The sequence below is a fragment of the Scylla paramamosain genome, chromosome 4, assembly GCF_035594125.1.
Source record: "Scylla paramamosain isolate STU-SP2022 chromosome 4, ASM3559412v1, whole genome shotgun sequence".
In the NCBI taxonomy this organism is placed as follows: domain Eukaryota; kingdom Metazoa; phylum Arthropoda; class Malacostraca; order Decapoda; family Portunidae; genus Scylla; species Scylla paramamosain.
In genome coordinates, this window is record NC_087154.1 from 17,125,604 (window position 1) to 17,197,692 (window position 72,089).

Consider the following 72,089-nt stretch of genomic DNA (forward strand, 5'->3'; position numbering starts at 1 on the left):
AGAGAAACATTACCAAAAACTGGTGTTTTGAGTGTTTTTGAGATTGGTAGGTAATAAAACGCAAATATGCATGCAAATTATCGAATATGGGAAACGAAACGTTTAGGTATGATGTATACAGCACAGATATATTTTATTTGAGAGTGACTGTAGTCGTAGCCAGATGATGGAAAACAAGGAAGATTCAAGAGCGTGAGCACGAGAGCAGTCGTTGCGCACATAGACACAACATCCAGCTTTGGATTAAAAAATGAGGATAGGGAAAGTAGGAGGAAACAGAAGAGGGCATACTGTCAGCTGCTTCAGACACCTGTGTTTCAGTGAGGAAAAGAATATGAGGTTTAGTAAAAAAAAGTGGTATTCTACAGATTTAAAATTAGATCCAAGACCGCGAATGTTATAAAAGTTAATGAAGAAAAGTTAGGGGGCGGGATGTCAAGACACTTAGAGTCGATAGCAGAAGAGCACATTTGTGCTCCTTAAGATATTTGTGATCCCTTTTTCAGATGGGGATTCCGAGGCTGGTGTAGGAGTAGCCATGATAATTTTGAATTTTGAGTGGAGGGTGTGTGAGTAATTAGGTGCTTGTAGTTTTGTGTGAAGGAAGAGAGTTGTCTTTAAAGTGCAGGCTGTGAATGCCCCCTTGTATTGTGAGACACAAAGAGAAACGTTCAGTAAGGTCACAATTCGATTTAATGATAAGTTCACAGTACCCCTGATCAAGTGTTTTAGACCATACTGGGAGTAACTATCGTTTCGGCAGGTTCTTACTGCCTCCCTCCATTTTGGTAATGTTTTCTTTTCCTAAGTAAGGTGCCTTTCATTTATTTTATCGTTTTGGTGCCTTACATAAAAAAAAAAAACACGCTCAATACACGCGATTTTGATAGTATTGTTCTATTTCTCCATATATATATATATATATATATATATATATATATATATATATATATATATATATATATATATATATATATATATATATATATATATATATATGGAGGAGGAGGCAGTAGACACCTACCGAAACGATAATTACTCCCAGTGAGGTCTAAAGCACTGTTCAGGGGGTGCTGTGAACTTATCATTAAACCCAGCTGTGACCTCACTGAACGTTTCCCTTTGTGTCTCACAACACAAGGGGGCAGTCACAGCCTGCCCTCTATAGATAACTCTCTTCCTCCACACAAAATACAAGCACCTAATAACACACACACCCTTCACTCAAAAATTTTAAAATCATCATGGCGACTCCTACACCAGCCTCGGAGTCCCCATCTGGGGAGGGGACCATAAATGTCCCCAGGTCGGACTGCCTTTCTGTCGACGACCCTAAGTGTCTTGACACCCCCCTCAATTTTTTCTTCATTAACTTCTGCAACATTCGCGGTCTAAGATCTAATTTTCAATCTGTAGAACAACACCTCTCCTCTTCTAAACCTCATCTTCTTTTCCTCACTGAAACTCAGGTGTCTGAGGCAACTGACAGTAGCCCCTTTTCTGTTCCCTCCTACTTTCTCTATCCTCATTTTCGATCCAAAGCTGGATGCTGCGTTTATGTGCGCAATGACTTAACCTGCTCTCGTGCCCACGCTCTTGAATCTTCCGAGTTTTCCACCATCTGGCTACGACTACAGAGTCACTCTCATACTAAATTTATCTGTGCTGTATACATCTCACCTAACTCCTCTGACTATAAGAAATTCTTTGACTACTTAACTTCCAAAGTGGAGCACATTCTGACCCTCTTCCCTTTTGCAGAGATCTCCATTCTTGGAGACTTCAATGTTCACCACCAGCTTTGGCTTTCCTCTCCCTTCACTGACCATCCTGGTGAACTAGCCTACAACTTTGCTATCCTCCATGACCTAGAGCAATTGGTGCAACACCCTACTTGTATTCCTGACCGTCTTGGAGATACGCCCAACATTCTTGACCTTTTCCTGACCTCTAATCCTTCTGCTTATGCTGTCACCCTTTCTTTTCCGTTGGGCTCCTCCGATCACAATCTCATATCTTTATCATGTCCTATCACTCCAATCCCTCCTCAGGATCCCTCTAAGCGAAGGTGCCTCTGGTGTTTTGCCTCTGCTAGTTGGGGGGACCTGAGGAGGTATTTTTCTGATTTTCCTTGGAATGACTACTGTTTCCGTGTCAGACACCCATCTTTGTGTGCTGAGCGCATAACAGAGGTGATAGTGTCTGGCATGGAGGCATACATTCCTCACTCTTTTTCTCGTCCTAAACCTTCTAAACCTTGGTTTAACACAGCTTGTTCTCGTGCTATACATGATAGAGAGGTGGCCCACAAAAGGTACTTAAGCCTTCCGTCACCAGAATCTCATGCACTTTATATTTCTGACCGGAACCATGCCAAGTCTGTTCTCCAACTAGCCAAAAACTCCTTCATTAACAGAAAATGTCAAAACCTTTCAAGATCTAACTTCCCTCGTGATTTCTGGCATCTAGCCAAAAATATCTCCAATAACTTTGCTTCTTCTTCTTTCCCTCCTCTACTTCAACCAGATGGCACCACTGCTATCACATCTATTTCTAAAGCTGAACTCTTTGCTCAAACCTTTGCTAAAAACTCTACCTTGGACGATTGTGGACTTGTTCCTCCCTCTCCTCCACCCTCTGACTACTTCATGCCACCTATTAAAATTCTTCGCAATGATGTTTTCCATGCCCTCGCTGGCCTAAACCCTCGGAAGGCTTATGGACCTGATGGGGTCCCTCCTATTGTTCTCCGAAACTGTGCCTCCGTGCACAGTTTCGGAGAACTAGTCAAACTCTTTCAGCTCTATCTGTCAACATCTACCTTTCCTTCTTGCTGGAAGTTTGCCTACATTCAACCTGTTCCTAAAAAGGGTGACCGTTCTAATCCCTCAAACTACCGTCCTATTGCTTTAATTTCCTGCCTATCTAAAGTTTTTGAATCTATCCTCAATAGGAAGATTCTTAAACATCTATCACTTCACAACCTTCTATCTGATCGCCAGTATGGGTTCCGTCAAGGCCGCTCTACTGGTGATCTTCTGGCTTTCCTTACTGATCTCTTTTAGAGATTTTGGTGAAACTTTTTGCTGTTGCCTTGGACATATCAAAAGCTTTTGATAGAGTCTGGCACAAAGCTTTGATTTCCAAACTACCCTCCTACGGTTTCTATCCTTCTCTCTGTAACTTCATCTCAAGTTTCCTTTCTGACCGTTCTATTGCTGCTGTGGTAGATGGTCACTGTTCTTCTCCTAAATCTATTAACAGTGGTGTTCCTCAGGTTTCTGTCCTGTCACCCACTCTCTTTTTATTATTTATTAATGATCTTCTAAACCAAACTTCTTGTCCTATCCACTCCTACGCTGATGATACCACCCTGCACTTTTCCACGTCTTTTCATAGACGTCCAACCCTTCAGGAGGTAAACATATCACGCAGGGAAGCCACAGAACGCCTGACTTCTGATCTTTCTAAAATTTCTGATTGGGGCAGAGCAAACTTGGTATTGTTCAATGCCTCAAAAACTCAATTCCTCCATATATCAACTCGACACAACCTTCCAGACAACTATCCCCTCTTCTTCAATGACACTCAACTGTCCCCCTCTTCTACACTGAACATCCTCGGTCTGTCCTTTATTTATAATCTGAACTGGGAACTTCACATCTCATCTCTAGCTAAAACAGCTTCTATGAAGTTAGGTGTTCTGAGACGTCTCCGCCAGTTATTCTCACTCCCCCCCCAGCTGCTAACACTGTACAAGGGCCTTATCCGTCCATGTATGGAGTATGCTTCACATGTCTGGGGGGTTCCACTCATACTGCTCTTCTAGACAGGGTGGAATCAAAAGCTTTTCGTCTCATCAACTCCTCGTCCCATAACTCCCATAACGTTTTTTTTTTTTTTTTTTTACCTAAAAAGCTGAAAACACTATAATACACTTTTCTGTTAATATCGTTTCGTTCCATATCGGGTGGTTTGCATGCATTTTTGGGTTTTGGTTCTTAAAAAGCTGGAGAACATTAAAATCAAACGCTTTTTTTTTGTAATCTTGTTCTCTTTCTCTGTAAAAGTTGTTTTCCCTGACTTTTAGTGTTTTGGTACGTAAGAAGAGTGTCATTTAGGTGTGGTTGAGCGTAATAGGTAGACACCAAACCATAAAAAGTATGGAAAACACCTTCTATTGGAAAACGTAACAACATTATCGAAAACGTGTCTTTTAAGTGTTTTTTGATCTTACGCTAAAACGAGTGCTATACACCCCGTTATGGAAAAGGAAAATAACATTAAGAAAAACTTAGTCGTTTTGTTAAACAAAATTAGGTGCTTTGTCTGCATTTTGGCGTTTTGGTATCTGGCAAGCTCAAAAACACTGCAATACACGTCTTTTTTTTTTTTTTTCTCTTGTAATATTGTTCTCTTTTTCCGTAAAGGGTGTTTTGCATGCGTTTTGGCGTTTGGATAAGTAAGAAGCTAAAAAAAAAAAACACTAAAAAGACACGTTTTTTGGTAATGTTGTTTGGTTTTCCCATGTCGAGTGCTTTGCCTGAATGAACTTTAGAGTTTTGGTACATAACAAGCTCAAGAAGACTCATAATACACGTTTTTTTTTTTTTTTTTATAATAATCTTATATAATAATAATAATAAATAAGAATTATTTTATAAATTTTTGAGCGGTTTTTTTTTTTTTTTACCTAACGTGGAGAAAAGCACACATAATACACTTTTTGGTAACGTTGTTGTGCTTCTCCAGATAGAGTATTTTCACATGTTTTAAGTTTTGATATATAATAAGCTAGAAAAAGAAACACTTATAATTTTTTTTTTCTTTTTTTTTTTTTTTCTTTTTGTTACTGTCGGTTCGTCTCCCAATATCAGGTCATGGTATAGGTTATGGTACCTAACAAGCTCAAATACACTCAAAACATAGTTTTTCTTGAATATTTTATGTGTCTCCATAAACGGTGTTTTGCACTCGTTTTAACGCTTTTGTATGTAAGTCAAGAACATTTAAAAAACACGATTTTAATTTTTTTTCCCCCAAATAGGGTACTCTTGTTGCACTTTGGCGATTTGGGAACTAAGAAGCTCAAAACAAAAAAAAAAAAAAAAAAAAAACACGTTTTTTGGTAATGTTTTGTTTTTCCATATAAGGTACCTTATATACACTTTGTTGGTTTTTCTCATTTAGGGTACTTTGCATGCACTTTAGCGTTTTGGTAAGTAACAAGCTCAAAAACACTCATTTTACAGGTTTTTATTAATGTTGTTGTGTTTCTTTGTATAAAGTGTTTTGCATGCAGTTTTGCCGTTTTGGAACCTAACATGGGGAAAGACACTCATAATACACGTTTTTTTTTTTTTTTATAATGTTGTTCTGATTCTCCATTATAGAGTGCTATTAACGTGTTTACGGTTTTGATTCATAAGAAGTAGAAAAACATTTGTAATACACGTTTCTGTTATTATTGCTTCGTTTTTTTTTTTTTTTTTTTGTACTGGGTGATTTGCATGCATTTTGGTGTTTTGATACATATCAACGTCAAATCACTCAAAACATTTGTTTTTGTTTTTTTGTAATTTTGTTTTCTTTCCTCATAAAGTGTGTTTTGGACGTGTTTTAGCATTTTGGTACGTAAGAAGCTCAAAAAAAAAAACAGTTAAAAAAAAACTTTATTTATTTCATTTTATTTATTTATTTATTCATTTTAGCGTATATAGTTTATAAAGTGCTCAAAACACCAAATGACACGTTTCTGGTAATGTCGTTTCGTTACTCGAAATCGAGTGCTTTACTTGCATTTTGTCGTTTTGGTTCCTAAGAAGCTGGAGAACTCTCAAAGCACAAGTTTTTTGGTAATGTTATGTTTCTACATAAATGGTGTTTTGTCTGCGGTTTAGCGTTTTGGTACGTAAGAAGCTAAACACACACACACACACACACACACACACACACACACACACACACACACACACACACACATAAAATACACATAAAATACACGTTTTTGGTAGTGTATATATTTTTTTCCATAATGTGTTTTGTATGCACTTTGATGTTTTCTTATCTTACAACTCAAAAACATTCATAATTCACGTTTTAGGTAATGTTCTATTTCTTCGTAATGGGTCCTTTGTATGCATTTTGCCGTTTTGCTGCGTAAAATCGGAGAAGACACTTATAATTCCCGTTTTTTTTTTTTTTTTATAAGGATATTCTTTTTCTCCATATAGATTGGTATTCATGTATTTTAGCGTTTTGATACATAAAAAAAAAAAAAAAAACACTCATAATACTTAATATCATTTCGCTTCTCCATATTGGGTCCTTTGTATGCAATTTTTTTTTTTTCGTTTTGGTGCCTAACAAGCTGAAAACTCTCAAAACACACGTTTCTGGTAATGTTGCTCTGTTTCTCCATAAATGGTGTTTTGCACGCATTTTAGCGCTCTGGTACGTATGAAGCTCGTAAACACTCAAAAGACACGTTTATGACAATATTGTTAGTTATTTTTTTCCACGATTTTTAACGTTTTGTTGCCTAAATACACTTAAAAACACCAAAATGACATGTTTCTGGTAATGTTGTTCCGTTACCACATAGAAGCTGCTTTACATGCATTTTGGCGGTTTGGTTCCTAACGAGCTCAAAACACACAAAATACACTTTATTAGCATTGTTGTTCTATCACTTCATCAAGGGTGCTTCCAATGTATTTCAGCGTTTTCATACATAAGAAGCTGAAAAACAGTCAAAGGACGTTTTTTGGTAATGGTGATTGTTTTACCTATATAGGATATTTTGCATGGATTTTAGCGTTTTGATGCCTAATAAGCTCAGCACACTCATAATACACGTTTTTGGTAATGGTTTTTTTTTCTGATTTTAATTAAATGGTCCTATGTATACATTTGGCGTTTTGGTACCTAACTTGGAAAAAAAAAAAGACATTTCTAATATACGTCTTTTTTACTGTTATGTTTCTCCATATAGAGCGCTATTCACGAGTTTTAGATTTTGTTTATAAGAACCTAAATGACCCTCATAATACACTTTTCTGTTAAAACTGTTTCGTTTCCCAACATCGGGTATTTGCATGCATTTTGGCTTTTTGGTATCTAACAAGCTCAAAAAAACTCAAAACACCCGTTTTTTTTTGGGGGTAATGTTGTTCTCTTTTCTCATGAAGGGTTTTTGGTAGTGTCGCTCTTTTTCTGCATATAGAGTGCTATTCACTTGTTTTACCTTTATGGTATTAACGCAGTTTAAAAAAAAGACTCATAATACACTTTTTTGTTAATATCGTTTCGATTCTCAATATCGCGTAATTTGCATGCATTTTTTTTTTTTTTTGCGTTTTCTTGCTCAACAAGCTGAGAAACACAATCACAACACACGTTTTTGTTTATGTTGCTCTGTTTCTCTATAAAGGGAGTTTTGGACGTGTTACCGTCTTAGTAGCTAAGGAGCTCAATAATACTCAAAAGACACGTTTTTGATAATGTTTTTGTTTTCCCATACAAGGTGCCTATCATACACTTTGGCGTTTTGGTACCTAACACGTTAAAAACAACCAATATACACGTTTTTGATAGTGCTGTTCAGTTTCTCCATATAGAGTGCTATTCACGTATTTCATAGTCTTCTTACCTAAGAAGCTGAAAAATACTCGTAATGCAAGTTTCTCTTAATACCGTTTCATTTCCCAATATCAGGTCCTTTGCATGTATTTTAGCGTTATGCTATTTAGCAGACTAGAAAACGCTCAAATCACACGTTTTTTGGTAATATTGTTCTGTTTCTCCTTAAAGGCTGTTTTCCTCGCGTATTAGCGTTTTGGCAGGTAAGAAGCTCAAAAACATTCACATGTTTTTTATAATGTTTTCTTTTCCTAGAGTTTTTTCTATTTTTTTTTTTTTTTATTGTTTTGGTGTCTAATATACTAAAAAACATCCAAATAACACGTCTTTATTAATGTCGTTTCGTTACCCCAAAATAGTTTGCTTTGAATGTGTTTTTGCGTTTATGAACCTAACAAACTGGAAATACCCAAAATACACGTTTTTGGCAACGTTGGTCTTTTCTCCATATAGAGAGTATATTATTCACGTGTTTTAGCGTTTTGGAATATAGGAAGTTGCAACCACTCATAATAAACGGTTCTGTTAATATCGTTTAGTTTCCTTATATCGGGTCTTTTCCATGTATTCTGACGTTTTAAGAACATAAAAACATAAGAAATAAGCGAAGCTGCAAGAAGCGACCAGGCTTACTCGTGGCAGTCACTGTATGAATAATACCTACCTATTTCCACCTATCATCCCCATCCAATAACATTAACAAAAAACGTGCATTTTGAGTGTTTTTCACTTTGTTAGCTACCAGACTGCAAAATGCATGCAAAGCCCTAAATATCGGGAAACGAAACGGCATTACCAAATAAAAAAATAAATAAATAATGTCTCGAGTGTTTTTAACGTGTTAGGCACCAAAATGCAAAAAAAAAGAAAAAACATGGAAAGCATCCTATATGGGAATACAAAACATCACGAAGAAAGTATCTTTTGAGTTTTTTCAGCTTCTTACATGCCAAAACGCCGAAACGCATGCAAAATACCCTTCATGGATGAATCAGAATAACATTACCTAAAATCTTGTATTTTGAGTGTATTTGAGCTCGTTACGTACAAAAACGCCTAAATGCATGTAAAATACTCTATATGGGGAAACGAAATGACATTACGAGAAACGTGTATTTTGACTGTTTTGAGCTTTTTAGGTACCAAAACGCTAAAACGCATGAATAGCACTCTGTATGGAGAAACAGCAACATCACCAAAAACGTGTATTTTGACTATTTTTCACGTTCTTAGCTACCAAAACGCCAAAATGTATGCAAAGGCTCCTATATGGGGAAAGGAATCGATATTTTCAGAAACGTGTCTTTGATGTGTTTATGAGTGTGTTAGGCACCAGAATGCTAAAAAGCGTGAGGGAGAACTTTAATAAAAAAAAAAAAACATTACGAAAACCCTGTCTTTTTACTGTACGTACCAAAATGATAAAACACATGCAAAAAAACACATGAGAAAAAGAATAACATTACCAAAAATGTGTATTTTGAGTGTTTTGAGCTTCTTTCGTGAAAAATGCCAAAATGCATCCAAAGCATCCTATATAGGGAAAAGAAAGGACATTAGAAGAAACACGTTTTATTAGTGTTTTTGAGCTTCTTAGTTATAAGAAATATGAAACAGCACCCTCCATGGAGAACCAAAAGAGCTTTACAAAAAATATTGAATTTTTAGTGATTTTCTCATTGCTAGGTATCAAAGCGCCAAAATGCTTCAAAGCCCCCTGTACTGGGAAACGAAACAATATTACAAGAAACGTTTCCTATGAGTGTTTTTGAGCGTCATAGGTACCAAAATGATACAATAAAAATCATGCAAAACACCCAAAGTTGAAATACAAAACATTACCGAAAATTTTGTGTTTCTAGCGTTTTTTAGCTTTTTACGTACCAAAACGCTAAAACCCATGTAAAACACCCTCTATGAAAGTCAAAAATATCATTACTGAAAGCGTGTATTTTGAGTGATTTTTATATTTTTACGCACCAAAACGCCAAAATGTATGCAAATTACCCCATATGCGGAACCGAAAGAACATTACGAAAAATCCCTATGAGTGTTCTTGAGCTTCTTAAATAGTAAAACGTGAAAATGCTTTAATACCAATCTATATGGAGAAAAGGAACAACATTACCAAAAAAAGGTATATTTTGAGTGGTTTTGGGCTTATTAGGTACCAAATCGCTAAAACGTATTTTGAGCTTATTACGTACAAAAACGCGAAAATGAATGCAAAGCACCCTCTATTGTAAAATGTAAGGACATTATGATAAACGTGTATTATGAGTGTTTTATTGAGATTCTTAGTTACCAAAACGCTAAAACGCATGAATGCCAGTCTATATGGAGAAACAGGATAACATTAGAAAAAAAAAAAAAAGTTATTTTAAGTGTTTTCAAATTGTTAGGAACATATAATTGTGGTCGTAACACACTCTACATGGAGAAGCAGAATAACATTATTAAAAACATGTTTTTTGAGTGTTTTTTTTTTTTTACATTTTTAGTTACCAAAACGCCAAAATCCATGCAATGCACCTTATATGGGAAAAGGAAACGGCATTTTCAGAATTGTGTGTTTTGAGTGATTATGAGCATGTCAGGCGCCAAAAACATAAAAAGAAAAAAACAGCATGGAAAGCTCCCTATATGGGAAAACAAAATAACAACCAAAAAACGTGTCTTTTGAGTGCTTTTGAGCTACTTACATATCAAAACACTAAAATGCATGCAAAACACCCTTTATGAAGAATCAGAATAACATTATCAAAAACGTCTATAATGCATGTTTTTTAACTTGTTACGTACGAAAACGCCAAAATGCATGCAAAGTACACTATATGAGGATACAAAAGGACATTACCAGAAAGGTTATTATGAGTGCTCTTGAAATTCTTTGGTACCAAAATGCGAAATAACGTTAATAGCACTCTATATGGAGAAACAGAAAAACATTATTTCACAAAGTTAGGTACCAAAACGCCAAAATACATGCAAAACATACTATATGGGGAAAGGAATCGCCATTTTCAGGAACGTGTCTTTTGAGTGTTTATGAGCGTGTTAGGCACCAAAATGCTAAAAAGAGTGGAGAGCATCTTATATCGGAAAAGAAAACAATATTACGAAAAACATATCTATAGAGTGTTTTTTAACTACTTACGTACCAAAACGCTAAACTGCATGCAAAACATGCTTTACGGGGAATCAGAATAACATTACCAAAAAAAAAAAAAAAACGTGTATTTTGAGTTTTTTCTATCTTGTTATGTTGTTATGTATAAAAAGAGTAAAATGCATTTAAAGGACCTATATATGGGAAAGGGAAAGGACATAAAAAAAAAACGTGTTTTATAAGTGTTTTCGAGTTATTTAGTAACAGGAACTCTGAAATGTGTAAGCAGCACTCTGTATGGAGAACAAAAACGAAAACGTGAATTTTGAGTGTTTTCACATTGTTAAGTACCAAACAACAAAATGCATTGGAATATCCCCATAGAGGGAATCGAAAGCATATTATAAGAAACGTGTATTATGAGTGTTTTTGAACCTCTTCGGTACGAAAATGCGAAGACGCATGACTAGCTCTTTATATAGAGAAAACTAATAACATTAGTAAAAACCCGTATTTTGATTTTTTTTTTCACATTGTTACACGCAAAAAAAAAATAAATAAATAAATAAATAAATATATATATATATATATATATATATATATATATATATATATATATATATATATATATATATATATATATATATATATATATATATATATATATATATATATATATGCAAATCACTCCATATTTGGAAACGAAAGGACTTTACGAGAAACGTGTATTATGAGTGTTTTTGAGCTTCTTAGGCCCGAAAACGCTAAAACGCGTGAATACCAGTCTATATGGAGAAAGAGAACAAAATTATCAAAAACGTGTATTTTAAGTGATTTTCACATTGTTAGGTACCAAAACTCAATTCTCCAAAAACGCCAAAATGCATGGGGAAACGAAACGATATTACTAGAAACGTGTCTTTTGCGTGTTTTTGAGCGTGTCCCAAAACACTAAAAAAGCATGGAAATTCCTTTGTATAGCAATAGAAACATAACCAAAAACATGTCTTTTCAGTGTTTTTAAGCTTCTTATGTAATAAAACGCTAAAATGCTTGCATGCAAAGCACCCTTTATGAAGAATTAGAATAAGATTACAAAGAACGTGTATTTTGTGTGTTTTGAGCTTGTTGTGTACGAAAACTCGAAAATGCATCCAAAGCATCCCATATGGGAATAGGAAAGGACATTTACTAGACTATTAGTAATTATAAGTGCTTTTTTCTTTCTTAGTTACTAGAACGCTTAAACGCGTGAATATCTGTATGGAAAAACAGAACATTACCAAAAATGTGTATTTTGAGTGTTTTAACATTCTTATGTTACAAAATGTCAAATTACTTTCAAAACCCACTATATAAGAAAAAAAAAAAAAAGCATTAACGGAAACGTATCTTTTGAGTGTTTTTGAGCCTCTTATGCTTCAAAACTCTAACAAGCAAGGAATGGTTCCAGATATGGAGATACATAAGAACATTACCGAAAATCGTGTCTTTTATTTGTTTTTAATGTTTTTTTTTTATGTATCAAAACTCTAAAACGCATGCAAAACACCATTTATGGAGAACTTTAAAGCTCCGCAATGACTCAACACTATTAACTTACTTAATGAGTCCGTTCCATTAATCTACCACTCTATATTAGAACTAATTTCTTCATATCTCTTTTTATTTAAACTTTTTTTTTTCCAACCCTGAATCCGTTATTTCTTTTTCTGTCCTGGTTACTGATCCTAAAAATTTTGCTTACGTCCCCCTTGTTATAATCTTTATACCACTTAAACACTTCCATCAGGTCCCCTCTTAACGTACGTCTCTCTAAAGGATGTGAACTTAATAACTTCAATATCGCTTCGTAAGGAATACTCCTTATCCCCTGTATCCTTTAATCATTCTGTACTGATTCTAATAGACCTATATCCTTCCTGTAATGTGGGGACCAGTAATGTACAGCATAGTCAAGATGAGGTCTGACCAGAGATAATATAATATTACTTCGAGCCTTCTATTTTAAACACTCCTAAAATGAATCCCAATACCCTATTTGCCCTGTTTCTGGCCTCAATGCATTGCTCTCTTAAACGGAGTTCGGAGCTAACTATAACTCCTAAATATTTTTCGTACCCTGAACCTACCAGCTTCGTTTTTTTTTTTTTTTTATTGTTTACCTACCTACGCTTAGTATTTTGCATTTGTTAATATTAAACTTCATTTGCCACCTGTCTGGCCATTCCTTCATCCCATCCAAATTTCCCTGCAAGGCGATGGCATCCTATTCTGACCTAATTAATCTACCTATCTTCGCGTCATCCACAAATTTACTAAGATCACTAATAATGCTACTATCCAAGTCATTGATATATATTAAAAACAACAATAGCCCTAATACTGATCCCTCTGGCATCCCACTAGTGACTTGACCCCAATCGGATTTGGAGCCCTTTATTACAACTCTCTGTCGCCTGTCGCTTAGCCACGACTTTATCCAGTGTAACACCTTCTAATCTATTATGTGCGCCATAACCTTTCTCAGGAACCTCTGATAAGGTACCTTGTCATAGGCTTTACTAAAGTCCACATGTAGGAAGTCATAACTATCACCTTTATCTGCCGCCCTGTAAACTTTACTGTAAAAAGTTAACAAGGTCGTCAGGCAAGATTTCCCTTTAGTGAAACCATGCTGTGACTAATTTATCAAGTTAGGTTTCTTTAAATGCTCCCTAATGTTATTCACTATTACTGATTCTATTATTTTACCTACAACATAAGTTAAGCTGACAGGTCTATAATTAGACGTTAAAGTTTTATCTGATTTCTTAAAGGTGGGTATTCCATTCGCCTTCCTCCACATTTCCGGTGTCACTTCACTCAAGTGATTTCCTAATGACAGAAACTAATGATTCACTAATAATCTCTTTGCATTCCTTAAGTACTTTGGGATATATTTCACCAGACCCTGGTGTCTTGCATTTTTTTTAGCCTGTCTATCTCCTGTTCCACTATCTCCTTAGTTATGACAATATGTCACCTTCTCATTCTCTTCTGCTCTAAACATTTTCTTACTAATCGGCATTCCCTGTTTGTTCTCCTGGGTGAAGGTAGCTACAAAATACTCATTCGGAATTTAACTAATCTCCTCCCCAGAACTAACCTGCTCCCCATCTGCTACCTCTAATTGACCTACGAGTATTGTTTCACAAAACAATAAACGCATGCAAACACGCATGCAAACACGCATGCAAACACACTCTATGTAGTTTTTGAGATTGTTACATGCAAAAAACGCTAAAATGTATGCAAAGTATTCGATATAGGAAAACGAAACGACAATAATAGAAACGTGTCTTTTGAGTATTTATGAGCGTGTTAGGCACCAAAACACTAAAAAGCATGGATAGCCCCGAATTATGAGAATACAAAACATTACCAGTCTTTAAGTGTTTTTTGAGTTTTTTACATACCAAAAAACAAGAAACAATATTATCAAAAACGTGTCCCTTGAGTGTTTTGTTGTTACTTACGTACGAAAACGCTAAAATGCATGCAAAATACACTTTATGTAGAAAAGAATAACATTACAAAAAAAATTGTATTTTGAGTGCTTTTGAGATGATTGTATAGAAAAACGACAAAATACATAGAAAGTACCCTATATCGGGAAACGAAAAGACATTAGAAAACGTGTACTATGACTGCTTTTTATCTTTCGAAGGTGCCAAAAACGCAAAAGCTCGTTCATAACACTCTATTTGGAGAAACACAAGAACATTACCAAAAACGTGTATATTTTTCGCATTGTAAGGTATCAAAACACCAAAATACATGAAAAGTGCGCTATTTTGGAAAACGAAACGACGTAACAAGAAACCTACCTTTTGAGTGTTTTTGTGCATGTTAGGCACTAAAACGCTACAAAGCATGGAAAACACCTTATATGGGAATAGAAAACATTATCAGTTACGTGTCTTTTGAGCTTTTATCTGCTTCATACATACAAAAAAACTAAAACGCAAAAAGCTGAAAAGCATGGAAAGTCTTTCAATATGGGTATGCAAAACAACATTACTAGAAACGTTTCTTTTGAGTGTTTTTTTTCAGCTTCTTAAGTGCAAAAACGCTAAGATGGGCTATGTGGTGCATGGTTAAGTGAGGCGTGCCTGCCCCAGGGCTGATCACGTGCAGCAGTTATTCTTGATACCTCTGCTCCTCTCCATTTATTGAATAGTATAATTTTGCATGGTGTTGCTTTAGCTAAATAAAAGTAATTATCCTCACAAGAAAAAGTTTCCATATACTAATGTCTTTTGAAGCATATTGTTCATATATCTATTTAATTTAATCAAATCACTTGTTACAGGTAGGACATTATCCTTACCTAATTTCTTGTCATACAACTCTGGAAGCAGTGAGGAAGTTACATGGTCATTCCATTCTCCATCCAGCAGTGTAATGAAACCATCATCTTCATTCTCCTTCATTAATCTATTCCTTACTTCATTGTTTCTTCCTTGGCTTCCCATTTTATGTTTTTGTTGACTTTTTTTCATTCTTTTACATCACACATTCTTTTTTTTTATTATTACATTTTCACCTCATATCTCCTTTCCTTCCCGCCATACACAAATGTTATACCTCTCTCTCTCTCTCTCTCTCTCACCGTGTGTTAAATTAACACATGAGACAAATGGCATGTTTATGAGCACATTTTGACAATTTGTCAGGGCATTCAGAATACCCTCAGTAAGCTACTGACTCTGTCTGTCCACCTAAACTGTCCACATAAACTCCGTGTCAAGATGAACACATTTAGCCGATAAAAAAAAAATGCCACCTTTAACATGCCAGCATGAGTGCGCGTGCACGCACGCACACACGCCAACTTTATATATATATATATATATATATATATATATATATATATATATATATATATATATATATATATATATATATATATATATATATATATATATATATATATATATATATATATATATATATATATATATATATATATATATATATATATATATATATATATATATATATATATATATATATATATATATATATTGCCTGAAGATGCCTTCTGTGAAGGCATCTTCAGGTATAACATGTTGTGGAGTAAGTGTAGAGTCCTCACTCCCATCATCAGACTCCAGCCATGTGTTGTATTCACTGAAGTGCAGTGAACATTCTTTCTTTTCTTCACTTTATTTCTTGCAGTGTTTCACAGAAGGCATCTTCATGTTGTGGAGTAAGTTGGGGCGGCTCGTAATGTTCAATGCACCAGTGAATACACACATGGCTGGAATCTGATGGAGTATGGACTCTACACTTCATAACATATGATGCCTGAAGATGCCTTCTGTGAAGGTGAAATGTTGCAAGAAATGAAGTGAAGAAAAGAAAGAACTCTGGATGTTTTCCCTTTTCAACTCTCTCTCTCTCTCTCTCTCTCTCTCTCTCTCTCTCTCTCTCTCTCTCTCTCTCTCTCTCTCTCTCTCTCTCTCTCTCTCTCTCTCTCTCTCTCTCTCTCTCTCTCTCTCTCTATATATATATATATATATATATATATATATATATATATATATATATATATATATATATATATATATATATGAGTTGGACAGGTTAAACATCCAGAGTTCCTTCTTTTCTTCACTTCATTTCTTGTAATGTTTCACCTTCACAAAAGGCATCTTCAGGTATTACATGTTATGAAGTGTAGAGTCCATACTCCATCAGACTCCAGCCATGTGTGTATTCAGTGATGCAGTGAACATTATGAGCCATCCCCAACTTACTCCACAACATGCAATGCCTGAAGATGCCTTCCGTGAAACACTGCAAGAAATAAAGTGAAGAAAAGAAAGAACTCTGGATGTTTTCTCTGTTCACCTTTACTGTATCTAAGAACTTCATCATCTATCAACATACCTAGGCCAGGGAACAACTGTTTTCAAGAAACTTCATTCAAGTTGGGGGGCAGCTTGTAATTTCACTGCACTTCAGTGGATACAACACATGGCTGGAGTCTGATGATGGGAGTGAGGACTCTACATTTACTTTACAGCATGTAATGCCTGAAGATGCCTTCTGTGAATGTGAAATATTGCAAGAAATAAAAAGGAGAAAAGAAAGAACTCTGGAAGTTTTCCCTATTTACCCCTACTGTATCTCAGAACTTCATCATATATATATATATATATATATATATATATATATATATATATATATATATATATATATATATATATATATATATATATATATATATATATATATATATATATATATATATATATATATATATATATATATATATATATATATATATATATATATATATATAAAACAGGTATTTCAAAACACAACCCACATTTAATATAGAATCTTCTCACAGCCACAGCATCCAGTCCACCTTTCTCCTCCCCATCACTTCCTTTCCTCTTCCCTGTGTCATCTGAAAGTGTCACACTTGGTCACCTCTACCACAACACAGTTCCTTTCTTCACCCCACATCTCTTCAAAAGTAAATAAATATTTGCAGAACTTAGACATATTGGCAGAAGCACTATCACACATCCCTGACTCATCCCTCCTCAACACTCAGGCTATCACACTCCACGAGATTGACATGAGAACACCTTGGCACACAGAAGCATCACAAAGGAGGAGGCACTTCCTTGCCTCCTCACACTGCACATACAATGAGTAACACTTGCTTTATGAACCACTAAAACTCGCCAAACAAAAAATCACTCAAGGGAAAAAAGTTAAAATCACAAAACTATAACTGATGCAGCTGAATTTTACTGCACTTATGGAGATCAAAATTTTTAATGAACTGGAAGATTTGAGAACATGAAGCATGGAAAAAATGTCAGAGTAATTAAAAAATTCAAAATGGTAAATAAACTGGGGTGTATCAATAACAAAAAAACACTGTCTAAGTTGAGAAGTAATGCAAGGCAACACAGTTACCACCACAAGTGGATGGCAGATGGCTGCTGGCACAGCAGGATGGCTGGGCAGGTGGAGGCTAAGATGCCCAGTGGTGCCAAGCATGGTAATTTAGTTGCTGAAAACAAAACATCATAGTGACTGATTGGTGCTTCCAAACTGAAATCCCCAAAATAAAATGTTAAATGTTTGCTTTCACTGAAGTTTTTTCATAGTTGATAACTTCCACATCATAACATGAAGGTCTAAGCTAGAGTTACAGATGCACTAACTGTAACACGATAAACAGACAATAGATGGAAAGCAATCCAAGGATGTACAGACCAAAATTTGTTAAATAGTTCAAATGAGGTTGTAATATCACATCTTTTGCATCTAGAATGATAAGGTGCATCCTAGAAAGAGGTAAGGAAGAGGGGAAAAGATTCACTTTCTTTTATACAAGCACTCCTCGTGCCCAACAAAAACTACAGTAATAATAATGTCAACAGCCTGATCCTTACAATCATCATCCTCAAAATGCTTCCATTTTCATGCACTTAGACTCCTGTGTGGGGTGGAGACCTTTGGTGACTCCACGCTTTGCCTCAGGTCACCAGAGTCATCCCAGCCAACTACAGGCATACACAGTTCTCCTCCATCTCCAGTCACAGAATGTTGGCTTTAGAACTGGACCTCCACTTAAATCTCCTTATCTGTGGAGGCAGTGCTGTCACTCCCGGGAATGCTGCACAGAGGGATTCTGATGTTGCTGGGCCTCTCTATTTGGTTGCAGATAGTGATGATGCTGAAGTTCTGATCTGATGTGCTACACTCACTGCCAAGTCTGCTGCTTTCCACCTTCTGTTTCTTGCTAGGCCTGCTGCCGTTGCCAAGCCAACTCTCGTTTGTCTGAGTCAGCGCGTTTATGTTCTGAGATCAGGATTAAGTCTGAACTAGAATTCCAAATTGTTTCTATCCTATATGGACTGTCTTTCTCATGATTGTTTGCTTTGAATTCTGGATCCTCCTCACTCACACTAAATTAACTGCTTTTTCTTAATACTCTTCATGCCTCTTATTTTGCCAGCATTTTCTTGGTTGTTGGATGAATTGTCTCACATTCCTTTTGCTCTGTCTTCCTCTTTTTTCTTTTACCTCCATCTTTCCTATCTTCTTCACTAGTACCATAATAATTATAATTTATAATCCTATCCACTACTGGGTTTGCAAAACTGACCCTTCTTTTTGAACAATGTTTTTTGGTTTTAAGACTGGATGTGTGATTTCTGTCAAGTGACATTACTAAAACAGTCCCTGCACTTACATTATGGAGTGGCAGATCTTTCAACCAGTCTGCTTGAATGGCATATTGAAAATCTCCACCCACAGAGTGATGCTTGTTGTTCTTCAAAACATTCTCACTAATTACCAAACTGTCCCCTTTGTCCTCATTATTGGGTGGAATATCATTCAATCTATCTGTGTCTGTGCCATAATGAATATCTCCTACACACTGCTGATCATCACTTTCCAAAACATTCATGTCAGTTTCAGTCACTGATGAACTGTCCATCTCAGGTAACACTTCTAAGGCAACCTCTGTGTCTCTGGGAATGGTGAGATCATCCATCCCATCTGTAAAAGAGGCACACAAATCATATCTTGTTTCATATTCCTCTTTGTCATTAGTCATGTCGGTCTCTCCTGCATCAGGATTTTCCACCTCAGAGTCTCTCAATATCTTCTTGCTCTTTCTTGATGTTTTCTTTGTTAGTGAAGCACAGGACGGCATAGCCTCTGGAATTTAAAATTTTGCCTCATGAGTGTCAGTCTTCTTGCTCTTCCTCCTAGTGGTGTTGTTGCCACTGGCTGGGAGGGGCAATCCTTCGAGCCACGATGCAGGGTAATGGGGCACCCGGGAACGTCTTGTAGTGCCACTTGTGTTTTTTGGGGTGATGGTAGCAGAACTGCATGTGCTTGATGGTCCATGCCTTTGCCTCCTTGGTCTGTTAGGAGTGCTGGTGTCTGAGTGTTTGGCAATATCCTGCATGGAAGTGCTGTCTGCTTCATCCCAACTACCATGTTTCTTCTCCCCCTCTAGCTGGAGGAAACCTTCTGCTCCTTGGACTTCATGAACTGTTTCCTCTTGACAATCAACAGACTGTCTATTGTTGCCAACACTTATGTCAATGCCAAATCTATGTGTCAAGCAAGAGATGATACTGGTGTCTTTTGGCAAGCAATTCTGATCTGCATCCACCACTGTTTTGTTGCTCACTGTTGTGTTGCCTTTGCTATATGATTGATATGATCTCTTATTGCTTAATCTGATTCTCATGGGTAGAGCAGCAGGTTGGGGCACTGATTCTTTTCTCTGAGGAAGCGTGCTTTTCTTTTGTGTTCCTGATTTAGCTTTTACAGATGTACTTTTGGAATTTTTATTACCTTCAATGGAATCCTGTTTTCCATCTATTTTATCATTAGATTTGGTATGATCACCAAAATATTTTTCTGAGTCATGCAATCCTTCTTTTTGAGTCTCTTGATTGGGGTCCTGAGATAAAGTAATGGTTGCAGCTTCAGATAAGTTCTGTAATCTCTTTTGCCTCCAGTGAATGGCCCTCTTATAGTAGGATGCAGTTTGGCTCAGAGACCTTAGTGATATGCCTTCCACTCTGAAATAAAAGGAAATATTTGTGTCACTACTTCAAAGGTGGGCTTAATGTTCTTCTTTAGTCAGCTTTTGTCATCTTCAAGTGTGTTTTTAACAGGAAACTGGGTCATGAAGAAAGGAACTAATAGAACATGTAATAAAAAGAATGATAAAAGTATTGAATAAAGAAAGGAGACAACAAGACACAGTGAGTATGAAGGAATAGAGAAAATTTAAGAGCGCAGGAAGTTAAAAAGAAGGAAAAATAGGCCAGAAATTAAAAGACAAAAAGATAAATGAAGACAAATTTGTTTTAAATGTGAGAAGATTTGACTACAATAACAGAATGTGAGGAGATAGAAGAAGAAGTAGGTCAGGAGAGTGAGGAGGATCAAGTGATTAGGCTAGAGTGTGAACAGGCTGGGAAGGAAGCAAGTCAGAAAAAGAAGGTTAACCCTTTCCTTCCGGCGCTTAAATTATTTTCTCGTTTTGTATGACGGCTAAAAATGGTAAACCTAGAAATTGTCAGAAAATTGTTTGAATACTAATAATTATTTTCTCTTTGTTATTCTGAATACAATGATATACTTTGTAGCTCGATGTGACCTCTGAAAGTTGAGTTTATGCCTTATAAAGGATTCCTCCTCCTCCTGCTGTGTGATCCGTCATCCAGAAACAGCCCGGAGAGCGATGACGCCGCGCGCAAACTCTCTCTCTCTCTCTCTCTCTCTCTCTCTCTCTCTCTCTCTCTCTCTCTCTCTCTCTCTCTCTCTCATCTTGGAGGGGAAATTGTACACTTCCAATGAGAGAGAGAGAGAGAGAGAGAGAGAGAGAGAGAGAGAGAGAGAGAGAGAGAGAGAGAGAGAGAGAGAGAGAGAGATTTCATCCCTTTTCACATCAAGTTTCAGGCAAATAACATTCTCTCTTTCTCTCTCTCTCTCTGACAAGTTACCTTCTACCATTTTATTATAAAATCGAAGATAATGAAAAAATTAACATGAAAGAATGATAGGTATCATCTCTCTGTTCTGATAAAACAGATGGATCCTGTAAATCATTTTCCGAGTCCTCACCAATGTCTTTGCTTTTTTCAGCTTCTTCTTCTAAATATTCACTGTCACTGTCTTCAAACTCAGAAGCACTGCTAAATACATATGTTGTGTCCTGGATTTTGGCACAGAACCACGGACACTTGAGGCGTTGGTTTAGAGGTCTGGATTGTGTGGCTTTGTCAGCATAGCAGGTATGTGATAGTGTATTTCAGTGCGAAGATATTGTTGGCCAAGTGTTTGATGTTAATGAAATGTAAGGAGTGGGAGAGAGGATGATTAGAGTGCATCAAGGGTGTGTTGCAGGAGTTTCACGTTGATGCTTAACCCTTTCCTTCCAGCACTTAAACTATTTTCCCGTTTGCTATGACGGCTAAAAATGGTAAACCTAGAAATTGTCAGAAAACTGTTTGAATACTAATAATTATTTTCTCTTTGTTATTCTGAATACAATGATGTACTTTGTACATCATTGTATGCCATCATTGTTTATGCCTTATCAAGAATTCCTCCTCCTCCCACTGTGTGATCCGTCTTCCAGAAACAGCCCGGAGAGCAATGACACCGCGCGCGCACACACACACACACACACACACACACTTTCTCTCTCTCTCTCTCTCTCTCTCTCTCTCTCTCTCTCTCTCTCTCTCTCTCTCTCTCTCTCATCTTGGAGGGGAAATTGTACACTTCCAATGAGAGAGAGAGAGAGAGAGAGAGAGAGAGAGAGAGAGAGAGAGAGAGAGAGAGAGAGAGAGAGAGAGAGAGAGAGAGAGAGAGAGAGAGAGAGAGAGAGAGAGAGAGAGAGAGAGAGAGAGAGAGAGAGAGAGAGATTTCATCCCTTTTCATATCAAGTTTCAGGCAAATAACATTATATCTCTCTCTCTCTCTCTCTCTCTCTCTCTCTCTCTCTCTCTCTCTCTCTCTCTCTCTCTCTCTCTGACAAGTTACCTTCTACTATTTTATTATAAAATCGAAGATAATGAAAAAATTTAACATGAAAGAATGATAGGTATCATCTCTCTGTTCTGATAAAACAGGTGGATCCTGTAAATCATCACTAATGTCTTTGCTTTCTTCAGTTTCTTCTTCTAAATATTCACTGTCACTGTCTTCAAACTCAGAAGCACTGCTAAATACATATGTTCTGTCCTGCTCCATGGTGAGTTATGATCTGAGATCCTTCGCTCTTATCAGGATGTCTCTTCACACTTATCATGGTGCTTTCCACCTGGTGGGTGCTTTCCACCTGGCGGATCGCAGGGGTTGCCAAGTGTCACCCGGAGAAAGGGAAAATAGCTTAGTTACCGCTAAATTTCCAGAGCTAGTGACAACACTACATGTGGAAACATGCCAGACACTTCCACTCACACCATCTGACTCGAGAAACCGCGCTTGGACCTCAAAATTGAGTCGCGAAAATTCTTGATTACGGGTATGATCGCCGTCGCTACGGACACATTGATGCAATCGTATATATATGATTGCCGGAAGGAAAGAGTTAAGGACCGTAGCCACAGCCGTGTTCACCAGTGTGTGCCTGTCTACTGGAGGAGTGGTATAGTGTGTGGCCACCCTGAGCCCTATCAGTTTGTGGTGACAAGAGGGAGACGCCTGTCATCACTGTCAGCAGGGGACCAGAAGCGTTTGTGTGAACGAGGGTTACCTGTTGTGTCCCTCATCTGAAAATTTTGAGGTGTACAAGTTTCATTTAGTTGTTTCTTTTTGTGAGTTTACACGAGTTGTGTATTGATTTATTTTGATATCCATTAAAGTGCTATTTGTATGTCCCTCAGCTGAAAATTTTGAGGTGTACAAGTTTCATTTAGTTGTTTCTTTTTGTGAGTTTACACGAGTTGTGTATTGATTTATTTTGATATCCATTAAAGTGCTATTTGTATGTTTTATGTTTGTTTACCTTGGCAGGAGATTTTTTTAGTTTTCACTCCAGTGGTGAAGTTAAGGTGAGCCCAGGCTGGCTGGGGGGCAGCTGGTGCTTCATTACAGTTTTGGTAGCAGAGCGTAGTTGTCATACCCCTTTTTGGGTCTTGTGAGAAACTCCTGCGTAGGTCCAGTATTTTTATATTGTTGTCAAAGCCATGGAGGGGACATCTGTGAAGGTGGAGAAGTTAATTGACCATGAACTGCTAGGGACTGGATGTCAGGAAGGGTTTAAGGCTGTGGGGCAACTGGCAGAGGCTGTTGCAAGTTTATGTCAGCAGCAGGCCAACAGCCATCAGTCTCAGTTAATAGTGTGGTCATGGCTACTTCCCAGTGTTAACAGGTTTTCAGGCAGGATTAAGAATGTGGAGAGGGATGCACAAGAGGCTGTAACACAGATAAGCCTGCAAGGATCTGAAGCTGTGGAATATTTATGTGGGTTCCTGGACAGGCCAGCACTGACACAAGTAAGGCACAGCCAAGTAAGATGTATCACAGAATTACTGGAGTGCATGAAGAGAGCCTTTTGTCCAAAACAAGGATATGTGGAGCTGGAGAAACAATTACATAGTCGAATCCAGCAACGGCAGGAGGAGGCAGTAGACACCTGCCGAAACGATAATTACTCCCAGTGAGGTCTAAAGCACTGTTCAGGGGATGCTGTGAATTTATCATTAAACCCAGCTGTGACCTCACTGAACGTTTCCCTTTGTGTCTCACAACACAAGGGGGCAGTCACAGCCTGCCCTCCTCCACACAAAACTACAAGCACCTAATAACACACACACACTTCACTCAAAAATTTTCAAATCATCATGGCGACTCCTACACTAGCCTCGGAGTCCCCATCTGGGGAGGGGACCATAAATGTCTCCAGGTTGGACTGCCTTTCTGTCATGACCCTAAGTGTCTTGACACCCCCCTCAACTTTTTCTTCATTAACTTCTGCAACATTCGAGGTCTAAGATCTAATTTTCAATCTGTAGAACACCACCTCTCCTCTTCTAAACCTCATCTTCTTTTCCTCACTGAAACTCAGGTGTCTGAGGCAACTGACAGTAGCCCCTTTTCTGTTCCCTCTTACTTTCTCTATCCTCATTTTCGATCCAAAGCTGGATGCGGCGTTTATGTGCGCAATGACTTAACCTGCTCTCGTGCCCATGCTCTTGAATCTTCCGAGTTTTCCACCATCTGGCTACGACTACAGAGTCACTCTCATACTAAATTTATCTGTGCTGTATACCTCTCACCTAACTCCTCTGACTATAAGAAATTCTTTGACTACTTAACTTCCAAAGTGGAGCACATTCTGACCCTCTTCCCTTTTGCAGAGATCTCCATTCTTGGAGACTTCAATGTTCACCACCAGCTTTGGCTTTGGTGCAACACCCTACTCGTATTCCTGACCGTCTTGGAGATACGCCCAACATTCTTGACCTTTTCCTGACCTCTAATCCTTCTGCTTATGTTGTCACCCTTTCTTCTCCGTTGGGCTCCTCCGATCACAATCTCATATCTTTATCTTGTCCTATCACTCCAATCCCTCCTCAGGATCCCCCTAAGCAAAGGTGCCTCTGGCGTTTCGCCTCTGCTAGTTGGGGGAACCTGAGGAGGTATTTTGCTGATTTTCCTTGGAATGACTACTGCTTCCGTGTCAGAGACCCATCTTTGTGTGCTGAGTGCATAACAGAGGTGATAGTGTCTGGCATGGAGGCGTACATTCCTCACTCTTTTTCTTGTCCTAAACCTTCTAAACCTTGGTTTAACACAGCTTGTTCTTGTGCTATACATGATAGAGAGGTGGCCCACAAAAGGTACTTAAGCCTTCCGTCACCAGAATCTCATGCACTTTATATTTCTGCCTGGAACCATGCCAAGTCTGCTCTCCAACTAGCCAAAAACTCTTTCATTAACAGAAAATGTCAAAACCTTTCAAGATCTAACTCCCCTCGTGATTTCTGGCATCTAGCCAAAAATATCTCCAATAACTTTGCTTCTTCTTCTTTCCCTCCTCTATTTCAACCAGATGGCACCACTACTATCACATCTATTTCTAAAGCTGAACTCTTCTCTCAAACCTTGGGTAAAAACTCTACCTTGGACGATTGTGGGCTTGTTCCTCCCTCTCCTCCACCCTCTGACTACTTCATGCCACGTATTAAAATTCTTCGCAATGATCTTTTCCATGCCCTCGCTGCCCTAAACCCTCGGAAGGCATATGGTCCTGATGGGGTCCCTCCTATTGTTCTCCGAAACTGTGCCTCCGTGCTTGCACCTTGCCTAGTCAAACTTTTTCAGCTCTGTCTGTCAACATCTACCTTTCCTTCTTGCTGGAAGTTTGCCTACATTCAACCTGTTCCTAAAAAGGGTGACCATTCTAATCCCTCAAACTACTGTCCTATTGCTTTAATTTCCTGCCTATCTAAAGTTTTTGAATCTTTCCTCAACAGGAAGATTCTTAAACATCTATCACTTCACAACCTTCTATCTGATCGCCAGTATGGGTTTCGTCAAGGCCGCTCTACTAGTGATCTTCTGGCTTTCCTTACTGAGTCTTGGTCATCCTCTTTTAGAGATTTTGGTTAAACTTTTGCTGTTGCCTTGGACATATCAAAAGCTTTTGATAGAGTCTGGCACAAAGCTTTGATTTCCAAACTACCCTCCTATGGTTTCTATCCTTCTCTCTATAACTTCATCTCAAGTTTCCTTTCTGACTGCTGTGGTAGACGGTCACTGTTCTTCTCCCAAATCTATTAACAGTGGTGTTCCTCAGGGTTCTGTCCTGTCACCCACTCTCTTCTTATTATTCATTAATGATCTTCTAAACCAAACTTCTTGTCCTATCCACTCCTACGCTGATGATACCACCCTGCACTTTTCCACGTCTTTTCATAGACGTCCAACCCTTCAGGAGGTAAACATATCATGCAGGGAAGCCACAGAACGCCTGACTTCTGATCTTTCTAAAATTTCTGATTGGGGCAGAGCAAACTTGGTATTGTTCAATGCCTCAAAAACTCAATTCCTCCATATATCAACTCGACACAACCTTTCAGACAACTATCCCCTCTTCTTCAATGACACTCAACTGTCCCCCTCTTCTACACTGAACATCCTTGGTCTGTCCTTTACTTATAATCTGAACTGGAAACTTCACGTCTCATGTCTAGCTAAAACAGTTTCTATGAAGTTAGGTGTTCTGAGATGTCTCCGCCAGTTTTTCTCACCCCCCCAGCTGCTAACTCTGTACAAGGGCCTTATCCGTCCATGTATGGAGTATGCTTCACATGTCTGGGGGGGTTCCACTCATACTGCTCTTCTAGACAGGGTGGAATCAAAAGCTTTTCGTCTCATCAACTCCTCTCCTCTAACTGACTGTCTTCAGCCTTTCTCTCACTGCTGCAATGTTGCATATCTATCTGTCTTCTACCGCTATTTTCATGCTAACTGCTCTTCTGATCTTGCTAACTGCATGCCTCACCTCCTTCCGCGGCCTCGCTGCACAAGACTTTCTTCTCTCTCTCACCCCTATTCTGTCCACCTCTCTAATGCAAGAGTTAACCAGTATTCTCAATCATTCATCCCTTTCTCTGGTAAACTCTGGAACTCCCTGCCTGCTTCTGTATTTCCACCTTCCTATGACTTGAATTCCTTCAAGAGGGAGGTTTCAAGACACTTATTCATCAATTTTTGACCACTGCTTTGACCCTTTTATGGGACTGGCATTTCAGTGAGCATTTTTTTTATTAGATTTTTGTTGCCCTTGGCCAATATCCTTCCTACATACAAAAAAAAAAAAAAAACATGAAGGGGTGTGGGAGTATGCTGACTCCTTGAGGGAAATTGAGAATAAGATGCAAGAAGTGAGACTGAGAGGGGTAAAGGATCGGCACTGGCTGCTGTTCACCTGGTTTTGTAGAAACCTAAGGCACAGGGCCATTGGAATCAAGCTACAGAAATGGGAGAATCAACCTGATGCTATAACTTGGGATGGACTGGTGCAAGGGACCCAGTTACCCTTGTTGCTGGGAAATAATGTATTGGAAGAGTGGGTGTAAGAGTGGAGTTCTGTGAAGGAAAAGAGTTTTGGAGGGATAGAGAGAAAATGGAGTAGGCATGTGAAGGCTGTAGAAATTAAGTTAAGAGTAATGCAGCAACCTTTGGGTTGGGCTGTGGTGCAACAGTGGCAGGATCTGGTGATCCCAGCAGGAACAAGGAAAATAATGAGTGTGTCTGTGCCTAGACTGCAGGAAGTGGACAGTGAAAGTGTAATGTACGAGCCCCTGGAAAATGGGCATGGGTACTGGGTGCCAGAGGGAATATGTGTATTTCCAAGTTACACTACAATGGAAAAAGGGCGAGGTTGGATGGCAGTGGCAAATGTGGGGAAAGTGAAGTTGAGGCCACAGTGGAAAATAGCTACAGTTTCATATGGTTGTGAGGTGACAAAGAAGAAAGCTGCAAGCTTATTGACAGAACAAGTGCCAGTACAGAGTGCAGAGATGCTTGCCAAGTTTAGGCAATAGTTGGGAGTGCATGTAAATGAGAGTCAGCTACAGGTGGGACAGTTGGAAAAACTAGACAAGTTGTTGTACCAATACTGGAGCATGTTGTAGAGGATGAGCAGGAGTTAGAGTTGTGCAAGAGGTGTTGAACATGAGATACACTTGACCACTGATGTGCCTATATGGTTACCTTACCGTTGCATCCTCCCCAAAGTGTATGACAGAGGTGAAGGCAAATATTAAAGGCCTTCAAGAACAGGGAGTTGTGGAGGAGAGTGTGAGCCCATATGCAGCTCCAACTGTATTAGTGAGGAAGAAAGATAATTCCCTGAGACTGTGTGGACTATAGGAGGTTAAATGAGGTTACAGTGAAGGATGCTTTCCCTTGCCATGTATTCAAGAAACCCTGGATGCTGTGGCTGGAACACAATATTTTTCCTCCTTTGATTTAGCTGCAGGTTACCATCAGATTAAGGTGAGAGAGGAGGATCAATCCAAGACAGCTTTTGTAACCCCCTTTGGTCATTACCAGTATGTGCGCTGCCCCATGGGGCTCACTAACGCTCCAGCTACCTTCCAGCGTTTTATGGAGTACGTGTTTACTAATAACATTTTTGTCACCATGCTTGTGTATTTGGATGACCTTTTGAATTTCTCTAGGAATATGGAGGAACATTTTGATAGGCTGCAAGTGGTGTTTGAACTTCTTAGGAAGTATGGCTTGAAATTGAAGTGTCATCGCCTCAAATCACAAGTTAAATATTTGGGGTATATAATGTCCAAGGAAGGGGTTAGCACAGACCCAGAGAAAATCAAGGCAGTTCAGGAGTGGCCCATCCCCCATACTGTAAGAGAGGAGAGAGTTTTTATGGCCTTTTGTTCATTCTATAGGCAATTTATTGAGGGGTTTGCAAAAGTAGCTGCACCACTTCATGCACTGATGAGTGGGGATTCTAAGGCAGATTTAAGCAAGTACTGGGGAGAGAGAGAGACTCGTGCTTTTGCACAGTTAAAAGAAAAGTTGACTTACGCACCTGTGCTGAAAAATGCAGACTATGAGAAACAGTTTGAGGTAGAGACTGATGCAAGCTTTGAGGGCTTAGGAGCAGTACTCTCTCAGGAGTATGGAGGGGAGTTGTACCCAGTTGCCTATGTTAGTCGGGACCTCAGAAAATTGGAGAGGAACATGAGTAACTACAGTTCATGCAAGTTAGAGCTGCTAGCTTTGAAGTGGGCAGTGATGCCCACTTCAAAGCTTAAAGAACTATTTGGTTGGGGGAAAATTTGTGGTGCTAACAGATAACAATCCTTTGGTGCATTTGAAGACAGCAAAGCTCGGGGCAGTGGAGAGCAAATGGTTGGGAGATTTGGAGAGGTTTCACTTTAATGTGAGGTATCGGCCAGGAAAGGAAAATAGCAATGCGGATGGGCTGTCAAGGAGACCACATGAGGTGGAGGAAAGAAAAGATGAAGAGTTAAGGGAGGTGTGGGAGAGTGCTCCATCAGCAAGAATGGCAGTAATGAAGGTGTGGGACAAGGTACAGGTAGAACAGATGCAGGATGCACAGAAGGCTTCCCCTGTGCTGGGCAAACTATGGATACAAATGCTTGGCAGGTTGCATGTGAGGGAAATAAGAGATTTGCTGCAATAAGAAGAATTCAGACAGTTGTGGAGAATGAGGCAGAAGTTGTTTATGAGGGATGGAGTGACATATTGAGCAGGAGATAAGAAGAACCACAGCAAATGGAGAGCAGTTTTACCTAAGGACAGAGAAAGGAGGTAATGAGGGGAACTCATGATGAATGGGGCCATCAGGGGGTAGCTAGAACTACTGCCTCAATCAACAGGAAGTTTGCTTGGCCAGGATTATATGAGGATGTAAAAAAGTATGTGGCTGGGTGTAAGACATGTGCCATGGCAAAAGAGGAGGGGCCCATGGTAAAGACTCGCCTGGGAACGACTGAGGCTAGTCAACCCTGAGAAAGTCTTGGCCATGGATTTTACAGTGCTTGAGCCTGCTAGAGATGGGAAGGAGAATGTACTGGTAATAACAGATGTGTTCAGCAAGTTTGCTTTAGCTTTTCCTACCAAGAATCAGAAGGCAACCACTGTAGGTAAAATCTTAATAGAGGAAATTTTGAACAGGTTTGGGTGCCCAGAGCAAATTCATAGTGATCAAGGAAGGAATTTTGAAGGGCAGTTAGTGCAAGAGCTGTGCAAGCACTATCAAGTGAAAAAGTCCCGGACTTCCCCATACCATCCTCAGGGTAATGGGGTATGTGAGCAGTTCAATCGTACCATGCATGGCATGTTGGCTACTTTGTGTAAAGAGCAAAGGGAGTAGTGGCCTAGGTATTTATCTAGCCTGACTGCCATCTGCAACAGCACACCATATGCTGTGACTGGGTTCTCACCACACTATCTTGTGTTTGGGGTGGAGCTTTATCTACCTATGGACCGGTTCACAATGGGTACGGATGAGGCTGCTATTACCCACCATCAGTGGGTTAAGAAGCTCTGGGAGACCCAATAGAAAGCCTGGAAGGCAGCTAAGGAGAACATAAAACAGTATAATGATGGTAATTGAAGGAGACGGAAAGAGCAGGCAATAGGAGAATCCTTGCAGGAGGGTCAATGGGTTTTGCTGAGAGATCATTCAGTGGTTGGGAGGAATAAGATCCACCCTAAATTTGCAGAAGAGGTCTGGGTAATTGTAAAAGTGCTGAATAAGATTAGTGGGGTATATCAGGTGAGACCAGAGGATGAACAAGGTTATGAGAAAGTGCTACATAAGAGTAATCTGAGACCCTTGAGAGCAGGGTACTGTAAGGGTTCAACTGAACAGCAACAACAGGACAAGGGGCCTCAGCATGTAGAGGACAGGCAAATTTCAAAGGAAGATGAGGAGGAAAAGCAAGTGGAAGAGGAAGAAGTAGAGATGCCTGATATGACCGAGGTGTTGCGATAGTTTGGGTTTGATGATGGGTCCCCATTCAGGGTGGAGGAAGACAGGAATGATTTGACCACAATACCAGAGAGTGAGGAGATAGAAGAAACAGGTCAGGAGAGGGAGGAGGATCAAGTGATTAGGCCGGAGTGTGAACAGGCTGGGCAGGAAGCAAGTCAGAAAAAGAAGGTTAAGGAAGTAGTGGAGTCAGAAAGAAGAGAACCTGCAAGGTTGAGACGGTCTCGTAGGCTTGCGGAGCAAGAAAGGAAAGATGGAAATAGGTGTCTTGTGTGCAATGGATGTGCGCGAGGGCACGCACAAAGTTTGAGGAGCTGAGTGCGAGAAGTCAGGTGGAGTTAGATGGATCGTGATGTTCAGCTGATTAGTGTGGGGTTTGATGGGAAGTGTTTGTTATGGAATGGGAGGGATTTTGGAGCAGAACACGGACACTTGAGGCGTTGGTTTAGAGGTCTGGATTGTGTGGCTTTGTCAGCATAGCAGGTATGAGATAGTGTATTTCAGTGTGAAGATATTGTTAGGCAAAGCGTTGGATGTTAATGAAATCTAGGGAGCGGGAGAGAGGATGGTTAGAGTGCACCATGGGTGTGTTGCAAGAGTTTCACGGTGATGCTTAAGGACCGTAGCCGCAGCCGTCTTCACCAGTGTGTGCCTGTCTACTGGAGGAGTGGTGTAGTGTGTGGCCACCCTGAGCCCTATCAGTTTGTGGTGACAAGAGGGAGACACCTGTCATCACTGTCAGCAGGGAACCAGAAGCGATTGTGTGAACGAGGGTTACCTGTTGTGTCCCTCAGCTGGAAATTTTGAGGTGTACAAGTTTCACTTAGTTATTTCTTTTTTGTTGTGAGTTTACATGAGTCGTGTATTGATTTATTTTGATATCCATTAAAGTGTTATTTGTATGTTTTATGTTTGTTTACCTGGCAGGATATTTTTTGTTTTCACTCCAGTGGTGAAGTTAAGGTGAGCCCAGGCTGGCTGGGGGGTAGCAGGTACTTCATTACATAAAGGTGGCACAATACAAACCATTTTATAACATCATAACAGAGTATAGATATAACTCAGAGAATCACAATATCTATTCAAATTACCATTCCCTTCTGTTTTCTTATCAGTCAAGAATGTAAAAGATGTAGCATTACCTCTTCCTGCGTTTCTTGGCAAGCAGGATAAAGTGCCTGCGGAAAGCTCCTTGGAAGTTTATGAGGCTCATGAGCTCTTCCCTCAGCTGCAAGTGACCACTTGCCTGCAGGACAGACAAGGAATGGCTCATGTACTCCTCATCTGGTAACAAAAGAAACTCATTAGTATCAGAACTCATCACCATCATTATCACTATCTTCACTAACATCACCTCAGAGACCTCATAAACAGCTCACCACAACTGATCACTACCATCAACATCATTACTGACACCACCTTCACCATAAGCAACTCATTAGCATCACAACCCTTCACCATCACTATCTTCACCTCTTTCACAAGAAACTCATCACCACCACCACCACAATACAAGCACCACACATTGGTAACTTCACCATCTCCTGTAACCTGTGAGTGGTGGGTAAAGGAATGGTAACAGTCCTGCAGTAGCCACAACACAGCCAGTACTCACTGTAGTTAAAAATAAAAGCAGCAAACACATGATGGAAGAGGACCCTGGCCTGCTCCAAGGGTAGGGTGGCTGGAGGCTCCTTCCACACAAAATGTTTCCACAGAGGCACCACTGTTGTGGCCAGTCTGTGTATCCTCTTCCTGGTGTTTCTGCAGGCCAAGCAGAACCAACATCTGCACAGGGGAGCTAAAGTTAACTATGCATTTTTATTACTAGTAAATAAGTAAGTAAAATACAGTGTTCCCCTGCATATTCACAGTTCAGTATCCACAGTTTTGCATATTTGCAGATTTTTACCAATGTTCCCACCAGCTCAGTCTTTTGGCTTTGTGTGGATTATTCTTTCAATTACCATAAATTACAGTAAACCCTTGATATAACAAACACATATGGTGGAAAGGTGCAATGCTAAAGATGAAAATTTGTTATATCCAGAGAGAGAGAGAGAGAGAGAGACGTAGCTGTGTGACAGTCAGTGATTTAACAACTCTCTCTCTCTCTCTCTCTCTCTCTCTCTCTCTCTCTCTCTCTCTCTCTCTCTCTCATTAATCATGATATAGCATGAAGTCAGCATAGCTGGATGTGTCAGTCAAAACACCCAGATATTTACATTCCTGAGGCCCCTTTCACACAGCACTACAATTGGCCACCACCAGTGTGAAATGGTCAGGTAACTGCAAGCAACCAGTGACTGCCATTCACCCTTGCCATCCTTTCTCATGCTTGTCAATTGAAAGAATGGCATCAAAGGAGGAGCTGCTTCTCTTTGCTTTGCTGACAAGGAAAAGGGGAGACATTTTCAAAAGAGACAAATACATGTGTATCAGATTCTATCACCTAGAAAGGACAGAAGCCTACATCATACACTTTACAGTGAATTATGTGCTAATGAGAAGAAAAATCTTTAATTTTTTTTCATCCGAGCAAGCTTTCACTTGAGGAGCTTTTCAACCTCAGGTATTCCTCCTCTCAGTCTTATTGCTGTAAACTTCAGTGGATGGATACCAAATAGATTGGCATTTTCTACTTCACAAATAAGGTATTCTATGTTCACCTTCTCCACAATCTTTTGCCCTCCATCATGAAGGACTGGTCCTTTCAAAATGTGGCTAACACTGAAAAAAAGGGATTATGGACAACAGCAGCATCACTTGATGGCTTTGTGTAAGAGCTCCTATTTGAAACAATGCCCTAAAGTGAGTGGCAGCCACTAGTTGCGAGAGCACGCCACCATCAGTGGTAATTACCTGCTCATGCAACTGTGGTGGCCTTGTATGAAAGGCTCCATTGCAAACAACGGGAGGTAACTAGTGGCAGCCACCAGTGGTGTCGTGTGAAAGGGGCCCTAAAGGGTAAAAATGACACCCAGCTAGACAGCTAAACACTCAGGTAGAGATTGCTTAAATCATAATGCCTCTTTTAGACAACTGTACCAACTATCCATTTCATAGGTGTGGTTATATGATAATATCATGAAGATTGGGGAGAGAGGAATCAAATGTAATCTACATAAGAACCTGTGCCAGAGGACTCGTGCAGAATCACAGAGTTCTTCAGTCCTTATAAATATCACATATATTGCATATATACATATTATATATCAAGAAAAGAAAACTTCAGTTACTTCTCACCAGCATGATCTATGAGCTTTAATCTTACAAATAAAAATAAATAAATAAATAATATCATCAATTAACTAGTTAGTAAAACAAAAAAGTTTATGAGTAAAATATTAAAGCAATACGGAATAACAGCAAGTAGAATCATTATCACACAAATACACACACAGATGACACCAAGATAATGAGGAAAGTGACAAACCACGAAGATTGTTCTGCCCTGCAACAAGATCTTGATAGGATAAATGTAAATTACTTGTAAATGGCAAATTAAATTTAATGCTAAGAAGTATAGCTTGATGGAATAGGGAGTTTGGTATACTAGTGAGTGTCACCAGGGCACAGCACCAAACATGTTCCCTTCTCACACATAGGAGCTGTGTCAAATACATCTACTGTGTCACTCTACATATGTGCATAAAGATGCAATGAGCTTATATAATATACTTTTCTACACAATTCCTTCTAAGTAGTAACACTGGTAAAATTGAACTGTATTCATGAACAAAACTTCAACAACAAAACAACAAAAGTTGATTTTCTAGTGAATATGGGATTTTGATTTATTTGGTCATCTTGATGTTTCCCCAAAAAATACAACATTGATCAGAAGCATATTAATGTCCACGACAGTAAAAATGAAGACAACATGTCTCTGCCACTTAAAACTTCAAATTGCATAGATCAGCTTCCTAGTATATGAAAACAAATATTTTTAATAGAAAATAGACAACTTGATTGTCCTGGCAAGAGTAATGCTGTATAATTAACAAAAAACAAACATCTGACTGGCCTGCCTTAGATGAAGTTAACAAACACATAGTTGGACAACCAGTTAATTCCTGCTGCAGTGTCCATGCCACTACATGAACCAGTGGCTTCCTGTATTCCCCTCTTGTTATGCCAGAGTAGTCCTGAGAGATGTTTGTTTTGGTGCTTGATTACTTTGCCATGTCATTCACTTTATGAAAGAGATGCTAAAATCCCCAAGAAAATGACTATATTCATACATCATGATGCTACTGAGTATGTTATGCTATACTATATAGTACAGTCTTATTTTTTATCTTTTTCATTGTCGAAATCAATAGATTTTAGACTTGTAATATGCCGTATTTGAAATATTGAAAACTATTGCTAAATAATCACAAAAAAATATTTCTGTTTTGGGCAACTTCTTTTAAAATCATTCATACAAGATATTTAAAAATTGATGCAGAATTTTTAAAGTATTATAACATTCACCTCCCCACTAACAGGCAAGGGCTCTTCACACAGCTGCAGGGCTTGGGGCATTTGTGTTGGGGAGAAGGACTTTACCTGGGTAGCACAGAACAGCTGCAGCTCTGACTCACCTGGTCACTCTCAGTGAGAACAGTCACAGAGCAGGGAGAGGAAAACACACCTCTCCTTATGTCCACATATTACACAACAGTACACAAAGTCACTGTGTAATACAGTGACACACAGGCAGATACAGGGACAGCAGGCACTTGCACCATCACAGTCAGTCACTTGCAAACCCTACTTGCTTTTCCTTGTCTCTATTCTCACACGTCTTGACACATAGTGGTCTCGATACTCTCTCTCTCTATCCCTCAGTGCCACAGAGTGCCTCAAACTCTGTCTGCCAGGCAGCACTTAACTACACATATTCTAGCTTGCAGATTATCAATACTGCTAAGGATAATTGCTACTTGTACTATACATACTCTCACTCACAGAACTACAATAAGATGGTGCTGTATAACAATTATTCCATGGTTAGCTAATCCTTATACACACACACACACACACACACACACACACACACACACACACACACACACACACACAAAGAAAAGTAGAAGCTGTTCAGAAAGAAAATGAGGAAATGAAGGCAAGTGTAAAGGATGTGGAAATGAGGTAAAATAGGTGATTAAATGAACGTAAATTTGAAGAAGAATCACTAGAGAAAATAATAAAACAGCAAGAAAATGAGAAAAAAAAACCTGAGACAGAAAGTGGTAAATGTTATTAAAGAAGAAAAAAAAATGGTGAGACACTGTTGACTAATATAAACAAGTAATTGTATTTGGTTTAAAGGAAGAGAAAATAGTAAGAAGAATTCAAAGAGAGGAAAAGGAAAAGAACCTGTTGAATAAGTTACTGATAAAAGTGATAGGTGAAGACAATCAGGTAGTAAAGCAAGTGGAAGAGTTCCAAAGAACTGGGAAATATGAAAAAGAAAAAATGAGACCCATAAGGATAAGGTTTGCAACGCAGGTACAAACAGAAGTAATTAATAGATCTTGGAGGTTGTCTGAAGATGAAGAATATAAGAATGTATGTATAAACAGGGATATGGATGAGATTGAAAGGTTGAAGCAAAAGGAGCTGGTAAATGAGGCTAAACAAAAAAAAAACTAACAAAGAATAGAGGAGAAGTTTTTCTGGAGAGTAAGAGACATGAGAATAAAGAAATGGTACATCAAACATTAAGTAAAATGTGTTATACTAATGTAAATGGATTAATGTCAACAAAGATGGAATTAAATGAGTTATTAAACAGAACTACACTGTATGTTGCTGTATTATGTGGGACAAACTGGAAAAACAAATGGGGAACTCCTGACATTGGTGATGATAAATATGATTTATGGATGAAAAATATAAGTGACAAGGGAGGAGGTGAAGTGATCATTCTGACTAAAAAGTGTGTTAAAGTGGAGAGGGTAATAAAAAGTGAAGACAAGTTTGAGATTCTACAAGTAATGATTAGAAGTGGACATGGAAGGATAATGAGTTATGTAGGAGTGTATGTGCCACCTATGACCAATGCTTGGTGAAGAGAAGAGCACGAAGAGATGCTGGTAGATGTGCTAAAAGGTCTTGAAAAGATAGTGATGGAAATTAGTGATATAGTTATTGTTAGTGATTTTGATTGTAAGGATATAAATTGAGAGACATTGACAACTACTGGAAGTGAAAACTCATGGAGTAATAGACTGTTAAACTGAGCAGTGGAAAACTTAATGACTCAATGGATTGATTGTGATAACAGATTTAGTGGAAGTGGTAAACCATCAAGACTTGATTTTGTGTTTACCAAGGACATGGAAATTATTGAAACTATACACTATGATAGCCCTCTAGGTAAAAGTGATCATTTGTTGATGAAATTTAACTTGAAAAATGAAAATGTAGCCACTGATGAAATTCATAAGGTGAAATTTAAATATAGTAAAGCTGAATTTGAAAGATTAAGAAAATTTTTTTGCCGTGGATTGGAAAGACTTTGAAGACACAGATGTTCAGAAAAAATGGGATAAATTTATAAGGATATATAATTCTGCTGGGGAGAAATTTGTACCTAGAGGAGCAATAAGATGTAGAAAGGGTAAAGAATGGTTCAATTCAAAATGCAAAGAGGCAAGAAATTGTAAGCTAAATGCTTGGAATAGATGGAAGAAGAGAAAAACTGAGAGCAGATGGGAGGAAATATTGATGCTAGAAATAAGTTCATTGAGATAATAAGAATGGAGAGAAGAAACTATGAAGGAGATATAAACGATAAGTGTACAAATCAACCCAAACTGTTCTTTAGACATGTTAATGAGAAGATGAAGAAGGAAGGTGTATCAAGATTGAAAGTTAAAGGAAAAATCTATGAGGATGCACAGGACAAGGTAAAGGTTATGAACAATAGTTTCAGATCGGTATTTATGGTGAAGGAGAGTTTGATACTGGAAGGGATAAGTTGGTGAGGAATATACTAAGTACAGTCCGAGTCAGTTATGAGAAAATACTTAAGATAAGGAAGAACTTGATATAAATAAAAACAACTGGTCCAGATGGAGTATCAAACTAGATATTGATGGAATGAAGAGAACAACTGGCTGATAAAATTCACAGTCTAGTGGTGACATCACTATCACAGGGAAGAGTAGCGAAAGATTGGAAGAGAGCAAATATTACACCGATATTCAAAGGAGAAAATAAGGAAAACCCACTAAATTATAGACCAGTATCCTTGACTAGTGTTGTAGGAAAAATATGTGAAAGAACTAAAAAAAAGGAAAGATAAATGGAACACTTGGAAAATAAAGTTTTGGTAAACTGTCAATTTGGATTTAGGAGGGGAAGATCATGCTCCATGAACTTATTATCCTTTTATTCCAGGATAATCGATATTGTGTGGGAGAGAGACGGATGGGTGGATGGTGTCTATTTAGACTTGAAGAAAGTGTTTGACAAAGTACCACACCGAAGATTGCTATGGAAAATGAGAAATTATGAAAAAAATTGAAGAAAGACTGCTGGAGTGGGTGTAGGATTATTTGGATGATAGAGAGATGAGAACAGTAATACAAGACCAGAATTCATCTTGGCTGAAAGTAACTAGTGGTGTCCCACAGGAATCAGTGTTGGGACTAATAATGTTGTAATATATGTGAATGACATAAATGAAGAAATAAACAGTTATATGAACTTATTTGCAGATGATGCTAAGCTGATGAAAAGGGTAGAAAATGTAAATGACTGTATGGTATTGTACGATGATTTAAATAAGATAAATAGATGAAGTAGATTTTGGCAAATGGAATTCAATTTAAGTAAATATAAAGTAATGGAGTTTGGTAAGAGTAAGAAAAATACAATATTGTTACATAATCGCATAGTATAGCTTGTGGGAGTAGGAAAAAACGGAAGGTGAGAGAGAAAGAGAGAACGGATGTTCTGTAGGGAGGACTATATTTACTCAAAGAGATAAGTTTCATTATTTTATTATACAGTGAGATGCATTATTCATTTAAGATGAAGGGAGGAGAATAGGTTACATTATTATTTTAGTTATTCCAAGAAGTGATTGTTTTGTTAATTTAGTTTTTCCTTAATGTGTAAAGGCATAGATACTTAAGAAACTTGAGTATTATTTTCTACATTTGTAATAAGAGTAAGGAAAATTTGTGAATAAACCAGACTTAGGAAAAGATTGTTTCCTTGATGACCTCCAGGTTCCCTTAAGTGACTTAAAAGACGCTCACGTATGTGGGTTTGGGCTTTGACCATAGGAGAGGGAAATGATCTATTCACCCTAGCTAGAGTGCTTGGGAAAGTCTCTGAGAGTCGCAGAACGGCAAAAGGCAAGGTAGAGTGCTTCGCGCATTCCCTGAGAGGCCTATCCCGCCGCAGTGGCGTGCACCGATCCGGACTCCCGGAGGAGTTACGACGTCGGGGGTACACTGCTGTCTGTCTTCCCCGTACGCTGAGACGGTGGTCAACAGCAGCTGGTGGTGGTGGTGGCTACTAGGCTCCACTCCCCACCCCTCCCCCTGGCATTGTAACACTGGTGTCAGGTGTGGGGTCAAGTGGACGCTGCTGCCGGTGTAGTGCCCATGGAAGGAGCCAAGGATATGTAGTGCCCAGGATTTACCACAGCGACTCTGAAGGACATACAGTGCACGTTTGGAAAATTACATCGGGGAGTGCCCAGGATGTACCGTGTCAGTGCGTGAAGTGTTAAGTGACGCCAGAACACGTAAGGCAGCAGGGACAGGACAGTTAATGAGTCTAGAGTGAAAGAAACTGTGACTGACCGAGTAGCGAAAATGGCCAACCCAGAGGAAAAACTGGTCCTCATACTGGAAAAGTTGGAAGCTCTGGACACTAGTGTTCAGGAACAACGTGGTACTGTGAGTGTTGGAATTGCACGTTTGGAAAATTACATCGGGGAAAGTACTCAAAGGGTGCTGGACGAAGCAAAGTCTTTCACTGTGGAACAGTGTAAGGAAGTGGAAGACAAAGTTAGTGAACTGGAAAGTAAAGTGGACAGTGCTGTGAGTGACCTGAAAGACTATGTGAGGCAAGAGTTGGCTGTAGTAAATGCCAACTCGTCAAGAGGAAAGGCTGGTAAGGTGAAAAGTGAATCTCCCAGTGAGAACAGTGCACCTCCTAGTGATAAAAGTGACAGTGAGGGGGAAGAATGGCCAGTATGTGGTGGGGCTGCACCTGTGAGCTTCAAGCCTCTGTCACCACCAAATTCTTGTCCCTCCTCCCCTTCGCCACCCGGTAGTGTTGCCAGTTCCACTCGCCGTCGGCGTCACAGGCTGCCAAGGCAAAGGCTTCAAGAGTTTGACGGTTCTGTCTCCTGGGAAGCCAATCGAGCCCAGTTCGAACTCTTGGCTAGTGCTCGGGGCTGGGACAGAACTGAGAGAGCCTTGCAGCTGGTGGGGGCACTGAAGGGACCAGCACTGGAGGTGTTGAACCAGTTACCAGCCTCTGATCATGCCTCGTACCGTAAAGTGGTTGCCGCCCTGGAGAGAAGGTATGGACACCAGCACCAAACAGAAGTGTACCGCGCAAGATTCAGGGGCAGGACAAGAGGTTCAGGTGAATCTCTAACTAACCTCGCGCAGGACCTGGAGGTGCTAGTAAGAAGGGCGTATCCAGGAGCGAGTGAAGACATGGTGCAGGTTCTGCTGCGGGATCAGTTTGTGGACGTGGTGGATAATGTGCAGATCCGTGTCTACATCCAGCAGGCTCATGTACAATCTCTGCAAGAGGCTCTAGCCAGGGGTCTGGAACTGGAATCAATCCTGCGCAGTATTCCCCGGAAAATGACTTCTTACCCTGACACGCAAGCACCATTCAGGGCCAGGAGGGGGCGCAGGTCTCCCCCCTCGACGTCACAGTCCCCACCTCCAGGAGAGTTTCGAGGGAACTGCTTTGGGTGCGGACAGCCAGGCCACAGCAAGAGATACTGTCCTCAGAAGAATCAGGGAAAGAGTGCATCTGGACAGTATCAGTACCGCCCTTGCTGTTGGCACTGCGGGAAGGAGCATTTAGCTAGCTCCTGCCCCACCACTCCACCGACTGTCACGGCACAGGATAAGGGAAACTCTGCTGGGCTGGAAGGAGGGGCCCTGAACCAGCCGTCACCCAAGAGGCCCCAGTCCATCTAAAGTGCCGCACTTCGGGCTCCCATTCCGTGCAGGTACAGGGACAGGTGGACAATAAACCCTGTAACTTGACGGTGGATACGGGAGCGGAGCGCACTTTCCTGCGAGAGGACACGGTGGCGGCCGACCTTGAACCCTCAGGACAGCAGCTGAGTGGCGTGACGGGCCATTGTATGCAGCTGAAGGGTCCAGTGCAGGCAAAGGTTACTGTTGGGGATGTGGATGAAACCCTGCCAGTTTATGTGGCTGACCTTGAGGAGAACCTTCTAGGCCTGGATTACCTGAAGGAGAGTAAGGCGGTACTGGACTTCGGGGACATGACAATGGGGATCGGTAACAGGAAGGTGCCGCTGCTGGAGGGAGGCAGTGACGTGCGAGTGTTGACGGCATGTGCCACTCGCATTCCCCCCATGTCCGAAGCCAGTCTCCGCTGCCGTCTTAGCAGGATGATGGAGGGTGAAGGCCTGGTCAGTCCATCCTCACAGCAATCTCTGCCCGAAGGAGTAATCGTCAGCCGGACTCTAGTACCACCAGAACAGGAAGAAGTACGGGTGGTTGTTGCCAATCTTTCCTCTGAGCCACGGGATGTACGGGAAGGTGCGTTGATGGGTACGTGTGAAGTGGTGCAACGAGAAAAGAGTACGGAGGTCATGCCCAGTGGTCCGCAGGTCTGTGACACGGAGGTCCCCTCACACCTGCAGGATTTATGGCAGCGGAGTGTTGTCTGCCTAACGGAGGAGCAGGCTGGGGAGGTAGGGCAGTTGCTGTCACGATATGCGGACGTCTTCTCCAAAGGGGACCACGACCTGGGTTGTACAGACCTCGTTAAACACCACATCCACACGGGAGACGCTAGGCCCATCAAGACCCCACCTAGAAGGATCGCACCTGCTCGGAGGATCGAGATGGAAAAGGCAGTGGAGGAGTTAAAGGCTCAGGAAGTGATTGAAAAATTGTCGAGCCCATGGTCATCTGCCGTGGTTCTGGTGCGGAAGAAGGATGGTACGTCACGTTGCTGAGACCGCTACAACGCCCGGGCTTCCTTCCCACCGTTCCAGGTGGGGCAGTTGGTGTGGCTACACAATCCTCGGAGACGGAAGGGGTTGTCTCCAAAGCTGCAGAGTCCCTGGGAGGGGCCCTACACCGTGGAGGACCGCATCACGGACGTTGCGTTCCGGATTCGTCGAGGACCCCGGACCAGACCAATGGTGGTGCATGCGGACCGCCTCTGGAGGTACTATGGCCCGGGTACTTTCACCTGGGGAGGACTAGAAGACGCTGAGGCTTCCAACTCTGATGAGGAGTTGGGTTGTTCTTCTCCAATGGCCATGACTGATGATGACGTTGAGTACGCTACTGAGGAGCCGCCTGGGGAAGTACCGGCTCCCTTGGAAAGTCCCTTGGCTGGAAGAGAAGACGACACCATCAACCAGAGGACTGGAGCTGTGGATGGTACCAACCAGGAACAGGAGACTGTGGAAGAAGGTCGACCGCGAAGGACCCACCGGGCGCCTAGATGGACCACAGATTATGTAATGGGGGATTCTGAGATTATACATGTCTAAGTTAGAATATGTGAGCGAGGACGCTCAGTTTTCAAAGGGGAGGGCAGTGTTACATAATCGCATAGTATAGCTTGTGGGAGTAGGAAAAAACGGAAGGTGAGAGAGAAAGAGAGAACGGATGTTCTGTAGGGAGGACTATATTTACTCAAAGAGACAAGTTTCATTATTTTATTATACAGTGAGATGCATTATTCATTTAAGATGAAGGGAGGAGAATAGGTTACATTATTATTTTAGTTATTCCAAGAAGTGATTGTTTTGTTAATTTAGTTTTTCCTTAATGTGTAAAGGCATAGATACTTAAGAAACTTGAGTATTATTTTCTACATTTGTAATAAGAGTAAGGAAAATTTGTGAATAAACCAGACTTAGGAAAAGATTGTTTCCTTGACGACCTCCAGGTTCCCTTAAGTGACTTAAAAGACGCTCACGTATGTGGGTTTGGGCTTTGACCATAGGAGAGGGAAATGATCTATTCACCCTAGCTAGAGTGCTTGGGAAAGTCTCTGAGAGTCGCAGAACGGCAAAAGGCAAGGTAGAGTGCTTCGCGCATTCCCTGAGAGGCCTATCCCGCCGCAGTGGCGTGTACCGACCCGGAGGAGTTACGACGTCGGGGGTACACTGCTGTCTGTCTTCCCCGTACGCTGAGACGGTGGTCAACAGCAGCCGGTGGTGGTGGTGGCTACTAGGCTCCACTCCCCACCCCTCCCCCTGGCATTGTAACAATATCATTATGAGATGGATGGTGTGAAGTTACAGAAATCAAAAGAGGAAGTGGATTTGGGAGTAATAGTTACTGAAAATTTGACTCCAGACAGACACATTGATAAAATTACTGGAGAGACAATGAATTTATTAAAAAGTGTAAGAATAGCATTCTCATATTTAGATGAAGGAATGATAAAAAAATTGTTGACTTTCATGATAAGACCAAGATTGGAATATGTGGCAGTGGTGTGGTCTCCTCATATAAAGAGGAATATTGTAAAATTAGAAAGAGTACAAAGAGTGGGTTCTGGAGTTGAGTAAGTTGACCTATGAAGAGAGATTAAGAATGCTGGAAACTCCTACCTTGAAAACAGGAGAGAGAGAGAGGGGATTTAATAAACATCTATAGAATGATAAAAGGTATGGAAAATGTGGACAAAGAATGTTTTATAACTTTAGACACACAGAGTACATGGGAACACAGTAAGAAGTTGAAGAAAGTTAACTGTAGAAGAGACATCAAGAGGTATAGTTTTCCTCACAGAAGTGTGAACAAATGGAATGAACTCTGTGAAGACATTGCCAATGCTGTAACTGTCTATGCTTTTAAGACCAAACTGTATAGATATAGAGATGGGATACTATGAGATTACTCCCCTCCCCTTAACCACAACTAGATACACACACACACACACACACACACACACACACACACACACACACACATGGACACAGACACCCTCATGACCCCAGGGCTTCAGAGGTCAACTGACAGGCTTAAGTCAGCTCTCCTCCCATTAGCGCTATAGATAATGATGCCAGTCTCTGAACAACGAGCAACACAACGCCACTAGCTAGATCACCCACACATGTACTCATATGTACTCACACATCTACTCATATGAAGCTACCTCATACACACAAAATGCTCCATGTTTTCATCTGTAGGGCTGCCCCATATACACATTTATGACAGTATCACAATGATCAATGTTCTATGCATCTGTATGCACATGGGATTTACAATAACAATATTTTAGCTCATGTCAATAAGGGGCATGCAGTAGCGACAACATCTGGCAGATTAGTTCTGAAAACTCCCCCATCCAGAAGGAGCAGTAGAATAAAAGGGAATTATTCATTAGCCAATGGTAGAATAAGTAAAACAACAGAAGAGAGAGACTTGGGAGTAATTATGACATAAGTTACTGCCTGAGAAGCACATAAATAAAATAACTCAAGAAGTGTATAACTTGCTCAGAAATATAAGAACGACCTTTACATACCTGATTAGGTTATGATCAAGAAATTGATAACATTGATTATATGACCAAGATTGGAATATGCAGTGTTGGTGTGGTCACCAAGACTAAAGAAAGAAATCATGAAGTTGGAAAGAATACAGAGAGCTGCAACTAAAATACCAGCAAGACTGAACAATTTATAAAACTATGATTCGACACAAGTGAAAATAAGTCCTCAAGATGGCGGACAACATGACTTAGCTGAAGGATCTTGTATCTCACTGGCACTCCTGCTAAGTTTGGGTGGGAGGAGGAATAGCATTACTATAATCATAACAGTCAACATGGCAGAGGCAGTGGGACCACGGCAATGTCAACAGAGAAGTTTTCACAAGTGCAGAGATGTCTTGATGGAACTGAGCGACTCAGTACTGACAAAGAGGTACCAGCTCGACAGTGCAGGAATTGTATACATGACTAACTTGGTGTGTGATGCCCTAACAAGGAATAAACCCCTCATGCCGGAGATGAAGGTGATTATAACCCTGAGGTACCTTGACACCAGGAAAATGAACCAATGTGGCAGTGGCAACTTAGGACCATCACAGCCGACAATAAGCAAGGTGATCAGGAAAACAGTATACACACTTGCAACCCATGACGTCCTGAAGAGGTGCATCAAGTTTCCGTTCACTCAAGAGGAAATTAGAGTGTAGGAGACTGAATTCAGACATATTGCAGGTTTACCTGGTGTGAATGGTGCCATAGGTGGTACTCACATCTGAATAACAGCACCAAAAATATATGAGGCAGAATATGTCAACAGAAGAAGACAGCACAGCATCAATGTCCAGGTATTGCTTCACACACATGGCAGATTTCTTGCTACTCGTATAAGTTCAAGGTGGCCAGGCTCTGTCCATGATGCAAGGGTTCTCAGGGAAAGTGAATTCTACCAAGGATTTGAGAGGGGGATGGTGCCAGCAGGATGCAACCTTGTGGTTGACAGTCGCTACCCCAGTAAAAAGTGGGTTATGACACCATATCTTCGACCTCAGCCTGTCCAACAGTCCAACTACAATAGGTAAGTTTTGCACATTAATATCTGTCAAATTATTATTTTTTTTTATTTATTCCATATTGCACATACTATATTTGATTTTTGGTAAATTTTCATAACAATTGCCAATTTGCTCTCATTTAAGATAATGAGTTAGATTAGGGTACTATTATATAATTGTACTCATCTCATGGCAAAAAGTTCACAGTTAAGTACTGGCTCACATACAACACAGTGGTGTATATGTTTACTGGTGCAAATTGTTAAATCCTAAGATATTCATTTTTATCACATTTATCATTAAAGTAGATCACTTTAAGTTTAGTTAATTTTTTATTAATCAAATTTATTATTAAGGTAGGTTAATTTAGGTTTAATTAATTTTTTGATCAGATTTATTGTTAAGGTAGGTTAGGTTAGTTTTAGTTAAGTTAGGTTGGGTTAGGTTTAGTTTATTATCAAATTTATCATTAATGTAGGTTATGTTACATTTAGTTAGGTTAGGTTTGCTTAATATTCTATCAAATTTATCATTAAGGTAGGTTAGGTTAGGTTAGGTTTAATTAGGTTAGGTTTAGTCAAGCTCTGTTTTTTCACTGTCATGCTTAAGGACAAAACTACATTTTTCCTAGTAGATTTTCATTTGCTTTGAATGAATCTACTAACCATTTTCATCACAAAATAATTGGTTTGTGTGTGTGGTGTATTAAAAATAAATAAATAAATAAAAAAAATACAATGTCAAATGCATTTTGTGGACTACAAGTCTTATTAATAAAGTTTTAAATTGAAAACTTGTAGAATGACAAAATTAGTGGTTGATTTATTATATATATATATATATATATATATATATATATATATATATATATATATATATATATATATATATATATATATATATATATATATATATATATCTCATTGAATGTGATAGCTAGTTGAGCATTTATTATTTTTCTTAAGATATTTCCCTTATATCTTATGCTTGTCTTATATTCTTTTTTAATTGGCTGTATGACTTCGCTGAAGCTAGTCAATTTCGCTAGATCACGATTTCGGGTCCATGACCCTTCTTCAGTAGCGAAGGTCTTTCCGTATTGAGGGTGTCGGAGAGAATGGCTCAAGCTGATTGCGGGGGTGTATTTATACCGGTAGGCTTGTCACCCCGCTGCGCGTCCTGGTCTCTGATTGGCTGAAGGCTGTCGCGGGCTGTGCTGGGCTGCTATCCAAGCTGGGTCTTCGCGCGCTTGGTAATGCTTGTAGGTCTTCGGATTGCTGATTTATTAATGTAGGGTTTGTCTCTTTTATATATAGTGCTTCTAAGATGGGGAGACGCATGGTGTCTGGGCATGTAGTTAGGATCTCCGTTTTATCTACTAGAATTCCTCTTGTGATGTTTATGTTATGCTTCTCCTTCAGATGTTTCTTGGGTGCTCCTGCTGCGAGGTGGAAAGTTAGTCGTTGGGAGAGTCTTGTTGTCGTCATGCCAACATAGGTGGAGGGAAGGACTTCACAGTTTTCTTGGTTACACGTAAACCTATATATGACGTGACTTTTGAAGGCTCTCTTTCTCTTTTGAGGGGTTATTTTTTCAGAAGAAGATGGCTGGTTTTCTTGGTGTTGTAATAAATTATCAGTTTAACTTGTCCGTCAGAGTCGGAAGGCTTGATGTTCCTTGATGTTCCTTGATAGGAACATCAAGGAACTCTTGAAGGCTCTCTTTCTCAAAAGAGAAAGAGAGCCTTCAAAAGTCACATGTCATATATAGGTTTACGTGTAACCAAGGAAACTGTGAAGTCCTTCCCTCCACCTATGTTGGCATGACGACAACAAGACTCTCCCAACGACTAACTTTCCACCTCGCAGCAGGAGCACCCAAGAAACATCTGAAGGAGAAGCATAACATAAACATCACAAGAGGAATGCTAGTAAATAAAACAGAGATCCTAACTACATGCCCAGACACCAGGCGTCTCCCCATCTTAGAAGCACTATATATAAAAGAGACAAACCCTATATTAAATCAACAATCCGAAGACCTACAAGCATTACCAAGCGCGCGAAGACCCAGCTTGGATAGCAGCCCAGCACAGCCCGCGACAGCCGTCAGCCAATCAGAGACCAGGACGCGCTGTGGGGTGACAAGCCTACCAGTATAAATACACCCCCGCAATCAACTTGAGCCATTCTCTCCGACACCCTCAATACGGAAAGACCTTCGCTAATTAAGAAGGGTCAAGGACCCGAAATCGCGATCTAGCGAAAATGACTAGCTTCGGCGGTCATACAGCCAATTAAAAAAGAATATAAGATAATCATAAGATATAAGGAAAATATCTTAAGAAAAATAATAAATGCTCAACTAGCTATCACATTTAATGAGATATGTATTAGAGAAAGACTCCTGCCCATATACACCCTTAATATATATATATATATATATATATATATATATATATATATATATATATATATATATATATATATATATATATATATATATATATATAATTTTCTACATTCGTTTATTTGTGTGCGCTACACTGAGGTCCTCTTCCTTGAAGCCATATATAATATATATATATATATATATATATATATATATATATATATATATATATATATATATATATATATATATATATATATATATATATATATATATATATATATATATATATATATATATATATATATATATATATATATATATATATATATATATATATATATATATATATATATCATTTAACTTTTTTTTTTCAGTGATGGTGCTCAACCTCAGCCATACGCTGCTGCATAACTAGCATCACCCTGTACTTCAGGTAGGATTAACACCCAGTTTATGGTCTGTCTGTCTTTGTCTCTCCCTTTATGTCTCTTAGAAAATTAATGTATATACATATTTATATTTGTTAAGCTATATAAATATTTTGTTATCTAATAGAAAAAGTTTCAGTGTTATGCTGATGAATAATGATTCCCTTATCTTAGTTACATTAAACTTCTATTTGACTGGTAAAAAATATTATTAATGTTTGTCCTCACTTTTACTTTTATGAAAAATGAAAAGAAAAAAAATATATACAATAAATACAATTACACAAAACTTATAAAATTTAAACAAATAACAAAGAAATAAATTACATTCCTATAAAAATATTTACACAAAGTTATAAAATTTAAACAAATAACAAAAACTTACATTCCTATAAATATAATTACAGTAGTTATAAAATTTTAACAAATAAGAAATAAATAAATTACATTCCTATAACCTAATGGAAAATAAAACAAAAAGCACAAAATATTATTTGCATCTATACCATATCTTTTACTGCCATTTTCTGTTCTATTTTTTTTTTTTTTGTAATTTATATAATTTTATTTCTTCTACTTCAATGTCTTTTTTTCTTAATTAAGTTTCCATCAGCTTCAGTTCTATTTCTAATTTCTTTTTCAACAGCTGGTTGGCCGCTTCATCATTGTCTACCATGAGGGTGGACATCTTGGCATCAGCAGGAGGTGCAGCTGTCTTGGCTGAAGGAAGTTGTGGCAGAGGATGATGGCCAGTTGCAGGAGAAACTGAATGCAAGGAAATTAACCATGCTGGAGGTGGAGGTTGAAGAGATATGGGAGAAGGTAAGAGACCTAGAAATAAGAAATGGGAGGTTGGAACAAGAAAACAATTAACTTAAAAAGGAATTAGAAAATGAAGAGAAAGTGCTGCAGAAAGCGATAAGGAAAACCAAATTAGAATGCTGGAAATAAAAATGGGAATGATGGATAAAACGATGAAGGCTTGAAAAATACAAATGAATATGCTGGACGAAAGGATGAAAAAGATTGAAGTCCAAGACAAAGACAGGGATAAGCAAATTAAGGAAAGCCAAGAACAAGTTAAGAAAATGGCAGAAAGATCCATAAATAAGTGCGAGGAGTTGGAGAAAAAGTGAGTTATACAGAAGTAGTGAAGGACCAGAGGAGTAAAGAAGGCTTGACAAAAGAGGTTATAAAGGTAATAAAGGAAAAGGAAAACCTGATAAGAGACACTGTAGATAAAAAGAAGAGCGTAATGATCTTTCGCCTGGAAGAAAATGAGATAAAAAATGGTATAAAAGAGAAGCAGAACAAAGAAAAACAGCTCGATTAATACTGAGTGTGATAAACGAAGGGGATACAAAGCTGGAAGACGAAATAGAGGTGTACAGGATTGGCAAATACGATCAAGCAAAAAGTAGACCATTGAAAATCAAACTAAAATCCCAAACAGCAGCTGAAGAAACATTGGCAAATGCATGGAAGCTAGCCAAAAGTAACAAGTTTATACAAGTCTGGATTAGAAGAGAAATGAATGAGGAAGAAAGGAAGAAACTTAATGAGTTTAGAAGTGAAGCAAAAGAAAGGAATGAACAGAGAACACAAGAGGAAAAGAAACTTTTTTTCTGGAGACTAATGGACCTAACGTTGAGGAAGTGGTACATGCAGAGTGAAGGGTGCAGAGGCACAGCTGTAAGAGAGGGAGGGACATGGACAGTGGCATACACTAATGTGGATGGTTTAGTTTCAGTGATGGATGAAATGAATTAATTTATAAAAGTAAATGAACCAGACATCATGGCAATGGTAGAAACTAAACTAAGAGATTCAGAGACACCAAATTTAGGAGGGGGAAAGTACAATATGTGGATAAGAAACAGATGTGGAAAAGGAGGAGATGGAGTGATGATGCTTGTTAAAAAGGGTATCAGGGTGGAAAGTGTGGAAAAGGCAGAAGGCTTCACGGAAGGCCTAAACTTACAACTAATAAATGGAAGAAGAAGAATACAATGTCACAGTGGTGTATGTCCCACCAAAAACAAAGACCTGGAATAGACAAGAGCATGAACAGTTGCTGAGTGAGACAAAAGAATGGCTTGTAAAGAAAATTAAAGAAAACAACAAAATTGTTATAATGGGAGATTTTAATTGTAAAGAGATAAATTGGGAGGAGTGGAACACAAGAGGAGAAGAAGACTCATGGGGAGATAATGTTCTGAAACTGGCAATGAACGATATTATGACACAGTGGGTTGAGGAAAACACTAGCTACAGAGGAGGAGAGGAGCCATCAAGACTTGATTTGGTATTATCAAAAGAAACAGATATTATAGAAGACATGAACTATAGTTGTCCACTAGGAAGAAGCAACCATGTCATGATAAGGTTTTATATTAAAGAAAAAAGAGAGGAAAGTAGATGTGAAGATTATAAAAGTGAAAGATTTAATTATGGTAAGTCAAATGTTTTGAACAAATGAGGAGATACTTTGGTGAAGTGGACTGGAGTACACTTATCACAACAAGTGGTGTAACAAGTTTGGAAGGAGGAGGCAGCAGACACCTGCCGAAACGATAATTACTCCCAGTGAGGTCTAAAGCACTGTTCACGGGGTGCTGTGAACTTATCATTAAACCCACCTGTGACCTCACTGAATGTTTCCCTTTGTGTCTCACAACACAAGGGGGCAGTCACAGCCTGCCCTCTAAAGACAACTCTCTTCCTCCACACAAAACTACAAGCACCTAGTAACACACACACCCTTCACTCAAAAATGTTAAAATCATGGCAACTCCTACACCAGCCTCGGAGTCCCCATCTGGGGAGGGGACCATAAATGTCCCCAGGTCGGACTGCCTTTCTGTCGACGACCCTAAGTGTCTTGACACCCCCCTCAACTTTTTCTTCATTAACTTCTGCAACATTCGCGGTCTAAGATCTAATTTTCAATCTGTAGAACACCACCTCTCCTCTTCTAAACCTCATCTTCTTTTCCTCACTGAAACTCAGGTGTCTGAGGCAACTGAGAGTAGCCCCTTTTCTGTTCCCTCCTACTTTCTCTATCCTCATTTTCGGTCCAAAGCTGGATGCTGCGTTTATGTGCGCAATGACTTAACCTGCTCTCGTGCCCACGCTCTTGAATCTTCCGAGTTTTCCACCATCTGGCTACGACTACAGAGTCACTCTCATACTAAATTTATCTGTGCTGTATGCTGTATACCTCTCTCCTAACTCCTCTGACTATAAGAAATTCTTTGACTATTTAACTTCCAAAGTGGAGCACATTCTGACTCTCTTCCCTTTTGCAGAGATCTCCATTCTTGGAGACTTCAATGTTCACCACCAGCTTTGGCTTTCCTCTCCCTTCACTGACCATCCTGGTGAACTAGCCTACAACTTTGCTATCCTCCATGACCTAGAGCAATTGGTGCAACACCCTACTCGTATTCCTGAGCGTCTTGGAGATACGCCCAACATTCTTGACCTTTTCCTGACCTTTAATCCTTCTGCTTATGCTGTCACCCTTTCTTCTCCGTTGGGCTCCTCCGATCACAATCTCATATCTTTATCTTGTCCTATCACTCCAATCCCTCCTCAGGATCCCCCTAAGCGAAGGTGCCTCTGGCGTTTTGCCTCTGCTAGTTGGGGGGACCTGAGGAGGTATTTTGCTGATTTTCCTTGGAATGACTACTGCTTCCATCTCAGAGACCCATCTTTGTGTGCTGAGCGCATAACAGAGGTGATAATGTCTGGCATGGAGGCGTACATTCCTCACTCTTTTTCTTGTCCTAAACCTTCTAAACCTTGGTTTAACACAGCTTGTTCTTGTGCTATACATGATAGAGAGGTGGCCCACAAAAGGTACTTAAGCCTTCCATCACCAGAATCTCATGCATTTTATATTTCTGCCCAGAACCATGCCAAGTCTGTTCTCCAACTAACCAAAAACTCCTTCATTAACAGAAAATGTCAAAACCTTTCAAGATCTAACTCCCCTCGTGATTTCTGGCATCTAGCCAAAAATATCTCCAATAACTTTGCTTCTTCTTCTTTCCCTCCTCTATTTCAACCAGATGGCACCACTACTATCACATCTATTTCTAAAGCTGAACTCTTCGCTCAAACCTTTGCTAAAAACTCTACCTTGGACGATTCTGGGCTTGTTCCTCCCTCTCCTCCACCCTCTGACTACTTCATGCCACGTATTAAAATTCTTCGCAATGATCTTTTCCATGCCCTCACTGGCCTAAACCCTCGGAAGGCTTATGGTCCTGATGGGGCCCCTCCTATTGTTCTCCGAAACTGTGCCTCCGTGCTTGCACCTTGCCTAGTCAAACTCTTTCAGCTCTGTCTGTCAACATCTACCTTTCCTTCTTGCTGGAAGTTTGCCTACATTCAACCTGTTCCTAAAAAGGGTGACCGCTCTAATCCCTCAAACTACCATCCTATTGCTTTCATTTCCTGCTTATCTAAAGTTTCTGAATCTATCCTCAACAGGAAGATTCTTAAACATCTATCACTTCACAACCTTCTATCTGATCGCCAGTATGGGTTCCGTCAAGGCCGCTCTACTGGTGATCTTCTGGCTTTCCTTACTGAGTCTTGGTCATCCTCTTTTAGAGATTTTGGTGAAACTTTTGCTGTTGCCTTGGGCATATCAAAAGCCTTTGATAGAGTCTGGCACAAAGCTTTGATTTCCAAACTACCCTCCTACGGTTTCTATCCTTCTCTCTGTAACTTCATCTCAAGTTTCCTTTCTGACCGTTCTATTGCTGCTGTGGTAGACGGTCACTGTTCTTCTCCTAAATCTATTAACAGTGGTGTTCCTCAGGGTTCTGTCCTGTCACCCACTCTCCTCTTATTATTCATTAATGATCTTCTAAACCAAACTTCTTGTCCTATCCACTCCTACGCTGATGATACCACCCTGCACGTTTCCACATCTTTTCATAGACGTCCAACCCTTCAGGAGGTAAACATATCACGCAGGGAAGCCACAGAACGCCTGATTTCTGATCTTTCTAAAATTTCTGATTGGGGCAGAGCAAACTTGGTATTGTTCAATGCCTCAAAAACTCAATTCCTTCATCTATCAACTCGACAGAACCTTCCAGACAACTATCCCCTCTTCTTCAATGACACTCAACTGTCCCCCTCTTCTACACTGAACATCCTCGGTCTGTCCTTTACTTATAATCTGAACTGGAAACTTCACATCTCATCTCTAGCTAAAGCAGCTTCTATGAAGTTAGGTGTTCTGAGATGTCTTCGCCAGTTTTTTTCACCCCCCCCAGCTGCTAACTCTGTACAAGGGCCTTACCCGTCCATGTATGGAGTATGCTTCACATGTCTGGGGGGGTTCCACTCATACTGCTCTTCTAGACAGGGTGGAATCAAAAGCTTTTCGTCTCATCAACTCCTCTCCTCTAACTGACTGTCTTCAGCCTCTCTCTCTCACCGCCGCAATGTTGCATATCTAGATGTCTTCTACCGCTATTTTCATGCCAACTGCTCTTCTGATCTTGCTAACTGCATGCCTCCCCCTCTTTCCGCAGCCTCGCTGTACAAGACTTTCTTCTTTCTCTCATCCCTATTCTGTCCACCTCTCTAACGCAAGAGTTAACCAGTATTCTCAATCATTCATCCCTTTCTCTGGTAAACTCTGGAACTCCCTGCCTGCTTCTGTATTTCCACCTTCCTATGACTTGAATTCCTTCAAGAGGGAGGTTTCAAGACACTTATCCGGAGTCTCTCTGCTCCTTCGAGTTCTCTATCTCTTTGGGGTGGGGGCCGTCAGGGTGATTTGCTATGTCGGTGGTCAAACCCACTTACCCTCGGCAATAGTAGTTTCTCTGGCGTTTCCGGGGTGACGGCCCGCTGGTGGGGGGGTAGCGCTCTTCCTGCCCTCAAATACCAGCGGGTTCATGGCTTTGATAATGGGGTACACGGGGTGGATGCGGTCCCAGTCCCCCCCGGGTCCAAGGGGCGTGCATAGAGTCTCTGTGCATGTCTTTAGGACCCAGGGCGTCCTAGCAGAGCTCGTAGTCTGCGAACCGGTGTTTCGTGCTACGGCTGGTCTAGTAAAGCAGATAGCCAACCGTTCGGCTGAGGGTGGCGTCCTCAGAACCGGAATCCTGTCGGGGGCGACTTCGGCAGGTAGGTTTCGCATCACCTGTGCTGTTGAAGACAGTAGGTGTGAGTAGTGCTGGCCCTGCCCACTACCCAGTCGTCCCCTCCAAAGGGGTTGTCCTGGCCTCCGTCAGTAGCTTGGGTCACCAAGCGCCGGTAAACGGTGGTCGGACAAAGCATGACTGGACACTTGTTTTTGACCACTGCTTTGACCCTTTTATCGGACTGGCATTTCAGTGGGCATTTTTTTTATTAGATTTTTGTTGCCCTTGGCCAGTATCCTTCCTACATAAAAAAAAAGTAATGTGCAAAAGAAGTGGGAAGCTTTCATCAATATTTATGAAGAGGGAATGAAAAGATATGTACCAAAAGTAGAAATAAAGAGAAGATATAACAATGACTAGTATAATAGAAGATGTGAAATAGCTAGGGAGGAGAGGGAAACAGCATGGAATAGATGGCGGAGGAAAAATACGCAGGAGCTATGGCAAAACTACACAACTACAAGAAATGGTTATTAGAGAAAAAAGGAAAAATTATGAGAAAGATGTTATGGACAAATGCAAAGAGGAACCAAAACTATTCTTCAGATATGTGAACAGCAAAATGAAAAATAGAGAAAGAATAAGCAGATTGAAGGTGAATGGTCAAATGTGTGAGGATCCGGCTGAGTTGGCAGATATAATGAACAGGAGTTTTCAATCAGTATTCATAAAAGAGAAAAAATTTGTGTGGCAGAGTGAGATGAGTGAGGAAATGGGTCTGGGGGAAATTCAAGTGACTGAAGAGGATGTCCAGAAACAGATGGAGGGACTAGATGTTAGGAGGGCCCCTGGACCTGATGGAGTGTCAGGATGGATACTAAAAGAGTGCAATCAGCAGTTGGCATGGGTAATACATAATATTATTGAGAGCTCCCTAATTGAAAGTAGAGTCCCAATTGAATGGAAGAGAACCAACATAGTGCCAATCTACAAAGGTGGTAGTAAAGAGGAGCCCTTAAACTATAGACCTGTGTCACTAACAAGTGTGGTGTGCAAAATGTGTGAAAGATTGGTGAAGGATAAATGGATGCAGTACCTAGAAGGAAATGAAGTGATAATAAAGCAACAATTTGGATTTAGGAGAGGGAGATCGTGTGTTACAAACTTACTGAGTTTTTATTCTAGAGTGGTGGATATAATGCAAGAAGGAGATGGATGGGCTGATAGTGTTTATTTAGACCTGAAGAAGGCCTTTGATAAAGAGCCACACAGGAAGTTGAAGCATAATGGTGGGCTAATAGGGGGCCTGCTGAGATGGATGGAAAATTTCTTGACAAACAGAGAAATGAGAACGGGGATAAAAGATAAAAAATCATCATGGAGGGAAGTCATAAGTGGAGTACACCAAGGCTCAGTACTTGCACCAATCATGTTTGTAACCTATATAAATATGACGGAGAGTGTGAACAGCTACATGAGCCTTTTTGCGGATGATGCAAAGTTGCTGAAGAGAGTTGAGAGTGCAGAGGACTGTGGAGCATTACAAGAAGACCTGAAAAAGATATCAGAGTGGAGTTACAGATGGGAAATGGAATTTAATTTAAAGAAGTGTAAAGTAATAGAATTTGGAAAAAGTACAAGAAGAGTAAAAGGAAATTATGTGTTGAATGGTGTAAGGTTGAGTGGAGCAGAAGAGGAAAAGGATCTCGGTGTTACAGTGACTGGCAACCTGAGAGAGACACAAATTAACAAAATTACAAGAGAAACCTATAACTTGTTGAGAAGAATAAGACAGGCCTTTGTATATATGGATAAAGAGATGGTCAGGAAGATGATCGTGTCGCTGATAAGACCTAGACTAGAATATGCAGCAGTAGTGTGGTCGCTATAGAAGAAAGAAGATATGAGGAAGTTGGAGAGAGTTCAGAGAGCAGCTTTGAAGATGGTACCAAGTATCAGGGACTTGTCATATGAAGAGAGACTGGAAAGGATATATCTACCAACGTTGGAAAAGAGGAGAGAAAGGGGAGACTTGATTGCGATATATAAGGCATATGAGGGAGTAGAGGAGGTGGACCGGAGCGACTTAATGGTTTGGGATACACGGGACACTAGAGGACATGGAAAGAAGCTGAGGAGGAGTGCTTGTAGAAGAGACGTCAAAAAGTATAGTTTTCCATATAAAAGTATTGATGTATGGAAAAGTCTGGATGAGATAGTAAATGCAGAAAGTATACGTGGATTCAAGGTTAAGTTGGATATTAAAAGATATGAAGATGGGACAGCATGAGCATAGCTCTTTTACCATAAGGCACGCACACATCATCCAGCTGATCGGATGCATCCACAGCAGCTGCAAGGATCTACCTAGGTTTGATTGGGAAGGGGGGCGGGGGGAACTTTGAGTCTTGTCTCTATAATAGGGTCTTGTGTGAGGTGTGGGCACAGGGGAAGGGGAAGTGTTATTACGGTGAAAAGGGAGAAATGAGAGAGTGATACAAGGTAAACACCAGCAGTCTGTGATGTCAACAGGGAAGATGGCAACTGGCACGAACCCAAATATTTTTGAGTGATTGAAGGAAGAGGACCTCAGCATAGTGCAAACAAATAAACAAATGTGGAAAACTGAAGATAATATGAAAATACAAGAAGAAATACGTAGTTTAATAGCGATGATAAAGGCGTGGAAGGAAGAAAGAGAAGTGGGTGGTGAAAATGTAAAAAAGATATCCAGTGATATATTAGAGATGAAAAAGAGAGAGATGGAAAGAGCAAAAGAAAACAAAAACAAAAATGAGAGAAGAAGTGACAAAAAGAGTGAACTTAAACAAGAAGTACTGAAAAGAAATTAAGAAACTCAAGGAAGAGAATGATGAGTTAAAGAAAACTTTGCAAGAGAGAGAGAGGTTAGGGTTGGAGAAGTGAAGGAGTTAATGACAAAGGAAGTCAAAAGCTGAAAAGAAGTGAGAGATGGGGATGAAGGAGATAATAAAACAACAGCAACAGGAACAAAATAAGATATGGAAAAGAAAGTGATTAAAATAATAAAGGAAAAAAGTAATCTTGTGAGACATGGTACAAGGAAGAATGTGTGTGGTGGTATTTCGGGTCAAGGAGAAGAAACTACCCATGAAAATAGCTAGAGAGAAAGAAAAAATGAAAAGGGCTAGGGAAATTATAGCAGAAGTGATGGAGGAAGGAGAGGGGATAATCGAACAAATTGAAGATTTTTACAGGATCAGAAAATACGACAAAAATGGACCAAGACCAATGAAAATAATATTCATGTCACAAACAATAGCAGAACATGTCTTGCAAAAAAAGAAAACAGGAAAATTGGCAAAAGTAGAAAGAATGAAGGAAACATGGATAAAAAGAGACATGAATGAAGGAGAAATAAATTGAAAGAAGTGAGAGTAGAGGCCAAGTCAAATTAAAAGAATTGAGAGTAGAGACCTACTCAAAAAATGGGGAGAGAAAACAAGAACAAGTGAAAAGATTTGCCTGGAAAGTTGTGAAAACGGTGGCACAAAGATGCTATGCAAGGTCACTAAGCAGAAGTTTAAAGATTATGTATACTAACATAGATGGTTTGGTATCAAGCCTATTGGAACTTAAAGACTACTTAAATAACAATAAACCAGATGTGGTATGTTTAACAGAAATCAAACTAAAAAAGGGAATAAAGTTGAGATTTGCAAAGGAAGCATATAGCACATGGAGGAGAGACAGAAAAGGAAAGTGATGATATTGGCAAAAGAGGATATTGTCGAGGAAGTGAAATATGGTGATGGAATGGTGGAAAGATTGAGTGTTGTGATTAAGATCAAAGCAAGTGAAAAAAAAAAAGGAAAAATCATTGTGACATACATACCACCAAAAAACTAATGCATGGGAGGCCAATAAATTCAAAAGCATGCACACAGAAACAAGAAATACTAGAGAGGAAATGATAAGAAAAAGTAACAAAGTGTTCTTAGTAGGCAACTTCATCACTAAAGGAATTAACTGGGAGGAGATGGAAGTGAAACAAAATGTTGGGTCATGGAGCGAACAACTTATGCAAACCATGATGGTGAATACAATGAGTCAATGGATGAACAAGCCTATGAGATGCAGAGGAAAAGAACCATCACAGTTGGACTTAGTGTTTACAAAAACCCCAGAAAGTAGACCCAGTATACATTGCCTGAGTCCAATGGGAAGAAGCAATCATGTGATAATAGAAATAATACCACAGGAGGAAAAAGTGCTGCAGAACAAAGAACAATGTAGAAATGGGAGACAGAACTATGCTAAAGCAAACTTTGCAGAACTTAATTAATTCTATGGAAAAGTTAGCTGGAAAGAGCTACTTGAAGGTAAAGTAGTGCAAGAAAAATATGAGATATTTTTGAGTAAGTATAGAGACTGGGTGCAACAGTTTGTATCAAGCTATAAAGTGAAAATTGGGAAACATGAATGCCAGGTGTATAGAAGAAAAAAGATAAAGACAGGGCATGGAAAAAAATGATGAGACAACTCAACAGAAATGCTAGAGAAGAATACAGAAAGGCAAGGAATGAATATAGTAAAATAAGAGAAGAAGAAAGAAACTTTGAAAGTGACATGGTAAGAGAATGTAAGGAAGAGCCCAAACTCTTTTACATATACATAAATGGAAAAATTAAACATAAGGATGTCATAAACAAGTTAAAAGGGAAGGAAGAATTTATGAAACTACTGAGATGAGTGAACTAATGAATGAGAGTTTTCAATCTGTTTACAAAGGAGATTGAGTTTGTGGCACCAAAAGTGGTATCACAGAATGAGGGAATACAGGAGATACAAGTAAAGAGACAAGAAATCAAGAAACTGCTGGAAGAGCTGGAGGTTAGAAAAGTTTTTTTTTTTTTTTAAGTAGGAAGGACACTGGCCAATGGCAACAAAAATCCAATAAAAAAAAATGCCCACTGAAATGCCAGTCCCATAAAAAGGTCAAAGCAGTGGTCAAAAATTGATGAATAAGTGTCTTGAAACCTCCCTCTTGAAGGAATTCAAGTCATAGGAAGGTGGAAATACAAAAGCAGGCAGGGAGTTCCAGAGTTTACCAGAGAAAGGGATGAATGATTGAGAATACTGGTTAACTCTTGCATTACTGAGGTGGACAGAATAGGGGTGAGAGAAAGAAGAAAGTCTTGTGCAGTGAGGTCGCGAAAGGAGGGGAGGCATGCAGTTAGCAAGATCAGAAGAGCAGTTAGCATGAAAATAGCGGTAGAAGACAGCTAGATATGCAACATTGCGGCGGTGAGAGAGAGGCTGAAGACAGTCAGTTAGAGGAGAGGAGTTGATGAGACGAAAAGCTTTTGATTCCACCCCGTCTAGAAGAGCAGTATGAGTGGAACACCCCCAGACATGTGAAGTATACTCCATACATGGACATATAAGGCCCTTGTACAGAGTTAGCAGCTGGGGGGGGTGAGAAAAACTGGCGCAGACGTCTCAGAACACCTAACTTCATAGAAGCTGTTTTAGCTAGAGATGAGATGTGAAGTTTCCAGTTCAGATTATAAGTAAAGGACAGACCAAGGATGTTCAGTGTAGAAGAGGGGGACAGTTGAGTGTCATTGAAAAAGAGGGGATAGTTGTCTGGAAGGTTGTGTCGAGTTGATTGACGGAGGAATTGAGTTTTTGAGGCATTGAACAATACCAAGTTTGTTCTGCCCCAATCAGAAATTTTAGAAAGATCAGAAGTCAAGCGTTCTGTGGCTTCCCTGCGTGATATGTTTACCTCCTGAAGGGTTGGAAGTCTATGAAAACACGTGGAAAAGTGCAGGGTGGTATCATCAGCATAGGAGTGGATAGGACAAGAAGTTTGGTTTAGAAGATCATTAATGAATAATAAGAAGAAAGTGGGTGACAGGACAGGACCCTGAGGAACAACACTGTTAATAGATTTGGGAGAAGAACAGTGACCGTCTACCACAGCAACAATAGAACGGTCAGAAAGGAAACTTGAGATGAAGTTACAGAGAGAAGGATAGAAACCGTAGGAGGGTAGTTTGGAAATCAAAGCTTTGTGCCAGACTCTATCAAAAGCTTTTGATATGTCCAAGGCAACAGCAAAAGTTTCACCAAAATCTCTAAAAGAGGATGACCAAAACTCAGTAAGGAAAGCCAGAAGATCACCAGTACAGCGGCCTTGACGGAACCCATACTGGCGATCAGATAGAAGGTTGTGAAGTGATAGATGTTTAAGAATCTTCCTGTTGAGGATAGATTCAAAAACTTTAGATAGGCAGGAAATGAAAGCAATAGGACGGTAGTTTGAGGGATTAGAACGGTCACCCTTTTTGGGAACAGGTTGAATGTAGGCAAACTTCCAGCAAGAAGGAAAGGTAGATGTTGACAGACAGAGCTGAAAGAGTTTGACTAGGCAAGGTGCAAGCACAGAGGCACAGTTTTGGAGAACAATAGGAGGGACCCCATCAGGTCCATAAGCCTTCCAAGGGCTTAGGCCAGCGAGGGCATGGAAAACATTATTGCGAAGAATTTTAATATGTGGCATGAAGTAGCCAGAGGGTGGAGGAGAGGGAGGAACAAGCCCAGAATCGTCCAAGGTAGAGTTTTTAGCAAAGATTTGAGCGAAGAGTTCAGCTTTAGAAATAGGTGTGATAGCAGTGGTGCCATCTGGTTGAAATAGAGGAGGGAAAGAAGAAGAAGCAAAGTTATTGGAGATATTTTTGGCTAGATGCCAGAAATCACGAGGGGAGTTAGATCTTGAAAGGTTTTGACATTTTCTGTTAATGAAGGAGTTTTTGGCTGTTTGGAGTTGGCATGGTTCTGGGCAGAAATATAGGAGGTTGAAATAGAGGAGGGAAAGAAGAAGAAGCAAAGTTATTGGAGATATTTTTGGCTAGATGCCAAAAATCACGAGGGGAGTTAGATCTGGAAAGGTTTTGACATTTTCTGTTATTGAAGGAATTTTTGGCTAGTTGGAGAACAGACTTGGCATGGTTCCGGGCAGAAATATAAAGTGCATGAGATTCTGGTGATGGAAGGCTTAAGTACCTTTTGTGGGCCACCTCTCTATCATGTATAGCACGAGAACAAGCTGTGTTAAACCAAGGTTTAGAAGGTTTAGGACGAGAAAAAGAGTGAGGATTGTATGCCTCCATGCCAGACACTATCACCTCTGTTATGCGCTCAGCACACAAAGATGGGTCTCTGACACGGAAGCAGTAGTCATTCCAAGGAAAATTAGCAAAATACCTCCTCAGGTCCCCCTAACTAGCAGAGGCAAAACGCCAGAGGCACCTTCGATTAGGGGGATCCCGAGGGAGCAATAGCACAAGATAAAGATATGAGATTGTGATCGGAGGAGCCCAACGGAGATGAAAGCGTGACAGCATAAGCAGAAGGATTAGAGGTCAGGAAAAGGTCAAGAACGTTGGGCGTATCTCCAAGACGCTCAGGAATACGAGTAGGGTGTTGCACCAATTGCTCTAGGTCATGGAGGATAGCAAAGTTGTAGGCTAGTTCACCAGGATGGTCAGTGAAGGGAGAGGAAAGCCAAAGCTGGTGGTGAACATTGAAGTCTCCAAGAATGGAGATCTCTGCAAAAAGGAAGAGGGCCAGAATGTGCTCCACTTTGGAAGTTAAGTAGTCAAAGAATTTCTTATAGTCAGAGGAGTTAGGTGAGAGGTATACAGCAGAGATAAATTTAGTATGAGAGTGACTCTGTAGTCGTAGCTAGATGGTGGAAAACTCGGAAGATTCAAGAGCGTGGGCACGAGAGCAGGTTAAGTCATTGCGCACATAAATGCAGCATCCAGCTTTGGATCGAAAATGAGGATAGAGAAAGTAGGAGGGGACAGAAAAGGGGCTACTCTCAGTTGCCTCAGACACCTGAGTTTCAGTGAGGAAAAGAAGATGAGGTTTAGAAGAGGAGAGGTGGTGTTCTACAGATTGAAAATTAGATCTTAGACCGCGAATGTTGCAGAAGTTAATGAAGAAAAAGTTGAGAGGGGTGTCAAGACACTTAGGGTTGTCGACAGAAAGGCAGTCTGACCTGGGGACATTTATGGTCCCCTCCCCAGATGGGGACTCCGAGGCTGGTGTAGGAGTCGCCATGATGATTTTAAAATTTTTGAGTGAAGGATGTGTGTGTTATTAGGTGCTTGTAGTTTTATGTGGAGGAAGAGAGTTGTCTTTAGAGGGCAGGCTGTGACTGCTCCCTTGTGTTGTGAGACACAAAGGGAAACGTTCAGTGAGGTCACAGCTGGGTTTAATGATAAGTTCACAGCACCCCGTGAACAGTGCTTTAGACCTCACTGGGAGTAATTATCGTTTCGGCAGGTGTCTACTGCCTCCTCTTGTGAGGGACCAGATTATTGTTTCAGCAGGTGTCTACTGCCTCCTCCTGCTATGGGACCAGATCAAGTAAATGGATGGATATTAAAAGAATGCAGAGAACAAATGGAAGAACCCATATGGGATATAATTAACAGCTCATTGAGAGAAGGAAAAGTACCAAGAGAATGGAAAAGAGCTAACATAGTGCCAATATACAAAGGGAAAATAAAATGGAACCATTAAATCATAGACCAGTGTTACTAAAAAAATATTGTAAGCAAGCTTTGTGAAATAGTAATTAAAAGACAGATGGGTGGAATATCTAGATGAAAATAAAATTACAGAAAAGCAATTTGGATTTGGGAAAGGGAGATCCTGTGTCACAAATCTACTGAGCTTTTATACAAGATTGAGTGCAAGAGAGGGATGGATGTGATGATGCAGTATACCTGGATCACAAAAAAGACATTTGATAAAGTTCCCCACAAAAGCCTTATGTGGAAGCTAGAGAATGGAGGAGGACTAAATGGAGCAACATTAAGATGGATGGAGGATTATTTACAAGGAAAGGAAATGAGAACAGTAATTACACACTAAATTAAGTTAGCACAAAGTGACAAGTGGGATATCACAAGGGTGTATGTTGGCAACCATTATATTTTAAATACAGTGGAACCTCAATTTTTTTATTTAATTAGTCACCGAATGTCATTCAGACTCTGAAATGTTAAAAAACAAAATTATTTTCTCCATAAGAATCAATGTAAAATAGATTAATCCATTCTCAGATACCTATCAACTATGTCTTAGTGGGTAATGACTGCCCCTCTCACTACTAAGATAGCTGCTCCACAACATCTTCAGGTTGGAATTTTTTTTATCCAGAAAGGATGTATTGAATGAACTTAGTGACAAAGAACTCATCAAAAGATATTGTTTAGACCATGCAGGCATTCTCTTTATCACCAATCAAGTGAGGGAAGCCTTACAGAGTGACAAAGAGAGAAGCAACCCACTCACCACTAAAATGAAGGCGATCATAACATTTAGACAGCTTGCTGCTGGGAAAAGCATCTGAGAAAATGCAATTGTGCAGTAGTGATGTCATTTTGGGTCATAGAGAGAGTCACAAGAGGCTCAGGATTACTCCCGAGCGCCGAACCTTGTCTGTTTACATCGAGGTTCTTCAATAGAATAAACATTTAACTTATTTCAAAGACTGAATTACTGTCTTACCCTCAGTGTCACTCCTCCAAATATATTAAAATGAAAAAAAAATATTTATAGAAACTATAAATTAGTAGTAAGTGTCACCTTTTGCTATGTCATGTAGTACTGTATTTTATGACTTACAAGACACTGTATCTTGGAAGAAGCACCTTAATATTGGAAAGAAATGTTTAAGAAAAAAAAAAAAGTCATTCTCATACAAGAACACATTCACCATATATCCGACCACTGAACATAAAAACACAAGAAGCAAGGAGTCTGCAAGAGGCTGGTTGACCTACACAAGGCAGCTTTTGTAAACCTAGATTTGATTATCTATCATCATTACTCATGAATTTATCTAACCTTTTCATAAAACTATCTATTGTTTCAGCACTCATTACAAATTTGCTGGAGCACTGAATACAAATTTACAACTATGTAAATAAAACTAGTGTAGGTAAGTACACACAGTGAAGCAGTGTGTCCCCCACACACTGGCAGCGTGTATTGTTTACATTAATCACTTGTCCGATTTTGTTTGTATGGCGATGACATACTAGTTGGTGATTAGTAAATATACTATACATCTTCCATTGTCCAAGGGTGATTTTATTTTCATAAAGATGAATTAAAAATCTTTAAAAGATGAATGTAAAAATATAAAACAATCAAGAAAATTTTATTCATCCTGAGATCCCAAGAACTCATCACAATACAACATTCATCTTAAATGACACAAAAGTATTTTTTCAGTGTACTTTTTAATAAAAAAAATGGTTCTTGTAAGCCGTAAAATACACCACATGAAATCGCGTAACTTTGTTTGAAAACCGAATTATGGTACGGCAACCAAAGCAATTCTGAGTTAAAATTTTCGTTTGAAAACCAAGCTGTTCAAAAAGGGAGACATTCAGTAACCAAGATTCCACTGTATATTTAAATGATATGACAGAGGATCTAAATAGTAATATAAAGCCGTTTGGAGATGATGCAAAAAATAATGAAAATAATAAAGGATGAAAATAACTGCAAGGAGTTACAAAAGGATATTGACAAGATACATGCATGGAGCAAAAGAAGGAAACTAGAAACCAGAAAATGCCACGTGTTGGAAAAAGTAAAAAAGTAAAAAGAGACCTTCGTGGAAGTACAAAATGGGAGGAGAAATAATAATGAAAAGTAATGAAGAAAAAGACTTGGGAGTAATGATTCAGGACACACTGTCATCTGAAAGACAGAAATGGAATATTCGGCTGTATAGACACCTTATTAACAAACATTAGGGTGGTGTTTAACTATTTAGATAAATAAGCGATGGAGAAAATTATAACAAGCATGATATGACCTAAACTGGAATACACAGCAGTAGTTTGAGCTCTGCATAGAAAAAAAGATACACAGAAATTGGAAAGAATACAGAGGATAGTGATGGAAATGGTACCAGAATTGAAAGACTTAAGCTATGAAGAAAGACTTGAAGAGATGGAATTACCAATACTATAAGAGAGACAAGAAAGAGGAGACCTTATAACAATGTACAAATTAGTAAACAATATAGAAAGAATAGACAGAAATGACTTGGTACCACAGATGGAAGAGAGACAGAGACAGATGAGGAGACATGGGAAGAAAATAGAGTGGATGTTCAAGTGACAAAAAAATACAGCTTCCCATATAGAATTAGTAAAATCTGGAATGATTTAAAGAAAGACGTGGTTGTGGCAAACAGTGTACACATGTTTAAAGAGAAGCTGGATAAATATGGTTATGGAGACAGGACAAAATGAGATTTGGCTTGTGTCCAATACAATACAACTAGGTAAACACACACACACACACACACACACACACACACACCATAATACACCTGTAACACGCCTTTGTGCTGTAGCACACAGCGTAGCGTAGTGGTTAGCATGCTTTGAATCCCGGGTGTGGCAAGGCAAATGGGCAAGCCTCTTAATGTGTAGCCTCTGTTCACCTTGCAGCAAGTAGATATGGGATGTAACCTGAGGGGTTGTGACCTCATTGTCCCGGTGTGTGGTGTGTCAGTGGTCTCTGTCCTACCCAAAGATTGGTCACTATAAGCTCTGAGCTCTTTCTGTAGGGGAACGGCTAGCTGGGCCAGCAGATGACCGTAGATGAATCACACACACACACACACACACACACACACACTACTGGCTCTGGACAAAACAACAAGACCTAGTAATATATATACAGTGGTGAGTGGAAGGGGGGGGCTACAGAGTGTCCTGTCTCCAAATTTGATACATAAAGGAGTATTTTGAGATTAAAAGAAATGGAAGGAAAGGAAGACCTAGGTGGCACCACTGGTCATGATGTGTTTGTAAACAAATTGAGTGAGGTGAGACAGAAGGTGCATTTTATTGAAAGCCCTGTAGGCTTGAGGCAACTGGTGGAGGAAAGTTGAGAAAGGGATTTCTCAGGATTCAGAGAACAGAAAGGGAAATAATACAAGGAGGATAATCAGCATAGAGAAAGAAATAAGGTGCTTGAGGGAACTGATCTCTGGTATTCTGGAAAAGCAGGGCAAGCTTGTAATGGAAAACAAAGAACTGAGAAAGAAGTATAGTGAATGTGAGAGTGCTCTAAAGATAAACAATGAGATGAAAGAGGCAATGGAGGAGCTAAAGAAAGAAAATAAGATACTTAAAACTAAGTGTAATGGATATGAAGTTACTCTGCAGGGGCTGCAAGAAAAGGTATGGGATAGTGCAAGAAAAGTGGAAGGGGCGGTATGTGAAACTAAACTGGAGGGATTGAGAAATGCCTGAAAGAAAGACCATGAGGACGAGAAAGTTAGCTTCAAAGAGGTGATTAAAAAAAATAAAGGAAAAGACCAAGGACACAGTAATTCAGGTAATTAAAGAAGGGGAGGTTTTGATGAGAAAAGCAGTGGATAAGAAGAAAACCCCAGCAAAGTCTGTGAGAGAGAGGGAAGAGATGGCCTTAATAAGGAAAATTATTACAATGGTCCAAGATGAGGGACAGGGACTGGAATGAGAAGTGGAAGAAGCATATAGAACTGGAAAATATAGTGAAGGAGGTAAAAGACCATTAAAAGTGAAAATGAGATCCCAAGTTGCAGCAGAGGAGATCTTAGCAAGAACCGGGAAGCTGACTGAAAGTTCGGAATGAAAGAATATTTTGGTAAAAAGAGATATGAACTTGGAAGAAAGGGAAAAAGTGAGGGATCTGAGAAATGAAACTAAAGGAAAAATACAAGAGAAATGACAGAGACCGGGAAGAGGAAATTTTATTGGAGGGTACTAGATATGAGACTAAGGAAACGGAATATTCAGGAAAGGGAACAAGAAATGAAAGAACCACAGCAGCAGACAGAGAAATTACACATGGTGGGAGGAGTAGTATATTAAGAATAATGTATACAAACATAGACGTGTTATTTTCAGGTATACTGGAGGTGAAAGATTACCTAAAGGTAAATAGACCAAATGTGTTGTGCCTAACTGAGACAAAGTTAAAAGAGGAAGTCCACTTAAGCTTTAAGGAAGAGAGATATAATTATTGGAGGAGAGATAGAAAGGGAAAAGGAGGAGGAGGAATACTGATAATGGTTTGAGATGAAGTGCAATATGGAGATGGCATGGTGGAGGTCATAGGTATAACAATCAGGACCAGTGGGAGAGAAAGGAGGAGGATCATATTACGATATGTGCCACCAAAGACTAATACATGGAGGCTGGAGGAACACAAGGAAAAGCAAAAAGGAAGTGTTGAAGTGCCTAGACAACATGATAAAGAAGGACAATAAAGTACTACTAGTGGGAGACTTTAATTGCAAAAATGTAAGCTGGGAGGAGATGGAAGTTAATGGAAATGCTGGGCCATGGAGTGAAGAATTGCTACAGTTAGCTATGGTGAATACACCGGACCAATGGGTGGAGGAATTTACAATGGGTGGAGGAGTTTACCATCTATGCTAGACTTGGTATTCACAAAAAAACTGGAGCCCCAACCAACCATTAAATACTTAAGCCCAATGGGAAAAAGTGACCATGTGGTGTTGGAAGCAGTACTCCAAGATTGGGAGATTTTAGCATGTAAGGAGGATTATAAAAATGGAAGACTAAATCATGCAAAGACAAATTTTGGAATTAAGAAAATTCTTTGGGAGTATTGATTAGAAGGGACTTATGGAAGGGAAGACAATGCAAAAGAAATACAAAACATTCCTGAAGAAGTACAATGAGGGTGTGCAGAATTATGTACCTGTGTATATATAGCAGGGAGGAGCAAACATATTTGGCATAATGCCAGATGTGCAAAAGCTAAGAAGAAAAAGGATATAGCTTGGAAGAAACTGAAGAAACAAAGAAATGAAAATAATAGAGAGCAGTATAAGGAGCCAAGGAATGAGTATGTTAGAATAAGAAGAGAGGAGAAGAAACAATTTGAAAAGGATGTGGTAAAGAAATGTGAAGAAGAGCCCAAGCTTTTTTTATAGGTATATCAATGGTAAGATGACAAGCAGAGAGAGACCATTGACAAAATAGTAAAGGGAGAAAGGATATATCAGACAGCAGAAGAGATGAGTGAAATTATGAATGAGAGTTTCAGGTCTATGTTCAATGTGGAGGTGGATTTTACAGAACCAAACAAGGAAGTGTGGCAGGAGGGGTTACAGGAAGTCTTGGTGCAAAAACATGAAATTGCAAATTGTTAGAGAAGTTGAATACGAGTATTAGGAAAGCATAGGGGCCTGATGGAGTGTCAGGATGGACACTAAAGGAATGTAGAGAAAAAGTGGTGGACCCAATTTGGGATGTGATTAACAGCTCATTGATAGAGGGAAGACTACTAAGAGAGTGGATGAGAGCAAATATAGTGCCAATATACAAAGAAGGAAGGAGGACTGACCCACTAAATTATAGACTGGTGTCGCTAACTAGTGTTGTGGGAAAGATCTGTGAAATAGTGATCAAGGAAAAGTGGGTAAAATATTTGGAAGAGAACGAAGTTATAACAAATAACCAATCTTGTTTCAGAAAAGGAAGGTCATGTATGACAAATTTACTAAGTTTCCATACAAGAGTAATAGATGAAGTACAAAACAGAGATGGGTGGGTAGATGGTGTGTACTTGGACACCAAAAAAGCTTTTGATAAAGTTCCACATAAAAGACTATTGTGGAAGATGGAACATGTAGGAGGACTGAGAGAGACAATGTTAAAATGGATGAAAGACTACTTAAAGGATAGAGAAATGAGAACTGTGATCAGGGACACCTGTTCAAGTTGGAGTAATGTAACAAGCGGAGTACCACGGGTTGCTGTTAGCACCCATTATGATCCAAATATACATCAGTGATATGCACGAGGGTTTGACCTGTTATATTAATCTTTTTGCTGATGATGAAAAATTGTTAAGAGTAATAGAGATTGTATGGAGTTGCAAAGAGATACTGACAAGATTTATTCAATGCTAAGAAATGCCATGTGATGGAATTGGGAAAGAGTAAAAGAAGACCTGCATGGGGCTATAAAATGGGGGTGAGGTATTAATGAAGAGCAAGGAGGAAGACCTGCGAGTGGTTTTTCAAGATATCCTGACCCCAAAAAGGCATATAAATGAGATATTTGGCTCAATGTACAGGCTGTTAACAAATATTAGGGTGGCATTTTATTACATGGAGAAAAATATGATGAAAAAAATTATAGCCACTATGCTATGTCTCAAGCTGCAATATGCAGCAGAGATGTGGTCTCCACATATGAAGAAAAATATAAAGAAGTTGGAAAGAATTCAGAGGGCAGCTACAAGGATGGTACTGAAGCCGAAAGACCTAACATACGAAGAGAGGTTGAAGGAAATGGGACTGCCAACTTTGCGAGGAGAGAAAGAGATCTAATAACAATGTATAAAACAGTTAACCACATTGAGAAGATAGACAAGCAGGGCCTGGTGTTGCTGGAAGAAGATGAAGCTGGATGGATGAGAGGGCACTCAAAGAAGATCAGGAAGTGTTAGTGTTTGAGGGACATCAAGAAATACAGTTTTCCACACAGAATTGTGGATATCTGGAATGGTCTAAATGAAGAGGTTATTACAGCACCTAACATGTAGAAATTTAAGGAAATGCTGATAAATATAGATATGGAGATAGGACACCATGATCCCTGCTTGAACCCTGTATCATACAACTAGTTAAATACATAGGGTTTAGAGTTAGCACCCATTATGTTTCAAATATACATCAATGATATGCTGGAGGGTTTGACTGGTTATATATTACTGATGATGCAAATTCTTAAGAGTAATGAAGAGCCATGTTGATTGTATGGAGTTGCAAAGAGATATTGACAAGATTTATGAGTGAAGCAAGAAGTGAAAATTTGAATTCAATGCTAAAAAATGCCATGTGATGGAAATGGGAAAGAGTAAAAGAAGACCTGCATGGGACTATAAAATGGTGGAGGAAGTAGTAATGAAGAGCAAGGAGGAGAAAGACCTAGGAGTCATTTTTCAAGATACTCTGACCCCAGAAAGGCAAATAAGTGAGATATTTTGCTCAACATACAGGATGTTAAGAAATATTATCCATTACATGGATAAGACTATGATGAAAAAAATTACAGCCACTATGCTACGCCTCAGGCTGAAACATGCAGCAGTGGTGTGGTCTCTGCATATATAGAAAGATATAAAGAAGTTGGAAAGAATTCAGAGGGCAGCTACAAGGATGGTACTGGAGCTGAAAGACCTAACTTACAGAGAGAGGTTGCAAGCTAGTAGAGAAAGTGGAGATCTAATAATGATCTATAAAATAGTAAACCACAATGAAAAGATAGACAAACAAGGCCTGGTATTGCTGGAAGGAGACGAAACTGGACAGATGAGAGGGCACTCAAAGAAGATCAGGAAGAGTCAGTGTTTGAGGGGCATAAAGAAGTACAGTTTTCCACATAAAACTGTGGATATCTGGAATGGCCTAAATGAAGAGGTTGTTACAGCACCAAATGTGCATAAATTTAAGGAAATGCTGGAAAAATATAGATATGGAGACAGGACACTATGAGCCCTGCTCAAACCCTGTATTATACAACTAGGGTAAATACACACACACACACACACACACACACACACACACACACACACACACACACACACACACACACACACACACACACACACATACACACACACACACACACACACACACTCTCTTATCATGCACAGTGTAAATATATGTGGTGTGTATCTGCATGTGTGGTCACCTCATCTTGGCTATCCTCCTCCTGGAGGAGGATGTTGGCTTCATATATACAAAGACAGATAGATAGTTCATGTTCCTACACTTTAGTTTTAAAGATATTTTGTATGCTCTATTTGATATTTTTGGCAAGAATGTAAGGCACTATTACTGTCTTGCAGACAGGTGGTGAGTAGACTTGTCATTCAGACACTTTTATGTGTGGATGCATTCCCTGAAAGCCACTGTTTCCAACCTTAGCCACACCTTCCATAAATGAATATCAACATTGGAAATTATTCTTGAAATCAATGAGATCCATGAATTTGTTTAGGTTAAGTATGTATCTTAAGCTATATTCTGTTAGTCTAAGTTAGGTGTATGTAAGTTGGTGTAGGTTATGTTATCCTTTCCTTTACATCTGGAAGGAGGAAGGATCATACATATATTAAAGGGACAATTTGCTCCCTGTGTTTCTGTAAACCTAAACACGAAGTTTATAAAGGAATGCAGATAAGGTTATGGAGTGTCAGAAGGGGAGTGAATGTGAGGTATAGGAGAGGATGAAAGAAGTGGTGTGGTGAGGGGCAAATGAGAAAAGCAGGAGGAGGCAGCAGACAACTGCCAAAATGATAATTACTCCCAGTGAGGTCTAAAGCACTGTTCAGGGGGTGCTGTGAACTTATCATTAAACCCAGCTTTGACCTCACTGAACGTTTCCCTTTGTGTCTCACAACACAAGGGGGCAGTCACAACCTGCCCTCTAAAGACAACTCTCTTCCTCCACACAAAACTACAAGCACCTAATAACA

At 39.6% G+C, this 72,089-nt stretch overlaps 1 protein-coding gene across 1 annotated transcript; it reads right to left on the reverse strand.

Annotated features, from left to right (window-relative positions):
• Positions 1–18,135: 18,135 nt before the first annotated feature.
• Positions 18,136–39,228, reverse strand: LOC135099784 (uncharacterized). The gene is made up of 3 exons (XM_064002300.1): positions 32,422–39,228; positions 31,949–32,090; positions 18,136–20,370 (listed from the first exon to the last, which is right to left on the reverse strand). Exons 2-3 carry the CDS (start codon positions 32,077–32,079, stop codon positions 19,500–19,502), a joined length of 1,002 nt encoding a protein of 333 aa, XP_063858370.1. The 5' UTR covers positions 32,080–32,090; positions 32,422–39,228; the 3' UTR covers positions 18,136–19,499.
• Positions 39,229–72,089: the final 32,861 nt, after the last annotated feature.

Bases quoted from the DNA above. Each gene is read 5' to 3' on its own strand.
- LOC135099784 (XM_064002300.1), bottom strand. From the start codon at position 32,079: ATGAGCCATTCCTTGTCTGTCCTGCAGGCAAGTGGTCACTTGCAGCTG. The intron at 20,371-31,948 runs GTAATGCTACAT...CTTTTATTTCAG, and splicing joins GCCAAGAAACGCAGGAAGAG to AGTGGAAGGCATATCACTAA.